This window comes from Balaenoptera musculus, chromosome 7 (genome assembly GCF_009873245.2).
Source record: "Balaenoptera musculus isolate JJ_BM4_2016_0621 chromosome 7, mBalMus1.pri.v3, whole genome shotgun sequence".
NCBI classification, from domain to species: Eukaryota; Metazoa; Chordata; class Mammalia; order Artiodactyla; family Balaenopteridae; genus Balaenoptera; species Balaenoptera musculus.
The window spans coordinates 55360412-55411613 of NC_045791.1; the positions used below are offsets into that span (position 1 = coordinate 55360412).

General features: G+C 37.0%; 1 protein-coding gene across 2 annotated transcripts; it reads right to left on the bottom strand.

Moving 5' to 3' along the window:
• Positions 1 to 6891: 6891 nt before the first annotated feature.
• On the bottom strand, positions 6892 to 49895 carry GPR155 (G protein-coupled receptor 155). 2 transcript variants are annotated; one of them, XM_036858760.1, is made up of 16 exons: positions 49696 to 49895; positions 44937 to 45433; positions 36661 to 37060; positions 34356 to 34521; positions 33300 to 33455; positions 31863 to 31946; positions 30812 to 30929; positions 27442 to 27526; positions 27253 to 27343; positions 25398 to 25608; positions 21302 to 21406; positions 18557 to 18693; positions 16645 to 16740; positions 14030 to 14094; positions 12692 to 12829; positions 6892 to 8828 (listed from the first exon to the last, which is right to left on the bottom strand). In XM_036858760.1, exons 2-16 carry the CDS (start codon positions 45400 to 45402, stop codon positions 8537 to 8539), a joined length of 2610 nt encoding a protein of 869 aa, XP_036714655.1. In that variant the 5' UTR covers positions 45403 to 45433; positions 49696 to 49895; the 3' UTR covers positions 6892 to 8536. The 2 variants fall into 2 exon arrangements, with proteins under 2 accessions (XP_036714655.1, XP_036714657.1); XM_036858762.1 differs by having other exon boundaries at positions 8745 to 8881; positions 49696 to 49866.
• Between the last annotated feature and the right edge of the window lie 1307 nt (positions 49896 to 51202).

A 51202-nucleotide genomic window follows, 5' to 3' on the forward strand; every position in this document is an offset into this window, starting at 1 on the left:
TTTTCTTTTTGGTATAGTTTTTAGCACTTGTTATCATTGGTGGATTTGTTTCTAGGTTTGGTTGCTCTCTTTTTTTTTATTACTTTTTAATTTTTAAATTTTTAATAAATTTTTTACTTTTTATTTTAATAACTTGATTTTTATTTTACTTTTTTCTTTCTTTGTTTCTCTGTCTCTCTGTCTCTCTCTCTCTTTCTTTCTTTTTTCTCCCTTTTCTTCTGAGCCGTGTGGCTGACAGGGTTTTGGTGCTCCAGCCGGGTGTCAGGCCTGAGCCTCTGAGTTGGGAGAGAGACCTCCTGGCTCCAAGTAATATCAAACGGCGAAAGCTCTACCAGAGATCTCTATCTCAACACTAAGACCCAGTTCCACTCAACGACCAGCCAAACAACTAGCAAGACAGGAACACAACCCCACCCATTAGCAGAGAGGCTGCCTAAAACCATAATAAGGTCACAGATACCCCCAAACACACCACTGGACGTGGTCCTGCCCACCAGAAAGACAAGTCCAGCCTCATCCACCAGAACACAGGCACCAGTCCCCTCCACCAGAGAGCCTACACAACCCACTGAACCAACCTTACCCACTGGGGGCAGACACCAAAAACAACGGGAACTATGAACCTTCAGCCTGCGAAAAGGAGACCCCAAACACAGTAAGTTAAGCAAAATGAGAAGACAGAAATACACAGCAGATGAAGGAGCAAGGTAAAAACCCACCAGACCAAACAAATGAAGAGGAAATAGGCAGTCTACCTGAAAAAGAATTCAGAGTAATGATAGTAAAGATGATCCAAAATCTTGGAAATAGAATGGAGAAAATATAAGAAACGTTTAACAAGGACCTAGAAGAACTAAGAGCAAACAAACAATGATGAACAACACAATAAATGAAATTAAAAATTCTCTAGAAGGAATCAGTAGCAGAATAACTGAGGCAGAAAAACGGATAAGTGACCTAGAAGATAAAAGAGTGGAAATAACTACCACAGAGCAGAATAAAGAAAAAAGAATGAAAAGAATTGAGGACAGTCTCAGATACCTCTGGGACAACATTAAATGCACCAACATTCAAATTATAGGGGTCCCAGAAGAAGAAGAGAAAAAGAAAGGGACTGAGAAAATATTTGAGGAGATTATAGTTGAAAACTTCCCTAATATGGGAAAGGAAATAGTCAATCAAGTCCAGGAAGTGCAGAGAGTCCCATACAGGATAAATCCAAGGAGAAACATGCCAAGACACATATTAATCAAACTATCAAAAATTAAATACAAAGAAAAATATATGAAAATAAGCAAGGGAAAAACAACAAATAACATACAAGGGAATCCCCATAAGGTTAACAGCTGATCTTTCAGCAGAAACTCTGCAAGCCAGAAGAGAGTGGCAGGACATACTGAAAGTGATGAAAGGGAAAAACCTACAACCAAGATTACTCTGCCCAGCAAGAATGTCATGCAGATTTGATGGAGAAATCAAAAGCTTTACAGACAAGCAAAAGCTAAGAGAATTCAGCACCACCAACCAGCTTTACAACAAATGCTAAAGGAACTTCTCTAGGCAGGAAACACAAGAGAAGGAAAAGACCTACAATAACAAAACGAAAACAATTAAGAAAATGGTAATAGGAATATACATATCAATAATTACCTTAAATGTAAATGGATTAAATGCTTCAACCAAAAGCATAGACTGGCTGAATGGATACAAAAACAAGACCCGTATATATGCTGTCTACAAGAGACCCACTTCAGACCTAGGGACACATACAGACTTAAAGTGAGGGGATGGAAAAAGATATTCCATGCAAATGGAAATCAAAAGAAAGCTGGAGTAGCAATTCTCGTATCAGACAAAGTAGACTTTAAAATAAAGACTATTACAAGAGACAAAGAAGGACACTACATAATGATCAAAGGATGAATCCAAGAAGAAGATATAACAATTGTAAATATTTATGCACCCAACATAGGAGCATCTCAGTACCTAAGGCAAATGCTAACAGCCATAAAAGGGGAAATCGACAGTAACACAATCATAGTAGAGGACTTTAACAACGCACTTTCACCAATGGACAGATCATCCAAAATGAAAATAAATAAGGAAACACAAGCTTTAAATGATACATTAAACAAGATGGACTTAACTGATATTTATAGGACATTCCATCCAAAAACAACAGAATACACTTTCTTCTCAAGTGCTCATGGAACATTCTCCAGGACAGATCATATCTTGGGTCACAAATCAAGCCTTGGTAAATTTAAGAAAATTGAAATCGTATCAAGCATCTTTTCCAACGACAGTGCTATGAGACTAGATGTCAATTACAGGGAAAAATATCTGTAAAAAATACAAACACATGCAGGCTAAACAATACAGTACAAAATAACCAAGAGATCACTGAAGAAATCAAAGAGGAAATCAAAAAATACCTAGAAACAAATGACAATGAGAACATGACAACCCAAAACCTGTGGGGTGCAGCAAAAGCAGTTCTAAGAGGGAAGTTTATAGCAATACAGTCCTACCTCAAGAAACAAGAAGCACCTCAAATAAACCACCTAACCTTACACCTAGAGCAATTAGAGAAAGAAGAACAAAAAAACCCCAAAGTTAGCAGAAGGAAAAAAATCATAAAGATTAGATCAGAAATAAAAAGAAATGAAGGAAACGATAGCAAAGATCAATAAAACTAAAAGCTGGTTCTTTCAGAAGATAAACAAAATTGATAAACCATTAGCTAGACTCATCAAGAAAGAACGGGAGAAGACTCAATAGAATTAGAAATGAAAAAGAAGTAACAACTGTAAGTGAAGAAATACAAAGGATCATGAGAGATTACTACAAGCAACTATACGACAATAAAATGGACAACCTGGAAGAAATGGACAAATTCTTAGAAAAGCACAACCTTCCAAGACTGAACCAGGAAGATATAGAAAATATAAACAGACCAATCACAAGCACTATTGAAACTGCGATTAAACATCTTCCAACAAACAAAAGCCCAGGACCAGATGGCTTCACAGGCGAATTCTATCAAACATTTAGAGAAGAGCTAACACCTATCCTTCTCAAACTCTTCCAAAATATAGCAGAGGGAGGAACACTCCCAAACTCATTCTACGTGGCCACCATCACCCTTATACCAACACCAGAAAAGAGGTCACAAAAAAAGAAAACTACAGGCCAATATAACTGATGAACATAGATGCAAAAATCCTCAACAACTAGCAAACAGAATCCAACAGCACATGATCCAACACCATGATCAAGTGGCGTTTATCCCAGGAATGCAAGGATTCTTCAATATACACAAATCAATCAATGTGATATACCATATTAACAAATTGAAGGAGAAAAACCATATGATAATCTCAACAGATGCAGAAAAAGCTTTTGACAAAATTCAACACCCATTTATGATAAAAACCCTCCAGAAAGTAGGCATAGAGGGAACTTACCTCAACATAATAAAGGCCGTATATGACAAACCCACAGCAAACATCATTCTCAATGGTGAAAAACTGAAACCATTTCCTCTAAGATCAGGAACAAGACAAGGTTGCCCACTCTCACCACTATTATTCAACATAGTTTTGGTAGTTTTAGCCACAGCAATCAGAGAATAAAAAGAAATAAAAGGAATCCAAATCAGAAAAGAAGAAGTAAAACTGTCACTGTTTGCAGATGACATGATACTATACATAGAGAATCCTAAAGATGCTACCAGAAAACTACTAGAGCTAATCAATGAATTTGGTAAAGTAGCAGGATACAAAATTAATGCACAGAAATCTCTTGCATTCCTATATACTAATGATGAAAAATCTGAAACAGAAATTAAGGAAACACTCCCATTTACCATTGCAACAAAAAGAATAAAATACCTAGGAATAAACCTACCTAGGGAGACAAAAGACCTGTATGCAGAAAACTATAAGATGCTGATGAAAGAAATTAAAGATGATACAAACAGATGGAGAGATATACCATGTTCTTGGATTGTTAGAATCAACATTGTGAAAATGACTATACTACCCAAAGTAATCTACAGATTCAATGCAATCCCTATCAAACTACCAATGGCATTTTTCACAGAACTAGAACAAAAAATTGCACAATTTGTATGGAGACACAAAAGACCCCGAATAGCCAAAGCAATCTTGAGAAAGAAAAATGGAGCTGGAGGAATCAGGCTCCCAGACTTCAGACTATACTACAAAGCTACAGTAATCAAGACAGTATGGTACTGTCACAAAAACAGAAATATAGATCAATGGAACAGGATAGAAAGTCCAGAGATAAACCCATGCACATATGGTCACCTTATCTTTGATAAAGGAGGCAAGAATATACAATGAAGGAAAGACAGCCTCTTCAATAAGTGGTGCTGGGAAAACTGGACAGCTACATATAAAAGAATGAAATTAGAACACTTCCTAACACCATACACAAAAATGAACTCAAAACGGATTCAAGACCTAAATGTAAGGCCAGACAATACAAAACTCTTTGAGGAAAACATAGGCAGGACATTCTGTGACATGAATCACAGCAAGATCCTTTTTGACCCACCTCCTAGAGAAATGGAAATAAAAACAAAAATAAACAAATGGGACCTAATGAAACTTAAAAGCTTTTGCACAGCAAAGGAAACCATAAGACGAAAAGACAACCCTCAGAATGGGAGAAAATATTTGCAAATGAAGCAACTGACAGTGGATTAATCTCCAAAATTTACAAGCAGCTCATGCAGCTCAATATTAAAAAAACAAACAACCCAATCCAAAAAAGGGGAGAAGACCGAAATAGACATTTCTCCAAAGAAGATATACAGATTGCCAACCAACACATGAAAGGATGCTCAACATCACTAATCATTAGAGAAATGCAAGTCAAAACTACAATGAGTTATCACCTCACACCGGTCAGAATAGCCATCATCAAAAAATCTACAAACAATAAATGCTGGAGAGGGTGTGGAGAAAAGGGAACCCTCTTGTACTGTTGGTGGGAATGTAAATTGATACAGCTACTATGGAGAACAGTATGGAGGTTCCTTGAAAAACTAAAAATAGAACTACCATATGATCCAGCAATCCCACTACTGGGCATATACCCTGAGAAAACCATAATTCAAAAAGAGTCATGTACCACAATGTTCATTGCAGCTCTATTTACAATAGCCAGGACATGGTAGCAACCTAAGTGTCCACTGACAGATGAATGGATAAAGAGGATGTGGCACATATATACAATGGAATATTACTCAGCCATAAAAAGAAACGAAATTGAGTTATTTGTAGTGAGGTGGATGGACCTAGAGACTGTCATACAGAGTGAAATAACTAAGAAAGAGAAAAACAAATACCGTATGCTAACACATATATATGGAATCTAAAAAAAAAAAAAAAGTTCTGAAGAACCTAGGGGCAGGAGAGGAATAAATACGCATACGTAGAGAATGGACTTGAGGACATGGGGAGGGGGAAGGGTAAGCTGGGATGAAGTGAGAGAGTGGCATGGACATATTTACATTACCAAATGTAAAATAGATAGCTAGTGGGAAGCAGCTGCATAGCACAGGGAGTTCAGCTTGGTGCTTTGTGTCCACTTAGAAGGGTGGGATAGGGAGGGTGGGAGGGAGATGCAAGAGGGAGGAGATATGGGGGTATATGTATATGTACAGCTGATTCACTTTGTTATAAAGCAGAAACTAACACACCATTGTAGAGCAATTATACTCCAATAGAGATGTTAAAAAAAATAATAAGAGTTGATAAAATAAATATTAGAGTAACAGGAAAAGAGAGGTTTGGTCATAAAATGAGGTTAGCTAATATTTAATAAGCTCATGATTCCCTAAGGTGTGCCAGGCTCTTTATGAAAGTTATTAGATTTAATAAAGGTGTTAAAACTATGGAAAAAAAAATAGCTGAAATTTAAGTTTTTTTTAGTCAATCCTTAGATGATGTGGTTTATTATTTACCATTACATAATAAACCAAGGGAATAATCTAATAAACTGAGTATTTTAGAGAAAGCTAGTTTGGTCTTTGATGAAAACATCCATTTACATATTAATTTTCAATAAAAAAATTTGCCCTAGAAATAATTATGCAGCCTAGAATTTTGGAAATCTAGTTCCTATTTGTAAAATTTGCCCCAAAATAGGTTCAACAGGGTGAGTGTTTTCTCTTTTTAATTGATTTTAGGCTTTTATCATAACAACTGTAGAAATTTATCGTCCCATCTTTTCCTGAAAAATGGTGGTAAAATTTCTGATCTGAACTGTTTCCAACCATAACTCATCACTTCACTACCTAGTTTAGTGATCTAAAGTAATTTAATATTTTATATGATATGAGGTATGATGGGGCAAAAACTAAGAGCTGTATTCTACTGCATAGCAAATGTAACATAATAGTTTTACATTATTTTTTGCTTTTAGAAGCTGACTGATCATTAATCGTTATTCCTAAAATGCCAAGCACAGTTTACCTTATTCTAAAAGTACTGAAATTTAAATACAAGTTAGGCATGAAATTACTCATTGAGAACAAAGAAAAAGAACAATTGACCATGCTGAAGATTAGTATAAAAGGGGTATATTTTAATCAAAACAGTATTGGATAATTTTCTCAGCTGTGACCCTGCACATTAAAAATTATGAAATATGTGAGGACTCTAATGTCGTATTGACTCATGAATAAAATGTGTTTACTGAGTGCATAATTGGGCAAGGCCTTGTGCACAGATCCCATAGGGTCATGAAGAATACAGCAATCTCAGGAGACCCATTTAAGAAAACATTGAAAACCTATAGAAAAGATCTCTCTGATGGCTTCTGCATTATTCAGATTACTCAAAGAAAAGACGTTGGCAATGCAAGTTAAAATAGATATTTTATTGAGAAACTTGCTTTGTCAGTGAGTGAGTAAAAGTTACAAATATTTTTAGTTAATAAAATTAGCATATCCTTAATTCTAAAAACATCTCTTAAAAGCTTTCATGATCTGAAACTGCAGATCATCCTGAGTCAGGGTTTTCTTTTAGTGTCTTCCATGGAAAAAGATGCTGCCAATTCCTGTCATGCAAATAACAGAACATGTGTAGTATGACTTGTTCACAAGCAAAACAAATTCCCCACTTGAGTTTGAGTTTCTTGCATGCATATGAATTAATATCTTTATTGCTGTAACTATAAAATTCTCCTGGTACAGCAATGAGGCTTTATGCTTACTCCTGAGGATTCTAAGAGTTATAATAATGTGGTCATATTTTTTTTTTAAAGTTATGTAGCAGACAGTTCTGCTGAAAAACCCCATTCCCTAGTTATAACTTAAAGTTGGTATAGGTTAATACTACACACTAATGTGTAATTTACTTGTTAAGTACACTAGGCTTCCATGCAGGTTTTTTTTTTTTAATTACATTTTTGTTACATTAAAAGGGCAATGATTTAACCCTATAAATTATTTTCTAAATGGCTTTTACATATAAGACACTAAAAGTATGAGACAAATAAATATTTGAAACAGTTTTAAATAAGTTAAACCAGTACTAACAGCTAATAATTAAGTAGAAGGCAACATTTAGTAATTTTCAAATTTATAAATTTTTATACATGGACACTTAAAAAAACTAAATTGTAAATGTAAAAATAGGATGTTAGGCATAGAATTTTAAAATCTTGGCTTGAATTACATAGTTTTTTCTTCTTTTTAACTGCAGGGAATAAGGTAATAGGTAATAAGGTAATCTCTGTCCTTCTGCACAGAGATGCTTTGTGCAAACACCAGAAATGATATGTCACACAGCAATAATTTTGCTGATAAATTTAAATGGATCTGCTCAAATTATTACTTTTAGTACAAAAGCTAAAGGTTAGACTATACTTCTGTTGATGAATTTTAGAGATAATAATATTTATGGAGGTTCTTATTTCCCTCCTAATGGCACAGATTAGTACACTGGATAGAAAAGCAAGAGGAGATGAAGCACTTGTTTTTTAAAAAAGTGCTTCTAGTTTTTAATGAGTACTATTTTTCAAGGGAATGGAAAAATAGAATAAGAAGGCCTCTCATAAGAATCAATGAAATTTTTTTTAGGAAGTGCTATCAATAAGTGCAAACTGGTCATAATTTAAGGTCCATATCCTCCCAACAGCACACCTGCCAAATTCGGCAATTTGAAAGAATAGTAAATTGGATATTGATTTTGAAATTACAGCACGCAACTGCAGGAAGCAATGTTTTAAAATGTTGGCATAGTCTATAGTAATTATTATATTCATTATCAGAACTTTAAATCTTGATTTGTTTTTCTTTTTTCTAAGTCAATTTCCTGTGTGTTTTACATACACATGAAATCACAGAATATTAGCATGGGGTGGGAACATGTCTTGTCAAATTTTACAGAAGAGGCAACTGAGGCTCAGAGAGGTTATGATTTGCCCAAGGTCCCCTAACTAATAAGTAACAGATCTGGGGCTAGAATATGACTCCATGTGGGCTTGTCTCCTTTATAACTTAGGTCTTAAGGGATGGGGATGAATGCTCAATTTCTTTGTATTGTTCCTGTTGGGGAATGTTTGCATTAATAGCAGGAGGACTCTGTTCAGGACTCTTTTGAAGAAATCTGTAAAACAAGTACTCATCCCGAAATTCATAATTGTTGGTGATGTGTTGGATGACTCCCCCTTGCACCAGTTTATCTCCGTATATCACAGCTTCACCACGGTCGGAGGCAAGGCCAACTTCAATTAGCCAGTTCACCAGGTCACAGCCACAGAAGGTCCCGGCAGAAGTCTTGGCACCACACCTGTATGTCAAAGGAATGATTCACCCATATGTTCTGTAAATCTGGTATCAGCACTGCATGATGGAGGACAAGCAAGGAAAAATAGAAGGAGACAGGGAAAGACAGCATGACAGTTAAAAGGTGGCAGGGATGAAACTATTCTGAATATAAAGGGTTTGTTAAATTACCTGAACCTAGAAAGACCCACCAGAGAAAAACAAAATAGGCCAATAATGCTTGTGAAAACAGAAACACTTAAACAAAAAAAATGGCTTAGATAATGTAAGTGCATCAACAAAGAAATATTCTTTTTATAGTAGATGGTCTTTTATGATCAGATGCATTCTGTAGATAGCAGTTATATATTTTATGTTATACTCAGTTAAAATAAATAATTTAATTGTCTCAGGAGCATTAAATAATATTTTTGCTCTTAAGAAGTGACAATTTTTACTAAATTACTGAAATCAAACTTTTTATTTTCTGCTTATCACAATAACTTTCTTCATGCCCTGAGCAAGATAATCTTACTGATATGTTAGGAATTTGCTCCATTAAGAAGCAGGCAGGGCTTCCCTGGTGGCACAGTGGTTAAGAATCTGCCTGCCAATGCAGGGGACACGGGTTTGAGCCCTGGTCCGGGAAGATCCCACATGCCGTGGAGCAACTAAGCCCATGAGCCACAACTACTGAGCCTGTGCTCTAGAGCCCACGAGCCACAACTACTGAAGCTGCGTGTCACAGCTACTGAAGCCCGTGTGCCTAGAGCCCGTGCTCTGCAACAAGAGAAGCCACCGCAGTGAGAAGCCTGCACACTGCAATGAAGAGTAGCCCCTGCTCGCCACAACTAGAGAAAACCCACGCTCAACAACGAAGACCCAACGCAGCCAAAAATAAAAAAAATAAAAAAAGAATGACTATTAAAAAAAAAGAAGCAGGCAAAAGGTAAGTGAGATCTGTCTTGCTATAAATCTAAGATTTTTTTTTCATAGTTGTTGACTATATTCCCCACACTGTACATTTCACCCCTGTGATTCATCTATTTTACAACTGGAAGCATGTATCTCTTAATCTCCATCACCTATTTCTTTCTTCCCCCCAACCTCCTCCCCTCTGGCAACCACTTGTCTGTTCTCTGTATCTATGACTCTGTTTCTGTTTTGTTATGCCTGTTCATTTGTTTTGTTTTTTTAGATTCCACATATAAGCGAAATCATACAGTGTTTGTCTTTCTCTGTCTGACTTATTTCACTTAATATATTGCCCTCTAGGTCCATCCATCTTGTCGCAGATGGCAGGATTTCATTCTTTTTTATGGCTGGGTGATATTCCATTGTATATATATACCCCATCTTCTTTATCCATCCATCTACTGAGGGACACTTAGGTTTCTTCTATATGTTGCCTATTATAAATAATACTGCAATGAACAAAGGGGAGCACATATATTTTCTAATTAGTGTTTTTATTTTCTTTGGGTCAATACTCAGGAGTGGAATTGCTGGATCATATGGTACTATTTTTAATTTTTTGAGGAATTTCCATAAGATTCCTCAGATTTTTTTTTTTTTTTTTTTTTGGCCATGCTGCATGGCTTGTGGGATCTTAGTTCCCAGACCAGGGATTAAACCCACGCCCCCTGCACTGGAAGTGTGGAGTCTTTTTTTTTTTTTTTCTAAATTTATTTATTTTACTTATTTATTTTTGACTGTGTTGGGTCTTTGTTGCTGCAGGCGGGCTTTCTCTAGTTGCGGCGAGCGGGGGCTACTCCTCATTGCGGTGCGCAGGCCTCTCATTGCAGGGGCTTCTCTTGTTGCGGAGCACGGGCTCTAGGCACATGGGCTTCAGTAGTTGTGGCACGTGGGCTCAGTAGTTGTGGCTCACGGGCTCTAGAGCGCAGGCTCAGTAGTTGTGGCACACGGGCTTAGTTGCTCTGTGGCATGTGGGATCTTCCCGGACCAGGGCTCAAACCCGTGTCCCCTGCATTGGCAGGCGGATTCTTAACCATTGCGCCACCAGGGAAGCCCCAGTGCAGAGTCTTAATCACTGGACTGCCAGGGAAATCCCAGATTCCTCAGATTTAAAAAATTTTTGATAATAAATCTGCTTCTTAATTATTTAAAATTTGTCTTCCTAATGCAAATGTGAGGGTGCCTCAGGTATGAACAAAAAAACAAGGGAAAAAGAAATGTAAAAAAACAAATTAAGTAGATTCTGTTCATTTTTATACAAGTATGCAATAGACAACATGAATCTGTCCACAAGCATTAGTTAAGCTGCAAAACCTAAAGTGCTTGACAGTAGGAAACAGTGGAGGAATATCAAGATGAAATGAGAAATAGGTGACAAAAATTTTAAAGCACTTAACCACAAATGAATGTACATTAGCGTTTCATATAAAAATTAGAAAAGAGGTTAATATATATGAAAAAGTTTCTCAAGTACACAAAATCACAATATTGTAACATCAATATTTTACTTAGTAATAAGATATCTTAATTTATGCTTTGCAACTACAAACATCACTTTAAACAAAAGCCTGAATGTTACACCCGGAGTCTGAGCCTTTTTCCTCCTTGTTGATTTTAAATTTATAGCCCTACACCTTCTAATCCAGACACCACCTGATTAATATTTGCTTCCTGATGACTGATCAGGCAGCTACAACCACAGCTCACGGAGTTGTACAGAGTGGCAGAGGATTAGCCACTATGCAGGATGCAGAGCAGTACCATCACCAGCCTGTGCCCATTTGCCATCTGGGACGGAGGCAGCCTGACAGCCCTGCAAATGGCAAAGAGCTATGCCAGTCAGCAATCACAGTGGGCCTGGTGGAGGTAACACAGAGTTCCTTTTTTTAAATTTTAAAAAGCAATTTAAAATTGTTGAAACTATCCATAGATGGTATTTTGAAATAATTGTGTTTGGGCCTTTAAGGGTGGGAAACTAATTTTTTTTCATAGCTTACCATTTCCAGAAACTGGGCTAGGCGCAACATATAGATTTTGTCATCTAATGCAAACAACCCCAAGAGCCAGGTATTTTAAAGAAGAGGAAAACTAAGGTTTGGAGACTTAAACTTGCCCAATGTCACAGAGCTAATAAGTGGCAGATCCAGTAATTGAGTTCTAGTATTAGTCCCCACCCAGTGAGTCCCCTTTCCACGAGCTATACCAGGATACCTCCAGTTATAATGAAATATAGTGGCATAATATTTGTAAATATCCTGAATGGTAATTTTCATACATTTTCAATTTTTCAGTTATAAAAGTATTCTTAATATCATGTTTTGTTTTTTTCTCTTTTTTTGACAACCAAAAATATTGGCACTAAAACATTTGTTTATTCTTTTCCTGCTGTATACTCCATACAGGATTAGAAGAATAAATATGCTGTCATAGACTGAAGATTAGGACTTAAGGTGAAAAATAAGCAGCAGAATTAATTAAGAGATAGAAATTTCATTTCATTTTCTTAACAATATCATTAGTAATATGAAATAGCATATTACTAGCATACCCCTAGGAGATGGGGAATATAAAATCACTTCTAAATACAATGTATCTCAAAGGTTTTTGAGAGGTACTAATGGCCAACATGAAGTGAATGTTCATATTCTGCTACATTTTGGTTCATTCTAAAGTTTTCATGTTTTACATGGAAATCAGAAGTTATATGGCATTTAAAAATGTAAAGATCAAAGTGTTATGACTCTTATATATACTGTTTCTTAAACTATAAACTGACCCATAGCTATTTTAACTTTTATGTGTATATGTGTTATTGAAAATAACAATAATAAAGTTAGTCACAAGCACATTACTTAGCTTATTACAAACCAAAATTAAGCATCTAAAATATAATTATCTAGAACCTGTACTTACCTTCTTTCCTTCACAATGTTTTGGATACAGAGGTCACGGTGATAATGGATAAACTGTTGACAGGTCATTTTTATTTCCTCCGGAACAGAAGAATCCCTATTTTCTGCTGTTTCTTTGTTATTCCATAGGAATTCAAGTCTAAAAACCAAAATTTAAGGATGCAATTTTTAAGGAACAAAAAGCCCTGCAAGAGAGCCCCTTCTTGCTTATCACCCTGTCAACATGGCTGTTCCCAAACTGTCACTCACCACAGCTGTCATCTACAGCACCTAGACATCCTTAGTCTCTGAAGCAGAAACATATTTAACCTGCATTTGGTGGCTGGGGTGGGGGACTTGAACGTTTTATAAACCCTCCAGACATGTTGGACCCATTTCAGTAACTACCAAAAAATGAAGTTTCTTATTCTACATTCTACTGTTTTAAAATGCAAAAATAACGTACAGAGATCAAGTGTATTATTTAATCATTTTCCAATTTCGGTACCAGAGAGACAAATAGTGGGACCTGGAGTACAAAACAATTCTGTTTTGCCAGCCCAGACAATAGATCTGTTGACTCGTTTAACCGATCAACATTATGAAGCTAATAACTAAGTGCAGTGACTTTCCTATTATGCTTTTCTTCTTTCATGAAAGGACTATGACCCTAGCAGCGATATTTTAATGATGAGGGAAAAAAGAGAAGGAGAAGAAGGAACAGGGACCATTTACTGGGCACTTTTTATATAGGCAATAGGATAAATTCCACTAGCACTTCTAGTTTCTACTAATTTTGACTTTGAAAACAAATGAGGAAGTACGGATTCACCCCTCTACCTCCACCACTTCCTCCCACCCCCAAGGTGAAGTGTTCTCATTTCATTATTTTTCATAAAGAAATCCCTGATCTGAATTCAAAGAAACTCTTCACCAAGTTAATTTAAAAAAATTGAAATTTAGAAAGAAGAAAACTTGAGTTTTCTATAAATTGTCGGTTTGACAGAAAGAAATCCTGTTGTCAAACGAGAAAGACAATCAAATATAGACCTTTGGGGGCACATCACCTACTATTTCCATTTCTAAATACATTTTCAAGTTTCATTTTACTTTATGTAGTTAATGGCATAGATAGAAGTCAGTGTCCATCAATTCTTGTTAAAATACAAATTAAAATGTTGGATTAATGACAGCTCTTCTGTCATTTTCTCTGCAATTATTTACAACAAATGTGTGAATCAACAGATAACCTTTCTGTGGTTTCCTAGTAGTTTCTAAAGGTTTAAAAATATAAGTATCTTAATAGAATGGCTTTGTCATCACCTTTACAGTTATAGCTTTATTTCAAAACTAAAAGTACCTTCTTTTGAAAGGTAGGATGATTAAATGTTTGTCCAATCCAAAGATGCCAAAGGAAATAAATCCCTATGGAAGAAAAAAAAGTTATATTTTATGAGTTCTACAATAAATTTTAAGACAGAGAAATGATGGAAGCCAAAATATTTAGTGCTTGGGGAAGTAAACCTCTAGTGATTAGAGCAACATTTTAAATAGAACACACGGGCAGGACCTCTAAAGTTCAGTGCCTGATGGCAGGTACAGTCAATGCTCCGTATCCACAGATTCCACATCCATGGATTTAACCTACCGTGGATTGAAAATATTTGGGAAAAAAATTCCAGAAAGTTCCAAAAAGCAAAACTTGAATTTGCCGCATACTGGCAACTATTTACATAGCAATTAAGGTGATGTAATTAACCTAGAGATGATTTAAAATATACAGGAGGACATGCATAGGTCATATGCAAATACTGTGCCATTTTATATGAAGGACTTGAGCATCCATGGATTTTAGTACCTGAGGGGTGTCCTGGAACCAGTCCCCCTCGGATACTGAGGGATGATTGTATGCCTCCCTTGGCTGCCTCTTCCCAATCATCTTTCCTACTAATTATGATGGGTGATATAAGTGAGTGCTGAACAACCACATTGGCAAGCTAGCTTACTGGAGAAAAATGAAAACATTTAAGGGCTATATGACTTTTTTCCCCTTTCTAAAAAGAAAATAAAATATCTCCCATTATGCTTAAGTACTTCTTTATTATTTTTCTGTTAAAACTTCAGAAATTATAGAATTAACAAGTGCTATAGGTTCTGATTATAATGAAGTAACTGAAAAAAATTTATGTGAAATGAAATTGGCTAGTGTTTAGGGAAAGGGTTTGACGAATTTGGGAGTGATGAGGCAAACTAGCACCAGATATTAGCCACGTATCAGGACAATCAGGACTGCCTTGGGGAGATGGGAAGCTGGGAACTGCCATCTGTCAGGCACAGTGGGGTAAGGATTTTAGAGCAGGTTGGTGTGCGTGGGATGGAAAATGTAATGACATGAAGGACCTACCTGTCTTCACCTCAAATTATAAACCACCTAAAGGGAATGATCTTACCACCACAACTCCCCAAGAGAAAAATGGAATGGGAGCAGGTTTTGTATCTGTCTCCTTCCTTTGAAGCACTTCAGCCATAAGCTGTGGGGACAATATTTCAAATGCAACATTCCTGGCATTAGCTTCTGTTTGCGAAGCTTTGTCAGTCCCAGTCCTGGGATGGCTCAGCTTGGAGTGGGCTTTCTGAATGCAAAATGCTAAGTAAGACTAAGATTTTCAACTAGTATTTTATAGTTCTTGGGTACAAAATCAAATCTTGAACAGTATCACAGAGTGAGGCGGGCATCAAGTAGCCCTGGGATGCTCATGTCTGTCTATAATAAACTGATAGGTCACTTGTCTGTCTAAATATAGCCATTTTTGCTCCCATAATAAAGGCAAAGCAAACTGGAAATATTTCAAGAAATTAACATTAGGGAAAAACTTGCAAGAGCGTCTACTGATAAATGTTAACTAACTCATATGGCCAATTATTTCAGGTTTAATAGGCAAGTGCAATGATTTCAAGTACTGTATTTTTTTCAACCTGATACTTAATCTTGGGACTAATATTCTCTAATTAAAAAGTAAGGGATGTGGTTAAGACTTCGCCTTCCAATGTAGGGAGTGCAGGCCTGATCCCTGGTCGGGGAGCTAGGATCCCACATGCCTTGTGGCCAAGGGACCAAGACATGGAACAGAAGCAATATTGTAACAAATTCAATAAAGACTTTAAAAAAAATGGTACTCATCAAAAAAAAAAATCTTTAAAAAAAAAAGTAAGGGATTGAAGACAATAAAAATTTAAAATTTTCACATCAAAATATATTCCCAATATCTAAAATATCATTTACCCTTAAATATCCATTTTAATAGTGATATAAACAAAGACAACAGCACCTATCATATTAGTTCTTCATGGAATTTTAATGTCTAATTTTTAAACTGGGGGTGATAAGTCTACTTTGCAGATATTCTTGTGATGTTTAAATGAAATAATTAATGTAAAATGCTTAAAAATGTTTGGCATATAGTAGACTCTCAAGGAATGGTATCTACTAGCCCTGGTCAAATTTTATTTATATACCACATGATTTTTTTTAAAGGATTTAAGTACCTGTAGTTCAAGAAACATCAAAATGTAAATGAAATGATGCGCATTAAAATAAGTTGCTAAACTAAAGGCTCAGAGATGTTAAGTCATTTTCCCAAAGTAACTTATTAAGGCCCCAACAAAGTTTATAAAGAACTTGGAACATCTTGTCCCTGCTAAATTATCATTCTTTATCTCAGAACCAAAGCAAAAAACTATTTGGTATTTCTGATTGAAACACTCAGTGTGCATTCTGATGACTTTAACCAATATAATAATTCATCTCTACTAGGAGATAGGCAGCAGCTGTCAGCTGTCACGCATACCAGCAGCTGGCAAACAAACTAAACCCTTTTGATTTAAAAGAAAACAACAACATCCGTACCATCACCCCCCCACCATCAAACCATCCAGGAAAACAAAAACCCCTCAAAGTTCTCAGTAAATAAATACCTGGCCAAAGTTAAACACAGCACAGAAAAACTGTAACTCAACATACAGTCTCCCAGGCTCTTGGTTGAATAGCCACCATAAACAACTGGAAAGATTCTGTAAAGGAAGGAGAAAATAGTACTTTAAAATGAAGCAAGCTAATCATTTTTCTCTATCCAGAAAATAGTACAATAACTTATCTACTTAATAATTAGGAAGAAAAGGACTAAAGGGAAAAACACCAAGAGAATATAGAGGCTTTGTCTTTCAAACAAGAGGTTTCAACCTCTCTTCTTGACAGATGTCATTCAAGCAGCATCTATTCTGATCAGATTTGAAGCAAGAAGACATGAGCCATAATACAGAAGCTTACATAATACATCAGGACTTCGACTAGCCGAAGACAGGTCTGATTTTAAAATTAGTTTTACACAGTGAAAACAATCACATCACCGAGCAGCAATTCTTGGCTGCATTTCTTATTTTTTGATTTTTGTTCTTAAACAGCAGTTAAAATGGTGCTGGCTGATATGATTCTATGTAGTGAGCATCCCAGTTTGGAAAGGGTAAGGGGGTTTCTTCATGGGTTATATGGTCCATCTCCCATCGCTAGGCAAGTTACACTTGAACTATCACAAAGAAGTATATAATAACTGGTAATTCACTAAAGAGGACATAGAACTAATTAAAAAAAAAAACCTTTAGTAATCAAAGAAATGCATTTAAAAAATGAAGTGCTATATTTCACTTAAAAAATTATCAAATAGGGCTTCCCTGGTGGCGCAGTGGTTGAGAATCTGCCTGCCAATGCAGGGGACACGGGTTCGAGCCCTGGTCTGGGAAGATCCCACATGCCACGGAGCAACTGGGCCCGTGAGCCACAATTACTGGGCCTGAGCGTCTGGAGCCTGTGCTCCGCAACAAGAGAGGCCGCGATAGTGAGAGGCCCGCGCACCGCGATGAAGAGTGGCCCCCGCTTGCCACAACTAGAAAAAGCCCTCGCACAGAAACAAAGACCCAACACAGCCATAAATTAAAAAAAAAAAAAAAAAATTATCAAATAAAAAATTTATAATATTCAATGGTGGTGAGAGTACTTTACAAACCTATACTACTCCTTTGGAAAACAACTTAGTAGAATGCATCCAAAGGCACAAAAATATTTATACTCTTTGATCCAGGTTTCCCAACTTTGAGAATCTATCATAAGGAAATATATTTCATGGAGATGTTTATTAGAGCATTCTGAAAAACTAGGAACGATCCATAGTTCCATAAGGAAGTGGTTGAGTGAATGCTAATGCATCTCCTCTATGGTTTATTGAGGAGCCATTTAAAGGAACGGTTATGAACACTTTGCAGCAACATGAAAATGCTTGACATAAGTCACAAAGCAGGACATAAATCTGAATGTATTATTAGAACCATGAAAAATATATTAAAAAAGAGAAGGCAGTAGTATGATGGATATTTTTCCTCTTTTCTCTATTTTGTAAGTATCCATTGAATGAAGTGGTTATGTTATTATTTTCATAATGTAAAGTTATTTTTAAAAGTTTATTTATCTGAGGACTATCTTCTGAGAGACCATGTAGTCATTTATCCACAGAAGTCAGTCAAGGAATATGTGAGGAGTAAGTGGTCCTGTACGCATCATGGAGATGCCCGGTTTTACCCCAAATTCTAGGTTCAAGGCATAGGATGAGTAAGTATTCTAAGCAAAATAAGCTACTGAAGCACTTAGGCAACAGAGTAATGTGAATTATTCATTCTTTTTTCCCCCCCAAAACATTTAGCTCAAGATTAGGATTCAGATGGTCGAACTGCCACCCCCCTGTGAAGAAGCAACTAAGTTTCTCCAGATGCCTGAAAAAAAACCTTTGCCAAACATTTAAAGAAATGGCCCCAAAACAAAATCAGAAGAAACATTTACAGCAAACAGGCCAATAATGAGAAGTAAACACAAAAACACATGTCGAGTCAGTTGCTGGTCTCCACTCTGTAGATACTGCTCCTCTTCCTGGGCTAATATGCAGCTCTGGGAGTTACAGCGACTCACACAATGTTCATCTATAAAACAGTAAGTACAACAATTTGTAATCAGAGCTTTTTATCTGAATGCATTTTAAATTCATAATGACTTCCTAAACAAACCACCACATATGCACATTCAGCTCAGAATCAGTATTTTATTTTAGTTGAAATCCAAGGAAGTCTCCTGCATGTTGTTTTAGGAGAGTTCTACTTGTAGAATGTTTTTATCCAAAAAAAAATACAAGTAGTATGCAATAGTTCCCTTCTACATTATTTAACAATGTAACACACACACACACACACACTTTTTTAAGGCTAAATTAATAACTCAAGTTTCACCTGTGATAAATCTACACCTTGGTGTAATTTTGTAAAAATGTAAAAATCTACACCTTGGTGTAAATAGGTCACGAATACCCTATTTTGGCTAAGAGCAAAACAAACTTACTACTACCACTTGCCTTTCATTAAAGAGTTTAAAATTTGCCTTAGAAAAGACCTTTAAGGAACCAAATAAAAAATATTATACACTTTGTTCTGTTTGCATATGGAACCAAGTCCAAATCACATGTCTTTTCTCTGGCCTAAAAGAGAAGTGAGGGGCCTTTCACAAGAAACCTTTATTCTCCCACCTCAGCTCCACTATATCTAAGGCATCAAATGCAGGGGAAAACATTTTTACAAAATAGATGCTAGTCTAACATACAGTCTTATTACAAAAAGTCAGAGATTAAAAAACACAACTTTACAGCTCTTACCTTTAAGCGAACAAAAATTTATACTTCCTAAAGCCTCTTCTTAGAAAAGAACATATACAACCATTAAATATGGTCTGGCCTGATAGCTAATGGCATAGGTGAATGTTCACAATAAAAGTAGGTTAAAAGTAAAAAGTAAAAAGAAAGTAGGCTGCCAAACAGTTTCTGTAGTATGATCCTATTTTATAACAATTATTTGGGTATATCTTGGTATAGAAAAATTCTAGCAGTATATATAATAAACCTGGTCTTAAAACATTATGTAGAAGTATTATAAAAATGGATAAAAATAAATTTTACTATCTTTTATTTGCCTTTTTTACACATTGCGATACTTATTTTGCCTTTGTGGTGTGCCAGTGTTTTGGCGACAAGGAATTAATCACATTGTTAAACTCTAAAAATTCTCATTTGTCCATGGTTTGATTTCCTTTAGACTTTCTTTATTTCAGGCTTAGGAATGGTACTAAATTATGTGGGCAGATGAAGTCCTTATATGATGGCTCTCATTCTATATAATTTTTGTAAAATATGATCAGAAAATCTAAGAAGCCCCTATAATTAAAAAAATTTTTCAGGAATCAGCATTATTAATGGAGAAATGATAGATAAGCAAATTGTAAGGGGATTTTGGGGGGGCAAAAATGTTGTTGAATCAAATCACATGTTGAGTTTGCTAATGGACTTTACTATTAGGTATATTGTATAGGGAAGAAAAAGCAAGGCGCAAACACTTGGGAATTCTGATGTAAAGAAATATCAGCTTTAGAAAAGGGGTACACAAAACTTGAAACACATGTAACTGAATGCCAAGAGGGGTTTCCTACTGAAAGTCAGTGAAGGCTCAACATCTGATGTATTTTTACTTCTTTCTATGGAAATGTGAATTCTACTATTTAAGATTCATTCCTAGCCAGCAGAAAGCAGTCAAGTATAAATCCCGCCTGAATAATAACAACTATTGCTGCTGCTGCTATGTTTAATAAGCATTTAGTTTGTATACCACTCACTGTGCTAAGTGATTTGCACACATCATTTCTTATAATCCTCACAACATTTCTTATATAAAAACATAATGCCCTTGACAGCAAAACTGTTGACGTATGCTCCATCATAAAGAGGACTTTTTAGGGTTTCCCTTTCTACTTTGATTAAAAATAAGCATGATCAACTGAAGGTACATTGCAATTTCACATAAATGTACAGTTGTCTTAAATAATTTGAAATTCAGACCATAAATGTGATTTAGTCTCTTAGTCTATATGCCAAAAGGTTATTACTTGTAAAGATTTTTCTTATTTTATAAGAAAGGGCATATTTTAAAGCACATGGATTCAAAATGTAATTAAGCACTAACTAATTAGTCCTGGCTCTGGGGGAATGGAGTGGGGGAAAAGTCTCAGCTTCTAAAACAAGAGCCCCAAAAAAATAATGGCCCTTAGGGCAAACATCTTGGAATTATCACTTGGGTTAAATTTATTGGAAAATTTCCACGCAAATTAAAAATCAGTACCCTATCTATGCACAATTATTATACTATTTGTACTTTCTTTGAGAATATTCTCAAACAGTAGCTTCTATAGAAATTCTATATAGAGTTCTTTTAAGGCATAAGAATAAGGAATCTTTTGTTCCTTAGGCCCATCCTCATAGCCCAGGTGCACTTACTTTTCTTTCTTTTTTTTTTTTAATATATATTTTTATTATTTTTTTATTGGAGTATAATTGCTTTACAATGATGTGTTAGTCTCTGCTGTACAATGAAGTGGATCAGCTATATGTATATATACATCCCCTCCCTCTTGGACCTCCCTCCCACCCACCCCATCCCACCCATCTAGGTGGTCACAGAGCACCGAGCTGAGCTCCCTGCCAGAGGCACTTACTTTCCTCAAACGAGGGAGTCACAGACCCACTGGTGCTTATGTTTGCTACTGGTTCTGTGGATGGGCAGCATAATTCACCGTTTCCCATGCAGCAGGAGCAGCAACCTATATAGACAAAATAACACGTGAGGGGAGAGTCCAACCACAACAGAAATGGACAACATGAAGAGATGCCAAGTAAAACAAACCAAACCCCCCAAAACAAAAACCCCAAACTCATTCACACACGCACACAAATTTTCCATACGGCCACATTGTATGGGTATCTATCAAAAAGTATTCAAATGTGCTTATACAGAAGCTAACATTTAAAGAGTGGCACACAAAGGATCAGCTCCTTTACATATTGTCTCTTCTTTGTATGAGACAAGGAAAATGTTTTTGTTTGTTTGTTGTCCGGCTGATATCTTTTTTGGACCATCAGGGAATTCCCATAATTAATTAATTTTTTTTTAAGGAAAATGTTTTTATCCATGCTGTTTTATTAGTTTCCACTGTGCTTTGGGAAATAAGAATTTGACCACATTCCTAAAATACAGCTTGGATTTCACCTCTCCTTGAAAACATGCACTAATGCTCTATTGCTAACTGCAGCTAATTCAAACTCCTTAGCCTGAATTTGAAAGCTCTCTAGGACTCGGCCCCTCTCCCCCTATCCAACCACTCCCACTATTCAACAAAGGCCCTTCCCTTCTTTCAGGACAGTTCTCTAGTTGTCCTCCACAAACTTCATGTTTATTTGAGTCTCCCGGCCTAGTTTGACACAGATTTCATCCAAACCCTCTCCTCCTCTAAGTTTAGCTCAAAACTCACTTCTTTCAAGAACATGTTTCCTACTAGTTTAGAAGATGCAGTAAAAAGCAGTTGTATTCTTTTTTTATTTTTAGATATATACTGCTGAAAGTCTCTTGCTGGTTTATAGGTAAACTGGTTTACAGAAGTCATACTGAGACATCTGCTACAGAGCTGTAGTTTTACCTCTATATAGTCAGAGAACTGCATGCAGTGTCCTTTAAAACATTTCTCACATATATGGACACGGTGCTCCTTGACATGGATTATAATAGAATAACTTCAGTGATAAACTGTATTAAAACTTAATGTACTAAAAAGGAATAATTCATAGGCTGAACCTTTCATTGATAATGTGCTTTAATTTTTCAGTAGTGTTCCTAAAAACAAAACAAAAAAAGATTTCAAAGTATAAAAACTACAATCTATAATAAGACATTACAAATGTCTTTCTAAATTTAAGATAATGATGCCACAGAATAATCGAAAAGAAAATACAGAAATCATCTGGCCCCGCCCTATTACCTTCAGAAATTTGAAGGCTTAAATTCACTAAGATAAAATTGTTAAGAAAACAGATATAAAGCCAGGCCATTCCAATGACATATGTATAGGGAACACACACATATGGCAGTTTTTCCCTTCAAATGTAAGAAGGACATGTAAGTGCCCCATGAGCCTTCTCATTTATGTATGTATGTTTGTATGTTGCTCAGTAATACACCATACTTATTTATTACTTTTTTATTTTACCCTTTGACCCCCTTCACCCATTTCTCCTACCCTCTACTCCCTGCCTCTGGCAACCACGAATCTTGTTTTCAGAATCTATGAGCCTGTTTTTTTTTTTAAGATTCCATATATAGAGAGATGATATGGCCTTCTCTTTTTATTAACTGAACCTTTGCTCTCATATTAAAATAGGTTAATTTTCCTTTCAATTATAATTCCACACTTAGAGCGTAAGCAAATCATGTGTCTCTGACAAATGTGTAGCAAGGGGCAGAAGGGAGTGAACTATTTTGGATTACTGAGATTTGGGGAGGCCAGGCTGGACATCTAATGTGTTATGTGTTAATACTACTAGCAAAGCAGAAGAGAGCAGGCTTTAGGGAAGAAAAATAACCAGACAGGTTTAAAAACCTTTTTCCTAGGAACATGGGTGAATAGGCAAATACACAAGTGCCTTGCCACAGGAGTTTTCAGGGTAGCTTCAGAAAATCATGGCACATCTTATCGACCCATGCATCTATCCATTCATTTAACAAATATTACTAAACATGTATAGGAAGCCTGATACCATGCTAGGTGCTGAGGCTATAATGATGGGCAAGTCAGTCACAGCACTTACACTCTAGTGGGTTATACTGAAAATTTAAAAAGCAATTATAAAGCAGTGAGATAAGAGGAGAGGGAAGTATAAACACTGCAGAAGTTTTTCTATTGAGATAAGCCATAGCTGTCTTCTGGCTCTCCATTTATTTATATAAAAGGTGCAAGCTAGTTTTCCTGCTAGAGATGACAATAACAGGATTTAAAGAACATCTATGGTACTGTTTATTTTTCATTTTTAAAGGACAGTAGAGACATAGCAGCAGAAGTCTCCAGGCTTAAGACACTTAGTTTAGGACTCCCCACACATGTTCACAAGCCTTTGGTGGCCAGTTCTAAAACACTCGCAGGAGAAGAAGATGTAGAGAGTGGTGGTCTTTACGCCCTGTCTGAAAACATAAAGTAGATGGATTTATAGGATAAATGTGAGAGTACACAAAGAAAGCGAGGAAGGAAAGGATGCTGGGCATGATCAGAAAAGTACTCGAGACTTCAGAAAAGTGGCTTTTAAAATCTTAGTGAAAGCATACACATAATCCTTGAACTTCTGTTTTAAAAGGGAAAATAGTCAAGAGGACTCAAAAGAATGAAATTCTGATGATATAATCACAAAGGATCTGACAAAGAAATTAATGAGCACCACCAATAAAATGAACTAAAGGAGGCCTGATTGAAGCAGGGTTAATGTAAATCACTAGTTGGCAAACTACAGTCCTATGTAGTGGGACCCCGCAGTCCTATGTAGTAGGTATTAGCAGCATTAAATATGGAAACCAAGGCACAGAGAACTTGCCTAAGACCAAATAATAGTAAATTGTAGAGTCAGATTTGAACCCAGGCAGACTGGTTCCAGATCCGTGTTTCTAACCCCCGTGCTATCTACTTCCAGTTTGGGATGAAGGACAGGAGAGAGGAAGGAAGGCAATGTAAGACAGTAGGATTTGTGGGATCTTCTTCCTTTTAAGTTAGTTAAAATGCTTTTTAAAATCTCTTTTTAAAAAGAGATTTCTTTTTGCTCTTTCTTTACTTATTGCTATTTACAACTAATAGTTTTAAGATTAGTCATCTCTCTACTCCACACACTCTCTAAACAAAATAGGTACCATCATTTACACTTCCTAGCACAGTGGTCTATGTCTATGAAATCTCCACACACACCAATGAATCCAAAATGCATACTCTATTGCTGAGTTCCCTTCACGAATTGAAGCAAACTCGATAACTGTTAACACATTAACAAAGGCACTGGTTAGGGTCATATTTTCACTTATACCAAGGATTGCCGAACATTTTCTATAAAGGGCCAGATAATAAATATTTTAGGCTTTGCAGTCCATTGAATCTCTGTTGAACGACTCAACTCTACCAACATAGCATGAAAGCATCCATAGGCAATATATAAATAAATGAGCATGGCTATGTTCCAATAACATGTGATGGACACTGAAATTTAAATTTCACATAACTTTCAAGTGTCATAAAATATTTGTCTTTTAAAATTTTTTCTTCAACTCTTTAAAAATGTACAAGCTATTCTTAGCTCTTGAAACATACAAAAACAGATGGCCCACCGTAGTTTGCCAACTCCCAACTTTCACCATTAACCCTGCTTCAATCAAGCCTCTTTAGTTCATTTTATTGATGGTGCTTACCTGATACAATGTTGTTAAATTAACAAACATAGGTGCTTACTTTCCTAGAAAGAGCCCTCCTTCAGTTGTTACTCTTCTCTAAACTCTCAGGACCAAGGAAGTCTTAGGATTTAACAAAAGATTATCCTCACAAAAGATTTATAAACAAGAATCTAATAAATGAACTTGCAAGCTCTTTCTATTATTGACTATGCTTCAAATTCCTCATTTCATAAATACCTGTGATATTCAAGGTAGTTCAAGGAAGTTTCCTTAAGCAAAACATTTAGGATACAGGCTATACAGGCATGTAAGAGTTTCTTTATAATTAAGGATCATACTTGTTTCTGGGATAGAACTTGTAAAAGGTTCAGGTTCATTTATCGGCACTGGACTGTCCTCGAAAGCAGTGCTTCCAGGCTCTGCTGCTTTGTGGTCTTGAGACTGGTCGAAACCTTCATAGCGTCCTGCTTGGGAGGTGCGGTACATACACATGAGTGATACGCTGGCTATCACAATGCTGCAGAACAGGGTGACTGCCGTGATGATCATCTGTCAACATTGCAAAGAGACGTTAGGCCACTTTTCACAATCCCAGCTTGAAATCTTAGTAGACGAGGTTAAGGGCACTTTTTTGGTTGAAAATGCGTTATCTCCATAGCTATAAATGCTCTACAACACTGGTTCTTAAAAAAGAGGAAGAGTATGGAAGGAATGTAAGTTACTTGAAGAGAAATTAGGGTTTGCTTGTAATCAGATGAGATTTCTAGATGCTTCTTTCACTATGCATCATGTCCTTGGTTTCCTCTACAAGTAATCTAAATGATTACTTATAGACTTTTTCTTTACTTCAAAGATTTTGCTTGCTTTAGTACACAGTTCAAGTGTATTTCAACTAGAAACTTTGTTATGGTGATAATACTAAAAATAAGTAATTATAGCTAATACTTACTGAGTACTAACTATATGCCAGCACTAGTCTAAGTCATTTATATGTATAATCTTATTTATTCTAACAATCCAATAAAATTCAAAATTACAAAACAGAAAAAAAGGGTAAGAAATCAAAATCATTTTAGGAAGTTCTTAAAAAACACATCTTTGGGCTTCCCTGGTGGTGCAGTGGTTGAGAATCTGCCTGCCAATGCAGGGCACACGGGTTCGAGCCCTGGTCTGGGAAGATCCCACATGCCGCGGAGCAACTAGGCCCGTGAGCCACAATTGCTGAGCCTGCGCGTCTGGAGCCTGTGCTCCGCAACAAGAGAGGCCGCGATAGTGAGAGGCCCGCGCACCGCGATGAAGAGTGGCCTCCGCTTGCCACAACTAGAGAAAGCCCTCGCACAGAAACGAAGACCCAACACAGCCATAAATAAATAAATAAATAAAATTAAAAAAAAAAAGTCACAGACTTAAGTGGTATGTAGATTTAAAAAACAAACAAACAAACAAACAAAAAACACATCTTTGGGAGGGGCAAGGAAGGGATATGGAATTAAGAGATACAAACTACTGCGTATAAATAGATAAGCAACAAGGGTATATTGTACAGCACAGGGAAATAGAGCCATTATTTTGTAATAACTTTAAATGGAGTATAATCTATAACAATATTGAATCACTATGTTATACACTTGAAACTAATGTAATATTGTAGATCAAACTATACTTCAATTAGAAAAAAACAAAAACCACACAAATCCTTGGGAAATTCTGATTCAGCAGGTCCCAGAAGCCTCCTACTCAATAGCTTTTCAAGCACACTTTTTCCCCAAATACTTTTTGTTCTGAAATTTATATGTATGATACAATTGAAAGTCAAGAACTTGGCTTTTATTATTACTGCTAACTTATTAAATGGCTTTAAATTAATCACCCTTTCCTTCAATAAAGGAAACATAATTCATAAGTATGCTTAAGAAGACCCAGTAAGTTTCAAATATTTGGAAATCCTCAGCGACAAACAGACTTAAACATGTGAAATCTTTTTTTTCAATTTCATTTTCCTTTTTATAGACATGTAAAATCTTTACTGCATTTTGAGGTGTGAGTTAACAAAGTGACATAGGATCATCAGTGTGATAGGCAATAAACTGGAATAGACTTTCAAAATTAATTTTAATTTAAGTATAGCAAAACACATTAAGAAGCTAAAAAGAGACGTTCTCAAGAACAGAACTGTCAATAAACTCTTCTCACCTGCTCTTTTCCATAAAAGAAGGCTGAGTCAATGCTTTCTCCATTATGTTTTCCAGTTATCAAAAGAACACCAACAAGGAGAGCAGGAATCCTGTAATAACAAGAGTTTAGAGGGAGAGAAAAAAAGAGAGGATGAATAGTAACTGTGTATGTGGGAACATGTAAGCAAACAGAAAACTACCAACTTACCCCCAGCCAGATATTATGATGATTCCAACAGGAATTTGTACCCTTTCTCTCTTTTTCAAAAGAAGCAAAGAAATTGCTAGAAGGCCTAAGAATAAAAAATAGAGATTGAAAGATAGGTGATTACTCTTGATGTTGATCAGACTTCATGGAACTTTAACCAAGCTTATTTCAATAGTAGTCTGTAGTTCTTGCCCTAGAATTCACTCCTTCTAAATAAATGCTTTTCCCAACATTTTGAAGCAAGTTTTCTTAATTCAGAATCATTCATGTTTTCCCTACTACATTGTTTCTTTACTGAAATCTTCTTGTTTTATACATGAGGATTTTTTTTCAAAAAGCCCAAATCATTTTGTTCTTTTGACTGATGTGTTTGGAATCGAAGTATATTTGGGAAAAAAATTTTTTTAACTGGATACAGAACAATTCTAAAAATAAAAACACCCCCACTTCGCTGGTGCTAAGAAAGTACAGGCAATTCTTATACAGGTTTTGTTTTGGGAAAATTCACCAAGTCTAAATGATGGACCTTAATATGAATATAATATAAAGTTAATACAAAAACAAATGTTTTAAACATTTAAACAAATGTTTTAAAACAAATATTTCAAGAGCTTCCCTTATATCTTATACACAATTATTTATAGAAGTAACATCTTATTTAATAAATTCTACATAGCTATAGAAGCTTAGAACTTTAGGGTTGGAAGGGACCACTGTTTTAAATTAATGCCTTCATTTTATAGATATGTAAACAGGGTTTGCCCAAGCCACACAGCCAGCAGAGGGCAGAGCAAGACTAGAAACCCAGCCTTCTCCCAGAAGGTTAAGTCCTTCAACTCTGTCAATGTTTCTAAAACTCAGATCTGTGGACCCATAGGGATCTGGAAATTTCTGTGAGAAATGTTAAGTCTTCTTGGTTTATTTGCAATGATAATCATCTGGATGACCATCTTACAACCAAAGTACAGTCTCGTTATTTCAGGGCTTACATCTGGTTTTATCTGAAGTTTGAGCCAAGTGAAGGTCAAATAATATCACAACACATAGTCCAAATGAACATTCTGTGGTAGTTTGAAGAGAGAAAAGCAGTAAGATAACCAGGTCATAAACCCACACATCAAAGTAAAGCCAGGCCAAACCAAAACAACCCTACCCAGAGAAGTGAGTTCCATTTTACATTTCAAGCTGTGATTCAGATTAGCAAAATAAGATCCTTTGTCATGTCAATTAATGTTGCTAATTAGAGTTACTGAGTTTGTAGTTTTGTTTAAATCTAATCTGTGAATTTGCTTTGGTTTTAAAATTGTATATTAGCTGTATATAAGGAATTCATACCTAGATTTAAGATTATACAGATTAAGTAACACTGTGCTAGAAATAGTACAAGTCAACACTGAGATCCTTGAGAATTGTTCTTCTTTAAAGAGGACCCACACAGTACTCAAGTTCAAGAGATACTGTAATACCAATGCTCTTCCCAATGCATTTGCACACTCTATTGTTTGAGGTTTTTAAAGTGCCAGGGAAGCAAGTAACCAATCACAAAAGAGTGCCAACTGTGTTATAGTAGTGAGGGCACTCTTTAAAATTCCAATGTTTATCATTTCATTCCTGCCTTGTGAAAATATTGACATATGAAGAACAGGCTTAGTCTAGGCCTGGATGTCTCACTGATGAAGCTGTGAGAGTTCTTGCCTGAATCAGTTAAACTCTTTGGGCCTTATCTTCCTCCATTTGCAAAATGAAAGATTTAAACTAGACCAGTGTTTCCAAAAGTGCGGTGACTGTAGGTGGCACAGGGGGGAACATTTTTTGACTAATTATGTGTTTATTTTAACATGTGCTTGAAAAATTTTTAACTAACACATGAAACCTGGGATTTTACTGCGATAAGGATAAATTTATTAAAGTAAAAAAAGTGAGTTAATTTTAAGGTGGAAAGAAAGAACAAGTGGTAGGCAGATATGGCAAAATTCATGAGGATGGTTTGCAAATGAGTAAAATTGAAAATGGCTGAACAGGATGACTTAAAATGACCTTTTAGGTCTAAAATTCTGTTATATCATAATAATCTCAAGGTTATTCTTCATCGACGTCAGGGAATTCAGAACAGCTTCTTTGGAGAGATTTTGGTATGCATGCTTGAAGAGGATATCAGAGGAACTTGGGGCTTTTTGACAGATTGATCTATATACTGCTCTCTTATTCTCACTATAAATTTAACCTTAATAAACCTAAGTATTAGAGATCAAGTTGGTTCATCTGTATTTGGAAATGAAGTATTCAGGCTCTTTTAACTTGACAGCTCGTGAAAACTCTTATGCCATGGAAGGTGTACTTGCCTTTAAAAAGCACAAACCTTCTCCTGTTTGCACTGAATTCATTTTGTAATTCCTCACCACATTGTTGCTTCACTTCAAAAGGCTGTTGACTGAGATGGGTCCTGCTTTGATCCTGAAGGCATGAAATCAAAGGCCTGTCCCCCCCACCCCACCCCCAGCCACTTCCCGACACCTGCCTCCTAACAGGGGCTATAACTAGTGCTACAATTCTACAGTTTCCTTTTATGCGCCATTTTATAGGTTTGCATTTGTGGTATGAATACAAATCAGCCAGACTGAATGTTTCACAAACATCCCAGAATGTACACACCCAAATAAATGTTATACTTCAAAAGAGCAATGTGCTAAAACATTTTGAATATCCTTTATGGGGCCAGCTGAAATGAAAAATAGTTTTTCTTACTGGGTATTCTTCTCTTTCCATTCCCTTTTGTTCACTTGTTTTTCTTGTTCTCATATTACTGCTCTTCCCTCTATTTAATAATATAGTTACATTTGTTGAGTGCCTACCAGGTGCCAGGCATAAACATCCATATTTCATTTAATTCTCAAAATAACTCTTTAAGGTGTGATAATCCAGTCTTACAGATAAGGAAACTGAGACCGCCAAAGTTAAGTCATTTGCTTAAGGCAGAGCCAGAATTTTTCATTCAGTTCAGTTGGATTCTAATAGTGAGCTCTGCGACACACCTCACATGCCTCATCCCTCTCCGCCCATTCTTTCCTTTCCCAACCTGCTTCTAGTGCCTTTCCCCCTTGATGGCGCCAAAGGGGAGCTGTGCTGACTGTGGCCTAGAACCCAAGACCCTGAAGAAAAAGGACATGTGACTGGAAGCCACCTGAGCCCAGGCAGAAACAGTGATTAGGTAAGAGAAGTCAGCTTTGCAGACTGCCTATGTTACTGGGTGTAACTGCCCAAGTGAATGCCCTAATCCTGTACTACTAGACTTCAACTAGATCACTAGAAACTGGGGCCTCAAGTGATGGAGGAGAGGGGGACCTAAATTTCTCTTCATGATCCAACTTACCTGTCCACAGGTAGGTGCTGTAGAGGGAGCTGTACAATAAAACAAACACCAGAATTTGTCCAACAAAATTTTTTTCTTTAACAAAATTCCATATCATCATTCCAGCACAGACAATAGACTGAAGAAAAAATTATAAAAAAACAAAGTCAGTCATACTCATATGACTCATACTCATGTGTTTTATTCACAGCAACTATAATTATTCATTTAAAATTATTGCTGAGTAATTAACTATTGTATTCTAGTTATACTAAAACTTAAAGTTTTATGATTAAAAAACTTTTTATATAGAGCCTTTAACAAGCCTTTCTATTTAATTGAAATAGATAATGACAACATTCTAAATACTAACCATATATTTAGAAAAGGTTTACATAGAAAATGTAAACTTCTTTCCTTTATGATTTGAGACATGCAAAGATTTAACTAGAAAAGTAAGATTATGAGAGTTTAATTTGTAATGATTCAATTATTTCTATTAAAAAATCCAAAATTATCACTAAATGTCATTACACTTGTCTTTCTGTATCCATGGAGGATTGGTTCTAGGACGCCTCCTCGCCCCCCCAGCAGATACCAAAATCCAAGGATGCTCAAGTTCCTTATATAAAATTCTGTAGTATTTGCTTACAACCTATGCATATATTCCTGTATACTTTAAATCATCTCCAGATTACTTATAATACCAAATACACTGTTAATGCTATGTAAATAGTTGTTGGCATATGGCAAATTCAAGTTTTGCTTTTTGGAACTTTCTGGAATTTTTTTTCTGAATATTTTCAATCCATGTTTGGTTGAATCTGAGGATATGGAACCCATGGATCTGGAGGGCCAACTGTATTAGCCTCAACTTTGTATAGTTCAAGACACACTGCAGTATTTAATAAATTAGGCATAAATTAGTTGTAATCAAATTGTAATTGATTGTATTTGGTAAAAAAATACTTTTGACTTTATACCTGGAAAAACCCAACAAAGCGATTTTTTCCTCTATAGTAATATAATCAATGAGAAAAACACAGCTTTAATTATCTGTAAGTTTACTAACCTGAGCGATGAGTAAATTCGTTGTAAGCATATGAGGAAGCTGTTTATACTTCTTGCTCAAAAGAAGAATAGCCAAAGACCAGATCTTAAACACAGAGGTTCAAAAGTTACTCAGGTTTCTTAATCTTTATAATCACTTATTAATTACTAACTTTTATTTTATAATTACTTTACTAATTACTTGTTAGCCTCTTTAAAGAATTCTCTTATCCTGGTTCAAAAAGGAATTGCAATATTTTATTTACTTTAACTTGTGTAGCTCCCAAAAGGGCATTAAGGTAAACTAATATCCAAAGTAAAATAGAAAGCATGGAGAGATCCTATGGTAAATTAACTCCCAAAATGACAGTCTTTAAGAACTATTCCTTGAACAGGGAGGGCCACTTTCCAACTATCCCTACCTTTGGTGGCTGGGGTGGGACATAGGCTCACAGCCAACTCTTCAGAAAAGGAGCTTTAGTGGGAGACGCAGTTATACTGCCCTATCTTGAATTTTCCCTTTTTAATTCCACCACATTGGCTCGTGAGCTATCTAAATTCCAGGCTGTCTTACTTCAAACAACACATGTCATCCACCTTAAGATTAATTTTCCTGCATTCTTTATATTTAAAAGGATACACGGTAGTCAGCTACGTATGCTGGTTTGATTTCCTTCTTTCTTCTCACCTCATTGTCAATCAAAATTTATATTGTCTCTCCCCCTACGAAACTGCCCTCTTATCAACAGGCATCATTTTTAAGAAAATGTAACAGAAGCAAAATTTCTTAAAAATTACATTAATCACACATTTATTTGTTGCCAGTATACGTATTCATCCTTATCTCCTTTCCTTTAACAGCAAAAGTTGTCTTTTTATTTTCAGCCAGAATACTGTTTGAATTCAACAGGCAACTCAATCTACAAGATACTCTAGTTGCCAAGTGTATAAGTATTTAATTTGAGCTAGATATATCCAAAAGTTTCATTAACATTAAATGGGTATTTGGTCTTAATCCCAAAGATCCCTTCCAACAAGATGATTCTACAATAGCTAGTATTTATATAGCAATTCACCATTTTCAGAATGCCTTTTACATATATTGTCTCATGTAATCCTTAAACCATGGAAATAGGTAAAATTATTATCTGTATTTTATAGTTGAGAAAATTGAAGCTTAGAGAGGCTTAGGTAACTCCACAGAGAAATAACAGCTAGTTTGTCATAGGGCCAGGAGTCAAATCCAGGTCTGACTAAATCTCATGCCTTGTCTGTTATACAACTCTAACTCCCAACTGGAAAGACAAAACTCAGGAGGCTGATACTATATTTTATGGGTAGGCTTCAGCTTTCTGTATTGCATAAGAAATTAGATTTTTACTCCCTAACTTTCTGTTACCAAGCTATTCTCAAATTCATTCTGTGATTCTCATTCATTTTTACACTGAAACATACTTACCAAGGAGACAAGACTGATAATACTTATATCAAAACTAACATTCTGGATGGCATATGCCAATGGCTTCGGGTCCATGGTGGGAAAAGTCAGTAACCAGGCAGAGACGTACATGATTGGCGCAGACACAAATGTGCTTATTACCATTCCTGAGGTTATCTGCAAAAAATGAAGTCAAATTGAGGAAGAGTCACAGACTCACTTAAACAATTCCCATGAACTTTAGCCACAGCGCACTAAGGCATTCTAAAATAAAAGCAGGAGTCAGTAAAGAGACATCACAGAATCCAGCATGTTATCTAATATCATATTCCCCTTTTCTTAGAGTTCTTAAAAGAAAACACAGTTAAGTTCCCTTGGCCTCTCTTCCAGTCTATGCTCAATTTATATTTGCATGTAACAATGCTAGAAATCCCACGTCTGATGTTTATCTCCTAGATTCTAGAAAGAAACCATATTAATGATCTACTTAAACCGATGACCAGTTTCCTTCCATACTATTTCATAAAATATAGGGCAATAAAAGCAATTCCAAAATGAGAAAAAATTACCATGCAAACATTCTACCGATTAAATAATGGAACTAACCTTTGGTCAATAATTTAGTTCCTTCATGTTATATTTCAAAACCATCTGCTCTAATGCTGTAGATAACATATATAGTATGCTTAGACACTAATTGATGTTAACTGATTTAGCTATATATTGCAGTTGATTATGTGGTATTTTGCATCTGGTGGTTGGATTATCAATGAATAAAACAGATTTTTTCCCCTCAAATTTCGAAAGTTACCCTTCTGTAAATAACCTTTAGGCTTAACTAAAATTACAGCATTAAAATACTTGAAACTAAAAAAGACTAATGAAAAAAGTCATGGCTGAATAAAGACCCCAGATTAAATAACTCTCTTGTTACATGATGTTACATAATGTCTCTTTATTTATAATGAGGCAATTTACAGATATCAAATTCTCATAAAAGAATGTAGATCTCTGTGTTTTAAAAATTCATTTTTCTACTAACCAAACAATCAAACTTAGAAAGTAATATATACATACAATCTCTACTTCCATGTTGAACTGTGTTGCAAAGATAGCCACTCCTGGTGCTACAGGAAAGACACCATACAAAAATGCATAATTCGATACACTTGTATGGTTCACTACACTGTTGCCCTTGTCCAAGAGTTCCACCATTTCTCGGCACAGAAGTGGCAGCACCAGGCTGAAGAAACAAGAAAGGCATCATTTGCTTGGTATCAAAGTATGCTGGTCCCCAAATAGTAAATTGCTCTAGTGAACTTGGCATTAGGTTATTCTTCTCCTGCCCAGAAGGTATCATTTTATTGAAAGAATAAAAAATTCAACTTGGAGCTACTTAAAGTAAAACAATATTCTAGAAATACTTCAAACATCAGGAATTAGGAGGAAAAAACCTAATTTTTTGGTTCTATGAATAATTTTCTTGCAAAAAAATCTGTAAAAATTGCAATTATAACTGCTGTTTCTTGCTTTCCCTATTAGTTCATTGAAATGTTAAAAGAAAAAAAGAAGACTGACAACCTGAGTAAACTTTTTCAAGAAAATTACTAAACTCATTCTTGGGAAAAAAAAAAAAAAGTGGACCTTTATTATGATTAGAGGTTTAAATGGTTCAGGTAATGATAACAATGCTACTCAGTTAGATTTCAAAAACCAGTGGAGAAACAGGTATTTTACAATTAGCTCTTAATCTTAATAAAGAAAAAAGGTTTAGCAAAGGGAACTGAAATAACTGAGGTAGAGCAAAAAACTAACGAAATCCAGATCTGGTGAAGAGTTAATTATTAAACAAATCCTCCAGGATTCCATAGAAAGACCATATCAACAGTAGCAAGTTAATGGAGGTTTCCTTTAGAAAAAACAAAACCAAGGTTAATATTGTCACAGCAGCACCTACAGAGATGCTCTCGGATGGAGTAAAGAACTACTCTTGGGCTTCCCTGGTGGCGCAGTGGTTGAGAATCTGCCTGCCAATGCAGGGCACACGGGTTCTAGCCCTGGTCTGGGAAGATCCCACATGCCGCGGAGCAACTAGGCCCGTGAGCCACAACTACTGAGCCTGCGCGACTGGAGCCTGTGCTCCGCAACAAGAGAGGCCGCGATAGTGAGAGACCCGCGCACCGCGATGAAGAGAGCGGCCCCCGCTTGCCACAACTAGAGAAAGCCTTCGCACAGAAACGAAGACCCAACACAGCCAATAAATAAATAAATAAATAAATAAATAAATAATAAAAAAGTGTTTTTTTAAAAAAAAAAAGAACTACTCTTATGTGTTTTTTTTTAATTAAAAGAAGAAGAAGAATAAATTATATAATAGGGATCAAAGAACCAGAAAAAAGATTTTAAAAATGAGAATATTTAAATACTTATAAGTAACGGTTGGTATTACTATTATTGTTAGAACCATATTCATTGCTGTGAAAAACTAAATAAGGGACTTCCCTGGTGGTCCAGTGGTTAAGACTCCACGCTTCCACTGCAGGGGGCGTGGGTTCAATCCCTGGTCGGGGAACTAAGATTCTGCATGCCATGCAGTGCAGCCAAAAATTAAACAAAAAAACTAAATAATACTTTATTTCCAAGAGCATAACACCACTATAAATAATCTTCAGAATTTATATTCATTTTCATTATTTTGAAAATATAGATACTATTTCATATTGCACTGGTCTCATGAATTTAATTGTCTATACAAGAGCTAAATTCAATATTTAAATATGCCCCAAGTGCCTTGGGATAATCTTGTAGTAAAATTATGTCACCTTTACCAGGAAGTATAACTCCACGGCTAAAGGGCTAAGGAGGCTGAAGGAACTATCAACTAAGGAGCCAAGAACTTTTCATTTACAGGCCAGGATCAGATGATTAATAATCATTCCTATTGACTTACCTATATTCAGCCACCCTCAGAATTTTAGAATATTTCCCTCAAATTCATGAAATAGAAGTTTATATTCAAAATTATTGTTTTCATCATGGCCAATAGGATTTTAATAAATTTAGAAAACTCAGAAATCCTGCAAAATTCCTTTAAAAATATGATCAAACTAGGACACTGGAAGATATTAAGTAAAATTATGTAAAAGCTGAAGGGAAACCAATAGTCTTTATCCTCTGACAGTAAAATGGAAAGAGTAACCTACACGGAAATGACTTTCCACCATATACCAACATCACATTTTCCTTTAAATTGTAACTACTCAATTAGGAGGGATTACTACTATCAAACTATTTAATGGAGAAAACAGAGACATATCCCAACGAACGGGCTAAATAAGGCTTTCACAAAGTACAATCCCCAAGTTAAATAAGTGAAACTTACAGTTTAGCTGTGATGAGAAGAATAAGTACAACAAATGCTGACTTCTTCAGTTTCTTTATTTTTCCTACCATTGTGAGACCAAGATAAAATAGAGCTGATCCAGAAAAAGAATTTGCAAGTCCATCAAGAAAATTTTCCATATATACGGGCACCTTTTGATCAAGAATAAAATTGAAAGCAATGCCAATGAAAACCATAAATACTATTGGGTTCTGTAACACACGCAGAAGTCCAAGTCCCACAATTTTCACTTTGTTTTGAGAGGCATTTTGAGTGTCTTTCCATCTCTGGATTTCACAGAAGATAAACCCTATAGGGTTTAACATCATAAGAGATATTGGCGCCACTAAGTAAATGTACTGGAGATACTCTGGGTACGTCGTTTGATATAAAGCTTCAACTGCAAAATACAAATTAAAATTGATTTTTAAATGGTTACCACAGAAATATATTAATAAATTATGAATATAATGTTTTCCATGCTTAATTATAACATATTGTAAATTAACCTAAATAGTGTAGAATGACCTCATTACCCTAGTTTTGGAAAAGTATGTTTTAGTAATAAAGCTGAAAAGGAAAAAAAACCCACTATATTAAATGACATTTAGCTTATAAAATGATAATCAACTTTTAAAAAGTATTTTTAGTAAAACCCACTAATTGTTACTATTTAGAGGCTAAGACTAGTCTCAGTAAAGGGGCAGAATTGTAGAATTCTTTTTTTTTCTTTTTTTTATAAAGGTACATTTATTCTCCAGTCTTTTTCTTTTTTTTTAAAATTAATTAATTTATTTATTTATGGCTGTGTTGGGTCTTCGTTTCTGTGTGAGGGCTTTCTCCAGCTGTGGCAAGCGGGGGCCACTCTTCATCGCGGTGCGCGGGCCTCTCTCTACCGCGGCCTCTCTTTTTGTGGAGCACAGGCTCCAGATGCGCAGGCTCAGTAGTTGTGGCTCACGGGCCCAGCTGCTCCGCGGCATGTGGGATCCTCCCACACCAGGGCTCGAACCCTTGTGCCCTGCATTGGCAGGCAGATTCTTAACCACTGCGACACCAGGGAAGCCCTAGAATTCTTAAAACAATTCAAACTAAAAATCTACTAACAAAATGTTTAAGTAGTCATAGCAACAAGGTGGTTGTTGGTTCTCTTGAGAGGGACGTTTCATTGTAGTGGTGAGGCAGAAATCAGAGCACAGAGAACGCAGGAGAGAGGAGGAGATAACAGACTAAAAAATGAGCACTGAGGGACTTCCCTGCTGGCACAGTGGTTGAGAATCCGCCTGCCAATGCAGGGGACACAGGTTCGAGCCCTGGTCTGGGAAGATCCTACATGCCGCGGAGCAACTAAGCCCATGCGCCACAACTACTGAGCCTGCGCTCTAGAGCCCGTGAGCCACAACTACCGAGCCCGTGTGCCACAACTACTGAAGCCCGTGCACCTAGAGCCCATGCTCCACAAGATAGGCCACTGCAATAAGAAGCCCGTGCATTGCAACGAAGAGAAGACCCCGCCTGCAGCAACTGGAGAAAGCCCGCGTGCAGCAACAAAGACCCAACACAGCCAAAAATAAATAAAATTAAATAAATACATTTACTTTTAAAATGTTTTTTAAAAAAATGAGCACTGAGGCGATGGAGTCCAAGCTATATAGGAAAAGAAATGAAGATGGGAGATGGCTAACAGATAGATAGCAGAGCAGTTAGAGACTGGAGGTCCCTGGGAAGTTCAAGAAGTAGGTGTAGCTGGAAGTTTAGGAGTTCACAGTAAGTCAGATAGTGAGCTATTGGATTTAATATTTCCCAGATGACTGGGTCCAGGATGTGGCCATGGGAGTTGGTGGCGGAAGTGGAGTACAGGAAAACATCATTGGAGGTGAGGAGGTCAAGGAACTGAGAGAGCAGAGAATTTGGTGGGTAGTTCACATGGATGCTAAAGTTAAACAAGATAACAAGCAAAACTTGGGAGTAGAGAAGATGACAGTGGGCCAGATATTAGTCTTCAATGAATGAGGAGGAATGACGAGAGTGAGGTCAGCAGGTGGCAGCAACAAGGATGAGCAGTTTAGCCAGGCAGCAGGAACCTCAAAGAAGCAGTTTTTACAGAAGAGAGAGAATAACGGCCTAGCAGTGGTACACAGTGGCTATGAGGACGCCAATCCCGCCTACCCACTGCTCACATGGTATGCAGGCGATGAGAAAATGAGCAGCCTCCACTGGGGAGGAATGAATGTCTTCAGGAAGGAAGACCAGTGAAGATGCTGAAGAATTGGAGATGGAAAGGTGGATCTGAGAAATGTTTGGGAGGGGAATACGGTAAAGTCATGTCAATGCACATTTAATGCAAATTCAACTACACTTTCTTAGGAAAACAAAGGCTTCATTTTTCGTTTTCATAAAACATGTTCCCAAGTGCAAACTAATTACTTGTTCATTGAAGAAGAGCAACGCTTGCAAAAGAATCTCGCTATTAGACTTATGAGAAATGGTACAATATACACAAAGTACGTGTGCTGCATCTTGTGGGTGATTTGAGGGATTTTTCAAAGGTTCAACTGTATATGATGACTTTAGAACCTAACCATTGCATGAGATGAGGCTCCTTGGAAGGAGATGGGTTGGATCAGACTTCTAGCAGTTTCTTGGTTCATGTGAGGGTTGGTGGCCTGGTCTTGGCTTGATCAGGTTAACTTAGAGCCTTGCAGCATCAAATTGGTCTCAAGGCACATTTCTGGCAATGAATTCTGAAATTATTCAACCTAATATATGCAAAGCCTGATTCATAAATGATTTCAAGTTGAGAAAGACAGATAAAATAAGAACAGCCACAATCACTCACAATCACTTGCTTCACAAGAGAGGCAATCATGTGAAAAAATGTAAAAGATTAGGTTTCTCAATTTACATTAAGATAAAGTGACACAGGTAGGAAAATATATTTGTTTGCTTACTCAGGATACATAAGTTCAGTTAATGTCAAGCACATGTCCCGTTAGTTATGTAACTAGATTATATAACCTTTAGAATACCTTGTTCTCATTAGCTAAAAGCTACTTTTTATAAGATTCAACTCCCTTTTTTCAACTAAGCACATACAGAGGTCTCTAATATCTTTGAAATGTTAAACAAAATATATTTGATTACATAAAATTTCACAAATTCTTTCCACTGATTTCCAAATTAGATATATAGCTCTGTAACTCAGTGGTTCTCTTTCATGTTTCATAAGGTTTCATCCTTTAAGTAAAACAAAATAAAGCAGCACTTTTGATAACTATTTCTAGTTAGCTACACTTCTTCTGACTAGATATTTTAGCTCAAAGAGAAAGGTGTCTATACCTACCCCTCAATTTTTAAAATAGAGAGTATATTTTAGAAAAGCCTTGTGTTTTCAATCTGAGCCTAAGAATTTTCCCAAGTAGCCAAAATAAAATGCATAAGGTATTTCCTTTGACAACTTACAGCACACAAACCTTCTTAAGTTAATGCCTTTTTACCAGAAATGTACTTTCCTGGTACAGTAGCACTAAATCACCATTACATAATGGACTTCAGATTGTTTTAAATGCTCAATGCAAATTTGAACAAAAGTCTATAGTTAGGCCTAGCCAATCACCAAGTCCTTTCTTCTTTTGCATGATCTTTTGTATTTGATTCCTACTTGGAATTTTGATTCCTGCTACTCCCACTAGTCAAAAATCTCAAAAGTGGGTTACCTACTCTGTTTACCAATGTATATTCTTCTGGTTTTTCTTGACCATCCCCTTTATCCATTTTACTTGCTACCAACAATATCACCTAAATCTTAGCTTTCAAAAATTAAGATTTTCCCACAGCTCTCCCTGCCCACAAGACCACATATAAAATCTTTCTTTTGACATTCACAATGTAGTCTCCACAATTTGTTCCTTATTTATCCAGCTCACCTCTCACTATAACTTAGTGCAAAGCCTCTATCAGCCAGTTTATATCACTGTAACGCTGGATAAACACCAGGTTCATAATTTCTAGTTCTACATGCCGGTTATCATTCCCCAACTTCATCATCCCCCAACTTCTTGAAACCTCTCCTTTCTTATCCAAATCTTGCCTACTATTTAAGGCCTGTCTCAGGTACCACTTCTTCCACCAAGTCTTCAGTCTACATCACGGATCTCTCCTTCCCTGGATGGCTCTGGTACTTTGTTTCATATCAGTGCCATCTCAACAAATTCTAAGTTCCTTTAAGGTATCATTTTATAACCCCCAGTCCCAGCTGAGTGCTAAGCAAAATCTGAAAATACTTGCTGAATGGAATTAACACATCAATGAATGTCAAAGGTTTCAGACAGACTAAAAATGTGTTTTGTAACATAGCAATTTATAACTAATTGTTATCCATGAACCCATTTCTTTTTATATCCAATTTTTTTTCTTTTTTCATCTTCTGAATATTTATAAAGCAGACTACTATTGGGGTATTTTAAGTCAGTTGAACAGGTATACAAAGGCAAAAGAAGTATAGTCTAGTGGGAAAGCAAAAAATTGGGAATAAATACTTGTTTAATTACTAGAATAGGGTTCAGTATGGGAATTTCAGTTCATTCCGCCATTCATTTGCATAATTACTTAACATTCCATCTTTATCTATAAATAGGCAGCACTATTTTTTAAATTTAATTTTATTTATGTATTTTTTATACAGCAGGTTCTTATTAGTTATCTATTTTATACATATTAGTGTATATATGTCAATCCCAATCCCCCAATTCATCCCACCACCCTCCCTCCCCCGCAGCACTATTCTTTTGTTATCAATCTGAGTGTAGTTTTTCAAATCTGAAAAATAATTGAAAGCAGTGACCCATATTAACAAATTAGATTTATAATCATTATATCAACTATTAAGTTGTAATTAATACTTATAAATAAGGCTCTTGGGGGGAGGGGAGAATCCCACTCTGAGGAATTATTATATAGCTTTGAAGAACTAAGAGACAAAATTAGCCACCCACTGTGGCTCCTATTTTGATTACTGCAGGGTTTCAATCCCTAGCAAATAACACAAAGACCCAGACAAGATCATTCTATTATTTAATGGCATATAGTTAAATGCTTCATTTCCTTTCTGTTTACAGCTCAAGCACTAGAGCATAATTATGATTAGTCAGGGTGCTTATGCTATCAGCATTGTTTAAGAATGAATTATAGCACTTAACTATGCCCTACTGTATCTTTTAATGACAGAGGCAGGGAGCCATTCTGATTTGCTAAAGTCCACATTTCACCTCAGTAGAGTCTTGGTTTCTTCTCATACGCGGATTTCTTAAAGTACCTCTGAAAAGAATTGTTTTTAAAAATAGCAAGCTTATTTTTTTAGTCTGCAATAATGCAGTGTAGTATTATGTCACTTGAGTATAGATAAATCATTTTAATGCAATTTCATAGACCATTATAATTATACTATAGAGAAAAAGTAAACACGACTGTCCTTCTTTAATCACTAACTTATCTCTCTTCTGAGTCACCTGTAAATTGGACCAATGTTGTAGAACAAATGCAGTCGTAAAAAGGACATTTCCTTTAAGCTACCATGCTTATCTGTGAACTAGAGAGTAGGAATTCTTGGGAGAGGCCACATAACAAACAGAAAGAATGATCTTCTCTCTAGAGATAGTCTTCTCTGTTCACCCTGAGCATAGCCAGAAGGCAGATGGCTATGAACAGCAGTAATAAATAATCTCATTGGAGCAGATACATGGCCCTAGTTCTGTACCACAGCTTCCAATCTGCAGTTATATGAAAAAGCACTTCTGTGTATACTGTTGGTTTCTGGTAAAGTTATTGTCTACAACCTAATGTCACAAGAGCTCTTACATTATCTGTGATTTAAAAACAAACAAACAATTACAACTCAAAATCTGCAAGCATAATCATCAGGGGAACTGGGCTAGCACACTGCTGGGAACATGATTATTACCAGATTCATTGATTTAATGTGGGACATGAGAAAAGCAGCAATGAAAATGGCTGACTATATTTTTTATTTGGAGATTCTGCCTTAATATGAGAATGGATAAACTCATCTAATAGGTCTTTTTCCACTGCTACTCATTTTATGAATTTTTTTGAATAATGTAAAGATTATGAAAAACTTTGATTCTCTCTGAAAATAATGTATTATAAGGGCTAGCTGGGTCTTCTGATGATCAAATGGGCATGTTATATAACTGTGTGGCATAAGAGAATGCCCAGGATTTAAATCTAGGTTTGGGTCTCAGTCACCTGTTAGCTGTGTGACCTGGGGTAAGACAATTAAATCTCTGTAAGTCTGCCTTCTTATTTGAAAATGAGGATAATAATATCTGCCCTACCTCAAATGAGATAAGTATATAAGAAAATACTCTTATAAAGTTACAAATGTTAGTTCTATTTAGTTATGGGCTTACTACTCTATGACAGCATGAAACTTACAGTTCATGTCTAAATTAAGATATAGCACTATTTATTAAATATTTAACACTATGATACTTAGCCACTTCTAAGGTCCTTATACCATCAATACCTTGACAAATGTACATTATTAATGCTCCTGAAGAGAGGGACAACACATTAACTCCTTGTTCTTTTATTTCCAAAGTCTTTATTTAAATGCTTGGCTCATCCTTTAATTTTAAAATTGATTAACCTTAAAGGAACACCTATCTAGTTTCTGACTATTCACAGCTCAGTTATCTAAGAGCCTGGTTTTTCCTCTCTCATAAACCTCCTACTTTATTCATAGTTATATAATTTCTTAAGTGTGTATCTCTATTTCTGGTAAGCAATATGGAGGAAGAGAATGATGAAAAGTATAGTCCACTAGAATCCTTTTGGTGCCAGAGGTGTAATAATTTTTTTGGGGGGGGGGGTGGGTTGTTAAAAGATAAGAAATTTGAAAGTTAATGGCAGATTTCAATTGTCCATTTCATTAAGTTTCATTCAGTCTCTGCTCAGAAGATATATCACCAGAGAGGCCTTCACTGACCCTGCTCCCCACCTCAAATGCCACCTCCTTGTAAAATAACACTACTTTGTTTTTATGGCCCTTGTCATTACCTGATATTATTTTTGTTTTTATTTTATTTTCCCATTAAAATGTAAATTCAGTATGTACAAGAACTTTGTTCACAAGTGTATTCACAGCAGCTAGCACAGTCACTGGTACTAACAGGTTCCTATGAATGAATGAAGTAATAAATGAATGACCATATCCATAATATTCAGTTCCCTACATTATGATACATGATCAAAGCAAAACATAAACTTTAAAAATATTAAAAATTCATAGAAAGTACATTGGTAGATGCCAGGGGCCGGGGGCTTGGGGGGCAGTAGGGAGGGGGAATGGGGAGTTAGTGTTTAAAGGGGACAGAGTTTCAGTTTAGGTAGGTGAAAAATTTGGGAGATGGATGATGGTGAGAGTTGTACTTAGTGCCACTGAACTGTACACTTAAGTATGGTTAAAATAGTATGTTTTATATTATGTGACTTTTACCACAATAAAAAAACATTAAAAAAAAAGTAGTTACTAAGTATACATTTTCTTGGTGGCAGAGAGTTCTGGAAAATAGAATATGTTTCTAAGATATCTCAACATCCCCAACTAGTATGTTTACTATTTCATCAGGAAAACATATACACATAGAAACATAAAATTAAGCTGTTTAAAGAGTTGGAAAGTTAAAGAAGGAAAAGTTGGAAAGGTAAAAAAAAGTCCTCATTTTGTCCTTAAACAAGAAATTAACTTCGACCAAAGTACACTGATATTTTGAATAAAAAACTCAATAACAAGCATTAATGTAAAATAATATACACTCTAGATGGAAAGAAAAATAAGGAAGGGAAAAAGTCACTCATAAATTTCCACTGCTAACATTTAATAATGACAGTTTTTCAACAGGTGTATGCCTATGCTTTTTACATAATTTAAATCAGAATCTGATCTCTTCTGGAAATTATATTTCTTTCATATGTGATTATTGAGAAGAAAAAAAATATTATTAGAAAGATGACTCACAAAGTTTATTTGGATATGACCATTTATTTCAGGTAGATGTTTGAAGGTGCCTCAAACTCTGAAAAAATATAATTCATCTAACTTAAGACATATTTAAGAAAAAAATATGAAAGATTTCTTAGATATAAGTATAAATCACTAACAAATGCTTAGTTAAAAGATTCAAATTAAAGCCTTACATTTTGTTACCTTCTAAAAGACCTGAAATATTTTAAAACTTAAAAAATAAAAAGTAACTTACCTATAGGATATCCCAATGCAAAGTCGTTACTTTGTGTAGCAAAAATAGGGAATAGTCCAGCTTTGCTAAATCGACTATCGGGACTGGCAACCAATAAGGTTAATACACATACAATGAAAAATACAGAAGCTTTGGCAATTAAGATACTATATAGAAAAGACCAGTCCACATTGGAAAAATTAAGTACAACCATGTTTTTGAATAATAAAGCTGGAAGTGCAAACCTGGAGACAAAATTTCCCAGTCCTTTTGCCTGTGTTGATGTTATAACATTGGCCCTTCCTGCTATGTAGCCACAAAGGACTATGCCAAAGCATTCTAGTAAGGCTGGAAAAAGCCTTGTTATTGACATTGAAGGTGGGTCATTAGTGGAATTAAATCCATGTGTTACTGGTGAGGACAAAGTCTTGGTCATATTGACTGCAATGGTCAAGTTCTTGGCAGGTATATCAGAAAAAGAATTCATTTTCTTTCACCCTCCAACTCCAACCAGATCTCTGGAAAGAAAGAAGAAAGATTCAGTGTGAAATCAATGAGAAGAATTCTAGTTTAAAGGATATACTGGCAAACATAGATTTATTAAATATACAAACTTTTTTCAACTACCATCAGAGAAAAATACAATGAAAAATAAAATGGGTGGAAGTGTCTGCTAACAACAACCTCTTGACTCTCAAAGGTGGGTCAGCTCAAAATATTTATGTTGCTGTCCTATGTTCAGTATCAGATATGAGAAAAATAAGATCCACAGATTTTACAGCTGTAATGATGCCCTGTGGTCCTCTCCAGTGCTCCACAGTCAAGCTCTGCCTAGTGGATGAGAGCATGGGGCCCACAGAGTCTGCTGAATGTCCACCTGCAGCCAAATTTTCCAGAAATTTCAGAAGTTCTCAGGGCTACATCAAAGAGTCACAATGGACAGGAAGGTCCTTTCCAGCCTGCGGAAGGACTTGAATATAGGATAGGAAGAAGAGTATAATAGAATATCACTGATCAACTTTGAACCAGTAACTTACTTTTCTGTACCTCATTTTCCTCATCTGTGAAACGGCAATAATAGTACCTACCTCATAGGAACTTGATATTATTCAATATCAAGTCCTTACAAACACATATGGCACAAATAAATCACTTAACAAAAGTTAAATATAACTTCTGGTGGCATATAAGAGAGAGAATGAAAGAAAAAATGATGGCATCCCACCAACCTACTCTTAGTTCCTTTTATACCAGCCAGACATATTGGCTGTCTTGAATTCCCCATAGTCCTTTGTGCCACAGGGGCTTTGCCCATGCAGTTCACACTAAAATATTCTCTTCCCTGCCCACCCACATAACAACTACCCATCCTCCGAATCATATCCAAATCAATTCAGGAGTCGTTGTATCAGGTAAGGCTCCTCTAACACCATAGCCAGGCCAGGAGTCTTTCTCAAATAGAATCATGTTCCTTAACTTTAGGCCACTCTTCTCAGTTTATAATTATACTATGTATTAGAGTGACTATGTGATTTATGTCTGTCTCCTTCACTAGACTTTAAGTGCCATAGAAGCAGGGACTATGCATGTTTCTGCTCACTTTTGTGTCCCTAATGCCTAGCACCATGCCTGGAGCACACAGGAGATTTAGGAGACTAAAATAATCACCTGCTCTTAAATAAACCTTTCACCCTTTAGTGGATCAATGTTCTTTCTTAGGAACTATCTACTTCATGGACAGAATTTTGTTTTTTTGTTTTTTCCTGAATGTTAAGTATTCTAAGTTTTTCACCAAGACCACAAAATGTGTTCTGAAATGTTCCAAAGCTGTTCATAAAATGTTAAAGAACACAAAATGTCTTGTAAAATGTTCTAAAGATGTTCAGAAAATGAAGCAAGGAAAACTTTATGTTAATATGACAATACTTACCAGACTTTCCTCTTGCTGCCAGGGACACAATGAACATTAGGTTTGAACAACTCTGCAACTAACCAGTTTTATTAGTAACTTGAAACTAACATAGTGACAATTGCCAATTCCTAAGTGATTATTCTGGGTTAACCATCTAAAGTAGCCTTATATAAGGTAGAAAGTAAAAAAGCTTATGCTTCCTGAAATGTATAATGCCCAGGTTAAGTTCTCAAACACCCACATCACATTAAGGACTCAGATGGCAGGCCAAAGACCAATAACTGATACAACTGGGGGTGTGGATGAGATCATTTTCTCTGTGCTACCCTGGTATAAACTGAACCGTTTTAAAACATTACATTTAATCTGGATCAGGACAAATATTTTCCTACTAGGATTAGATAGGAGTGGTCAATATACACAAAACCTGTAATACTCACATACTTGAAGTTTACCAAATAAGCATCAAATTATATCCTGGGAAAGCTACTGATTGGTACAGGTACCCATAATTAAAGTAATGAGCTGGTAAACAAGTGAACAAAGGTGTTAAACATTTGGAGCCCCTGAGAGATGTGGACTTGAAAAGGCAGTGCTAAAGATTAAGGTGATAAACTACTCCAGTCTTCTGTTTTTTAAAAAGTTCCCTATATTTCTTTTCCTGGAGCATTATAACTTACACTGCTCCCTACCCCTTATTTGTACCACACTTGCATATCAATGTATTCCAATAATTTTTAAACCAACAGTTTAACTAAACTTGCAGTTGTTCAGTGAAAAGAGTCAAATGGCCTGAACCCAATTTGGGGCCTATCACTCATCAGCTCTTCGGGTAACTCAGCCTCTCTGCACCATAGCTTCTTCAACTGTAAAATGAGAGTAAAAACCTCCTTAGAGGGCTGTTGTGAGGACTGGAGCTTTTATACACAGCTTATCACAAAGTAGGCCTTCAAGAAATGGTAGCAATTGCCATTAGGAGTTGTGTGTCCTAATAAGAAGAAGAATGGTAGTAAATTAAATATAATTCATTGTTCTATGCAGTTCTTCAAACATACTTGGTATTAAAGAGCCTCCAACTAAAACAGAGGGATGGGATGGGTTGTAAGGTTATCAGTTTTCATTTTATACCAAACAACTAAGAGGAGTTCAATTTAATTTAGTTTGATCTTAGTTGTTAGCAGGGAAGGGAGAGCTCTTTATTTCCCTCAAGGTGATGGTCAAATAGCTGTAGCAAGGCCCAGGTTTAACTTTCAGGTAGTCAAAAATTAAGAGAAAAACTTTGGGAAGTAATCTTCCCCTTCCCATGAAGTTTCTTTTAATGTTCCTTGATATTATAGAAGCAATATCTGCTAATTGAGGGGCAGTCAAAATAACCAAAAAGGACTTACAAAGTTTTATCTCTTCTGAAATTTTTTTCCAACAGGAAGAGAATATACTTTTTTTAAAAAATAAATTTATTTATTTTAGGCTACGTTGGGTCTTCGTTGCTGCGCACGGGCTTTCTCTGGTTGCGGCGAGCGGGGGCTACTCTTCGTTGCGGTGCGCGGGCTTCTCCTTGCGCTGGCTTCCCTTGTTGAGGGGCAGGGGCTCTAGGCACACGGGCTTCAGTAGTTGTGGCTCTTGGGCTCTAGAGCGCAGGCTCAGTAGTTGTGGCACGCGGGTTTAGTTGCTCCGCGGCATGTGGATCTTCCCGGACCAGGGCTTAAACCCGTGTCCCCTGCATTGGCAGGCGGATTCTTAACCACTGCGCCACCAGAGAAGCCCCGAGGATATACTTCTTAAAGCATTCTTTTAAAATAAACAGGAGCCACAGCAATGGAAGTTTAAAAAAAAATAGCATCCAGTCTTTTCATCTCATTAAAAACAAGGCTTGTTAAAGAACAAAAAAGTTGGCTTGTCACAGTAAAAGACCACTCACTGGGTCGGGAGCAGAGAAATGCTATACACCAGCCACTTCTGGCCACTCATACTTGGTTTAGATAACATGGAGGAACCACTAACATTGTAAACAACTGCTATTAAGTGAAAATGGGGAGGAGGGTTCTGACGGGTTTCAAAGAGAAAGCTTTAAACTCTTAAGCTATTTCTCAAACACCCAGTAACCTTTCTCCGGTGGGAAAAGCATAATACAGTGTGGTCCTATTCAAGCACCCTTCAACACCAGCAGTCACACCATCCACCCACTCCCACCTACTTGCAGGGGACCAAACGTCTTCCCTAAAGACCCAGAGTGGGGAGGGAGTGCTGAGCACTGCCTCTTCTCTTGTCGGCAGGGACAGACTTTGGCCCTCTAAGATAAGGATGTAGAGAATCCGTAACCAAATAGGCCGCCTAAAGAACAGCTGCCACCCAATGCCTGGGCAGCCAGCAGTGGAAGTGTAAAGGCAGCCTGGGTTCTGTGCCTGGGATACAAAGTTGGTCGCTCAGCTTCCCCAGGGCATGGCAGTCACAAAGCATGGTAAGTGAAATGCTCCAAAAAGGGGTAAGGGAGAAAATTTGGTGCAACGCTCCAGGTACCTGGGCAGAAGCTCCCAGGATGGCATTCACTGAGGCCAACCCCCGGAATAAAGGGAAGAGTCTGAGAATGGTAGGGTGGACGCACGTAAATGATGTGCTCCTCAAACTGAGGGATGGCAGCTCTGTCACCAAAGGGGACAAGCCGCCCCTTCCCCTACATAAGTCTTCCCGGGTGGCCCCGCACGTCCTAAAGGCGGGCGCTGCGGGGCAGAGGCGGGCAGGCGCAGGCAGCGGATTGCGGGCTTGGGCGCTGCCCACCTGCTCAGACTCGAGGGGCGAGAGCGGGGTCACCAGGGGCCCGCAAAGCCGAGCCGGGACCGCGCAGGTCGGCGTCCCTGGGGCCCATCTCACCTGCTACAGCCGCATCCCCGGGGCCGCGGGAGAAGGGAGTCGATGTTCGAGGTGGGTTAAGCAGGGAGGAAATCACCGTCACCTCCCACCCCAGCCCTCCTAGCCGAGAGCTGCCGGCTGCCAGCGGCCGGCTATAGCAGCTCATTCACATTCCGAGAAAGTGAGGCGCTCGTAAGCTGGGACCGGGTCAGCTCCTCCCTGCGCCGCCGCCCCGCCTCCAGGCCCCGCCCCCGGCCGGGGGACCCACAGAGCCGCGCCGTCCAAGGCCCCGCCTTCAGGCTCCGCCTCCCGCCGCGAGACTACGCCGCGCGGCCCCGGCCCTGCCCTCTGGCTCCGTCCCCGACCGCTGAGACGCGGAGGCCTAAGGTCCTCCGGTACCCCAGCCTCCGCCGCAGGCTGCGAGCTTCCCAGCCGCTAGACGCAGGCGGCGGGACTTCCGGCCGCTCGGCTCCCGCAAAATGGCGGCTGCCGTGGGCGCTTTGCCGTTTCGTTTTCCTCTCCGTAAATTCAGGTGCAGAAGCCTCTTGTCTTTACGCCTAACCCCAGACTCGTGTGGTCGGCCAAGTCCTCTCTTGATTAGCCTGCTCGTTTTTATACCACAGTTTAAAGCAAGGTCTTTAATCGTGGGTCAGACTCCTGCCTTTCACCTTTCTCAAGGCAGTGTGACCTTGACCTTCCTAAATCAGAGACTAAAATGTCTGTAAAGCTTTAGCCCTGTGCTTGGTTTAGAATAAGCACCCAGTCCCTGACTGCTTGTGTTTCTATTGTCGGGGGAACGACATCCATATCCCCTCAGTGTACTGAGTGGAAACTGTATTGGTGGAAAACTGTAGAGCAGGAACTGAACATATAGAAAAGTCATGAATTCTGCTACTCTTCTCCTCACTTCACCCTTGTTCTCTATCTTCCTAACTTTTTTTTTTTTTTTAAACGGCTCTGATGTCCTGCTAGCCATCTTTTTTTTTTTTTTTTTTTAATTTATTTTATTTATGGCTGTGTTGGGTCTTCGTTTCTGTGCGAGGGCTTTCTCCAGTTGTGGCAAGCGGGGGCCACTCTTCATCGCGGTGCGCGGGCCTCTCACTATCGCGGCCTCTCTTGTTGCGGAGCACAGGCTCCAGACGCGCAGGCTCAGCAATTGTGGCTCACGGGCCCAGCCGCTCCGCGGCACGTGGGATCTTCCCAGACCAGGGCTCGAACCCGTGTCGAACCCGTGTCCCCTGCATTGGCAGGCGGATTCTCAACCACTGCGCCACCAGGGAAGCCCTATCTTCCTAACTTTTAACAGCTTCCCTGTTTCCCTTGAACCTGGCTGCTTTTTTTTTTTAATCTCCTGGTTATACCTCAAAGCTAAAAGAATTTGTGTTTAGAAAGTATGGAGATTAATTCAATTAAATAAATATTTATTCAGCTTTAACTTTTAGCGGAATACTGGAAGGTAGGCCTGGAAAGGTAAGTTAGGGTGAACCTCTAGGAAGTTCCGTAGGTTAGCCTTAGAGTTTGGACCTAT

What these genes read in the sequence shown, in the direction of transcription:
- GPR155 (XM_036858760.1), bottom strand. Translation starts at nt 45,402, where the DNA reads ATGAATTCTTTTTCTGATATACCTGCCAAGAACTTGACCATTGCAGTC. An exon ending in TCTTTTATGGAAAAGAGCAG is followed by an intron (nt 25,609 to 27,252) that starts GTGAGAAGAGTT and finishes CAATGTTGACAG; the next exon opens with ATGATCATCACGGCAGTCAC. An exon ending in TCATTATTGGCCTGTTTGCT is followed by an intron (nt 16,741 to 18,556) that starts GTAAATGTTTCT and finishes CTTCCTTTACAG; the next exon opens with AATCTTTCCAGTTGTTTATG.